The 72,089-nt window shown below is 40.2% G+C and overlaps 2 pseudogenes; one reads left to right on the top strand and one right to left on the bottom strand.

The window, feature by feature from the left end:
- The first annotated feature begins 23,602 nt into the window (after nucleotides 1–23,602).
- On the top strand, nucleotides 23,603–60,299 carry LOC149251090 (protease Do-like 10, mitochondrial pseudogene; annotated as a pseudogene).
- Nucleotides 60,300–70,164: 9,865 nt separating this feature from the next.
- On the bottom strand, nucleotides 70,165–70,785 carry LOC149251089 (calcium-dependent protein kinase 3 pseudogene; annotated as a pseudogene).
- Nucleotides 70,786–72,089: the final 1,304 nt, after the last annotated feature.

Below are 72,089 nucleotides of genomic sequence, written 5' to 3'. Positions count from 1 at the left end.
TTAAATATTTTAATTACTTCACACGCAAACAAAGAAAAATCTCAATAAAACCACCTAAAGTCTCTAAAGAACCAAACAATTTGAATCACACGCCTAAAAATTCTAGGAGTTCAAACCACACACAAACAATAACTTTCCGTACCGAAAACACTATTTGGTGATGAAATCCAACGTCGCAAAATTCAATACAGAAATGGCGGTTGGAACAGTTACCCCGACAACCTGCTTAATGAAATAGACTAGCACAAGTTTCTTCACTAAACCGTCTCGAGTGAAGAGAACCCCCAGAGAGTCCAAGTGAGTCTAGTCGACGTTTGCTCCAGGTACAGTGGGATCTTCCCTCCACCGTCACCTTAGGAAAGAATCCTATAGATTATGGTCACTATGGTTACCAACATAAAAAAATATACCTGGGGGAACATTCTGTGATCCGATACACACGCAAGGGCAGAGTAACGAAGCTCAATCCCCTTGAAGGCTGCTTGACATAATCCAAGGTTTACCAACAAGTGACCCTAGGCTCCTTGACAATGGTCAATCTGAGGTTTACCGTTTTTAATACGTGTATATCTTCTATCATTCCCAATGAGGAATGATTGATTACCCCACTGGTTTGGATATGATCTCGTTCTTGAATCCTTTAAGAGGAGCTTCCCAGAGCATAGATGTAACAATTGGAATTCATCTCCTACCGCAAGATATAGCTACTTGTTTGTTTTAACTATCTTGGAGAGTTAATTACTCCCTACTCCAAGATACTAGCCTAAGCTATGTTGGTGATTAAGAGCCCTAGAAATAAAAAGACTGCTAGATAAATTTTACTTTAAGCGTTATTTTTATGGTTGTTTCTTAAGTCAAAAGGTGTGGAGATGAAACTTTATGGTGTGAAGACTTGACTCCAAAACACTAAAAATGCATCTAAGATGATAAACAATGCTTTTTCTTCAATGAATTTCTAGCTAAAGAAAGAGTTGAGAATGCAATTGCTTGAAAAACAAATCTTTCCTTAACATTTTTTTCCCCTGGGAAAAAGTCGTAATTTCTATTAATATTAAGAAATTACATTTTGTAGATGCCGAAGCATATTCATATGGAGGCAGCAGTGCCTGTCGAGTTCACAGTCTATAGATCTGGCAAAAAAACAAGTTGTCTCCACGCAGGGAGCCTACCGAATCTGTAACTAGCAGTGATCAAAATTATGTCCATGCTCTACGCAGAGAGCTTCATATAAACTGTATAAAACCATAAAAGAGTTGGTACTCATGACTAAACAGTAGATATATATACATGCTGATAACAAAAAATAGTACTGTTATGTGAGGGCTTTATAGCCCATCTCCAATTTGATCATCAAAAGGTCTGTGGTAATGCTGGTAGAATGTTCCGTCGATTTCCTCCTGTATCAACCAGTCGTTTCCTTGTCTGTGCACTGCCTCTTTGGATAGCTGGTCGGCGACTGTGTTCTGTTCCCTGTAGATGTGTCGACAGACAAATGATTCAAAAGAAGTAATCAGTCTTTTAGCTTCATCTAAAATGTGCCTCAATGAAAATGCATAACAATGAGATGCATCATTCAGCCAGTTGCAAACAATTTTAGAATCTCCAAATAGTTGTAGGTGTCTGCATTGTTTTTGAATTGCAAAATGTATGATGTGTTTAGCCGTGCACAGTTCAGCAAAATTATTGGTGCCTCTGCCTAGTTTTATTTGTATCTTGAAGCAATGCAATTCATTGAGATATAGTATGGCCCCACCCCCACAGCCTGCGTCCTGTGCCGAGCCATCAAAATAAGCCCAGGGCTTAGATTTGTCAATGATCTCAGGTCTGATGGTGCGGGGGGGGGGGGGGCAGAGGAATCCTCTTCAGGTATCAAGTCAAAATCAGCAATCGTGTGGTGTAAGATTGTAGGCCAATGTGGGGTCCTGAAGTTGAAAATGGCCTGATTGCGCGCAATCCATAATGCCCAGCAGACCAGCAATGGTATGTTGATGGATTTCCCGGTGTGATTCTGGCACCAGTTATTCCAAGCTTCCATGAGGTTATTACCTTGCCAGTCTTTCAAGTTTGGATAGTGAGAGGTGAGGGATTGCCAAAATTCTAAAGCAGTACTGCATTTTAAGAAAAGATGTTCTGTGCTTTCTTCTTCCCCGCGGCATAAGTGGCATCGAAAGGGACCATAAAATGATCTCTTCATAAGATTGGTGCCTGTAGGGATTTTGTCAAAAAGAATGTTCCACATCAATAGGCGCGTGCGCGGTGCTGACTTAAGTTTCCAGAGCGCTTTCCAGGTGGGGAGGATATCCGGGGGCTTGAATGATTCCATGAGCCTTAAGTATCCTAGCTTCGGGGTATATGTTCCATGCTTGGCAAAGGCCCAGATGATTTCATCAGGTCCTTCTGTGAGCCTGATGTGAGCTTGGGTGAGTGCGTCCGTATACTCCAGCCATTCGTGTTGCCACTGATCAGGTATTTCCAACACTTGTGCTGTAGTCCATGCCTGTTGGAGAAAGGAGGAATTTTCATTATCGCCAATGTGTTTAATGTGAGTTACCCCTCTGTCATGTAGATACCTTATAAGATCAGCTGATAATCTGTGGGCATTGCCACAGCCGACCCATGGGTCCAGTCCAATGCGGACTGCATTACCTTCCCTTATGCGCCAAGTAATTCCTTCTCGCAGTAGTGGTAAGGAGCCTATGACCGCTTTCCAGATATTGGATATGTTTTGGCTAGTTCCTTGCTGCATACGGATCCAGTCCAAAACATTCTGTGGCTTGATATATTTTACATATGCAACTCGAGTCCAAAGACTATTAGAGGTGAGGAGCTGCCACCCAAGTTTGGCTGCTAATGCTCTGGAGAATAGATCGAGCCTCTTAATACCCCATCCCCCCCAGCGTTTGGGTTTGGCAATGGTGTCCCATTTGACCCAGGCAAAAAGCCTCCCCGGATGGTGACCTTTCCAAAGAAATCTGCAGCAAATACTTTGTAAGCGGTTCAATATGCCTTTTGGTATCCAGGCTAGGGTCATCCAATAGACTGGAGTGGCTTCAATAACAGCTTTGATGAGGACCAATCTGCCTGCACGAGAGAGATATTTGTGGTACCATACCTGAAGCCTTTTTTCCACTTTCGCTATGAGCCATGTCCAGTCTGCAATTCTGTAACCGAGAGGTTTTAATCTAAAACCGAGGTACTTTATACCATCCGACAGGTTCAGAGAGTTGAAGGGGAAACGCTGAACAGCAAAGGCGATTTCATGTTGAGAGCAACCGACTGTGGTAATCGTGGACTTATTATCATTGATCCTCATACCTGTAGCATGCTGGAAGAGAAGGATTGAGTTATGGAGAGTAGTGGAGTCCCCAATGCTGCCATTCAGGAAGATCAGTATGTCATCAACAAATAACAGATGAGTGAGATAGAAATTATCCGCAATTTTAATGCCAGTCAATAAATGCCTATCTCGAGCTGATGAAATAATTCTACTTAATCCCTCCATAATAAGCAAGAAAAGCAGAGGTGAGAGCGGACATCCCTGTCTGAGCCCCCTTTCTGAAGTGAAGAAAGAAGTAGCTTCACCATTGAGAAGCACACTATAGGATACATCTGTGATGCAGCTCATAGTCCATTTGATATATTCATAGGGGAAACCAAGATGAGTTAGCAGCAGTCTTATATACAGCCAGTTAGTTCTGTCGAAGGCCTTGGATAGATCCACTTTTAGAATCATTCCTTTCTGTTTTTTGATCTGCATGGTGTGCATGAGCTCTTGTGCTGTGGCAATAGCTTCATGTATCTGTCTGTGGTGAAGGAAGGTGAATTGTTCTGAAGATATGTGCTGCGAGAGTATAGGCTTGAGGCGGTTGGCAATAATCTTGGCAATGATCTTGTAAAGACAATTACAGAGAGAAATGGGGCGAAAGTCATCGAAAGAGACAGGGTCATTCGATTTAGGGATAAGAGCAATGAAGGTGGATTTAATAGCAGAGGATATTTTGCCCCTCCTTCTGCTTTCCTCTACAATCTTCAGTAGGTCATTCCCCAGGATTTCAAAGAAAGCGATGTAAAACTCAATGGACCACCCATCTGGGCCTGGGATTTTATCTTTTTTAAACCATTTTAAAGTAGCCTCCAATTCCTCCATAGTCACTTCCTTCAGTAGATCATCCGAGTCTTCTTGAGCTACATACCTGGGGAAAAGTTCAGCCACCCTCATGATTTCCATGATATTAATATCTCCAGGAGCTTTATATATACCCCTGAAGTGCTCTGTTGCTAGTCTGGCCAGGTTCTTCTGTGATGATACAGGTTGTCCTCGCTCATCTCTTAATTCCCATATAGTGTTGATGGATTTGCGCCCATTGGCAAATTTATGATAAAATTTTGTATTATCATCCCCCTCTGTGAGCCAAATTGCCCTGCTCCTTAGCCTCCAACTTTCTTCTCTTTCTTTCAGAATATGAGAGCGCTTCGCTATAAGAGAGGTGTACTGTTCTTTGCTCTCAGGGGTGGGGAAGGTCCCAGATGATGAATCCTCGAAAGCAGCAATGACACTTTCTGCCTCCTTCAGAGTTTGGTTATCCTGGATACGCTTTTGATGTGCCCAGATTTTAGATATCTGCTTGAGTTCAGTTAATTTTCTAACGAAACCCTCTGAGTGATCCTCATCTTCCCTGATAAGGTTGTTTTGCCAATAGTTATTTACCAATTGTATGTAAGAAGGGTCCTTTAACCAAGAGGCATTAAACTTGAAGGGGCTCTTGATTTTATGATTAATGTCCACTGCTTCTAAGAATATAGGACGATGGTCCGATATGCCTCCCGTGCCGACCCATTGACGTATTCGGGGGAGTCTGTTGAGCAGTGTCTCCTTAATAAGGAATCTGTCGAGTCTTCTGGCCAAGCTTTGTTCTCCACTTCGGTTATTAGTCTAGGTATACTGAATTCTGGCAGATGGAATATCCACCCACTGGTGTTCCTCCAGTAGATTGGATAAGGTATCTGATAAGGAGTCGACCTGCGCCAAGTGCCCCCATGACTCGCAGAATCCAAGGGAAAAATTTAAATCACCTCCAAGAATAATGTTATCTGCTTGAAGTAATTCAGATTCCAGTAAGGTTCTCCAATAGTTGGCCCGGTCGGCACAAGGGCCATAGACATTGATGATTCGAATATCCAAAGCTACAGAGTAAGCAAATATGTCTAGACCAATGAAACCTCTGCCTCCCCAAATGTTCCGGATCTCCATTGCTCTGTTGCTAATCCCAATGGCCAAGCCTCTGGATCGCCCGGACGCATCCAGTGCATGGAAGGTCCAATTAGGTAGCCAGGAGTTGAGAGTATGGATAAGAGGTTCGGCCAAACAGAGGGATTCTTGTAGGAAAATAATATCTGGCTGAGATGAGATAAGCAATCTCCTGAGCGCTAGTTTTTTGGCTAAACTAGCAAACCCACGGCAATTATAAGATAGTATCTTCATGAAGGGTGAGATAGGGGGCCTTTCTTCGCTCTAAGGGCCCTGAAGATAGTTTGTTGTCGCCCGAGGGCAACTTCTTCGTCTGCAGTGTGTCTCGCTTTGGTAATGCGTGAGGGTCGGCCACGAGAGTTCTTGAGAGTAATAGGAGCGACCTCAGGGTCAAGTCCAACGACATCAAGACCTCTGTCCTTCGTTCGGGATCGAAGGGAATAATGGGGGGATACCGGGGAGGTAGGAATGGAGAGGGATGCGAGGGAAGATGATATCAGCGATGGCTGGCAAGGGGAGGCCACCGGAGAAGGAAGCGGGAGGGAGCAAATGAGAGAGGGGTGAGGGGGCAAGTCCCGGGGATAACGATAAGCCACTGGTGATGATAGTGCAGAAATAGGAGATGTGCTAATAATGTGATGAGATGTAATGCCAAAAGATATGCATGAAACAGGAGGCGAAGGAGAGGGGGATGAAATTGACATACCCGTCGTCACGATGCCCGCCTGTTCAGTCGCTGGACGCACTGGAGCTGGTGATGAAGGAAGGGGAGCAGTGGATACTATAGCAGTGTCTGCTGCTTCTGGAGTGCTACGGGGTCCACCAACATCTTGTGTATGAGCATGCTCCTCTTGATTCTTCTCCGGATTCAGCCTGGGGGAGTGGCCCAGGGGGTGTTCGGCCTCTCCATCCTGTACATTCCTCATCGCTTTCCGAAGGAGTGGACAATCCCTGTAGAGGTGTCCCACTTTGTGACATCTACGGCAGCGATAGGGGATGCCTTCGTAGTCAATAATCTGTTTGCGTGTCGTGTCTCTCCATTGTATGGTAATGAACTCTTGTAGTCCTCCCCTGGTGTCCAGATTAATAAGAATCCGGGCATATGCCATCATGCCTGTTTGCTGGTAAGATTTGTCATAGTCCATGAAGGTGCCAATGGCATTGCCAATCCTCCTGAAGATATCTTCCGACCAGTAATGTAGTGGTAGCCCTGGGAGCCGAATCCATACGGGCCCGATGCCAATCTGCTCTGTCTCGGGGTCGAATAAGGGAGTCCATCGCTTGAGGAGCACCGGGGCATGTTCAAAGTGCCAGTAGGAGGACAAGACCCAATTGGTATGATCAGCACGAGCGAACCTCAATGCGAACCATCCCCTCACGAAGGTTTGCACGAAAGGGATGTCCACCAAATGATGACCCCAAACTTCTGCTGCCCAGGTCTTCAAACGTGCTGCCGAATAGTTCCGACCTCTGATGCGCCCGACCAGTACTCGATCTGCAAATTCCATTGTCTCACCCCACTGGATGTCCTCCTCCAGCCTGAGAAAGATATCGTCCTCCTTAGATTTGAAACACCTGTATTTCTTTTTAGGGCCCTGTGAGGGAGGAATGATCTGTGGGCGACCTAGGGGAGGGGCAGTAACATTCAACGGTGTCGGGATCTGATGCGAGGAGGAGGGGTCACAGATGCCAAATGCAGTAGGGGGGCCAGAGAGCGGAGGTACGGAGGTGAAACTTCCCGATGAAGGACCGAGTGACCCAGAGAGACCGGCCGAGACAGTGGGCAGAGTAGGGGTTAATAGCGGCCGGGAAATGGAACCAGATGCCGGTGGTTCTAAACCAGGGTTAGGGTTCAAGCAACCGGAAACGAAACCGAGGGTTGCCGGAGAGTGAGGGGGGGTAGAGAGCGCAGGCCAGGTAGGTGGTACATCCGGGAGGACCACAGGATATGACCTCGACTGTTCGCTAAGCGAGAACGGAGAGTAATTTTCGGAGAGGCCCGAACTATACATACCTTCTGATGTGGAAAAGGGTGAGCGCCAGATGGATACCCCTTCCAGCGGGTCAGCTGAATAATCGACAGCTTCTAGATCCTCCATCGCCAGCTGCGTCTCGGAACGGCGGACACCTCGGTGAGTAGAGAAACCCGGAGAAAACGACAGTTCTCAGGTTAACGGACCGTGCTGGGCAGGTAGCAAACCGTCACAGGATGTCAACCGGTAGGCGCGGCACTGTATCTCTTCCTTTTAGTAGTCCCCCAGCGTGAAAACGAAGAAAGTGCTCACGGCGGTTAGAGGAGAACGGCAGCTGTGGTATGCGGGTAACGGAGGGCAGCACGGTTCAGTAGCTGCAGAGGGTTTCAGAAACCCTAACCCAAACCTTCGCGCGATATCTCCCATCATGTCTCCATTTTCCTCGAAAGTCCTCTTTCCTTAACATATAAATGAAAAGAAAACTTTTTGTCTTTTCCAACAAACTCAAAAAAGAGACTACTAATTATGCTCACGAAAAATATCCCTTTCTTTTCAACACTCAAAAACTACAAAAAACAATTTCTTTTCAAAAGAGATTTTAAAATTTCTAGAAAATACTCAAAACTATAAAAATCTAATCTTGAGATCTACAAATTCTAAAAACCTAATTGAAGTAAAAGCTTACAAAATTTATTTTTGAGGACGTTTTACTTAGTTATTCAGCAAACTAAGGACTAATTCATTCAAAATAACAAATTAATCAAAAAAAACCCATCTTTTGTTTTCTTTTTAAAAATGAAATTCAAAACTTTCCAACAAGTTCATTCAAAGCTTTGCAAAGAGAAAACGAGATCTATTTCTCACCAAAGGCAGATTTCGCAAATCAGTCAAACTCATTAAGAAGACCCAAAAGACCAAGGTAATCTGAGGTTTCTTAGGCTTCTAATCTCTGAGTTACTACAAAGACCAAACGAAAATCAAGCCAGGCACGCAAAACTTCTAGAAAATCACCTAAAATAAAAAATGCTAATGGAACTCACCTACAAGAAGTTTCTGACAAGACACATGCAGATCTGGGCAGAGGTTAAAAAAACATAAACAAATCCTAAGCTTAACTGGAGGAATAGATTTTAGGTTTTTCAAAAATTTGACAGGGTCCGCAGGTGTCTGGTATAACCAAGTGCGGTACCGCTCTGTGTAGTAAACCAACAGTGCGGGGATGTCTGCACTGTGTTACAAACAAAACGTGCGGTCCTCTTTCAAAAGCGTGAAAAACAAAAAACAATTCAGGATCTAAAAAAAATACCCAATCCCACACACATCAAGCAAAAACCAGAAACAGAGAAAAAGTTTCTCAAGTCAAAGTAAGAGTAAAGGAAAAAAACCAAAATTCAAGTCCCCAGTGGAGTCGCCATTTTGTCAGCCAGATAAATCGTTCTTGCGGACAAGACCGACCTCCCTAGTATCAACTGATATCTAGCGACAAGCAGAACAAGCAAATCTACCTTTCTCTAAATATTGTGATTTATAAATAAAAACCAAGAGGTGTTTTAGACCCTACCTTAAGTCCAACGCTAGTTTGTGGCAGCCACGCTTCGACCATCCAAATGAGTTTCCTTTTAAGAACCTGCAAACACAAACAAGCATACATCAAAGAACACCTACATAGCCAATATAATAAATCATATTCATCATGGTGATCAAGGAATCCATGAAATAAACCATACAAGGCAGCTTATTCAAAAAAACAAACTTGATTGTATTAACTTTGAAAATAAGAAGAAACTTACAACCTTTGGTGCCTTGATGTTGTACAAGCTCCTCCCAAGGTCCAAGCAAGAATCTCCTCTACTTTGACAAGCTTCACACTCTTCCCAATGAGATCAAAAGGTATGTAATCTCTCCTCTCAAGCTCAATTAGGAAGTCTAAATTCCAACAGCATTTACCCTCAAAAATATTCATCTTTCAACCTCCTTAGTAACTAGCCCAATGCCTCATTTTATAGTGCAAAGGAAGGAAGTTACCAAGTCCACCTATGTGTTATAGACATTTTTGTGCCTTACAGCATGAAGCATGAAATGTCCATAATCTAAGGGATCCAAAGTCCCTAAACATGTTGTTCTTACCCCTAGAGGAACAAGGTCAGCAAACCACAACACTGAATAACAGTTCTCCACCTGAAAACACTCAAAAACAAGGCAATTCTGGATCATGTCAACTGCTCCACTGAGCATCTGCGCTGAATGTCAACTGCTCCACTGTCTACCTGCGCTGAATGTCAACTACAAAGAAGGCTACCTGCGCTGAGCGAATTGGGACATGTGGCACAGTCATTCCTCAAGGTGTCAATGCCCAGGAAGCTTCCAAAATGACACTTGGATCAGAGAATTCGACTGGTGATGAGTAAGAGGGTCTAGATCTCCAAGTGGAAGCAAGAACCTCCAAGTGGACTCAAGAACTGAAGAATAACTGAAGTGAGAGAGGACACTAGTCAGCTCTCAAGCTGACTCATCCTTTCTCCAAAACTCCTATATATAGATCTCTCTCATGAGGTCTAGGGAGGCTGGAATTTGGTGAATGTAAAGAATTGTTGTTGATTTGAGTATAGAACTATTGGGTGATTTGCTTTGAAGGAGGTGAAGAGGAGATTTCTTTCTGCTGGGAGGTGATGCTGGATTGGGCCTCTTATGGTTGTATCACTTCCTGAACTTTACTTCTTCCATTAATAAAGCATTTGAGGTTCTTCTATATGCATGTGTCTCAATGGTGTATTGTTATACTTGTGTATTTGATTTATTCTAATCCTTGAATCAATTATGAATGTATGCTTCTTGTAGTTTCCCTCTCTTGCCATTTTGCAGGATCTTGGTGTAGCTGGGCCAGCGAAAGAGCAAGGAGCTGGGAGCAAGCAGCAAAGAGAGAAGATTGGATCAATCATTAGCGAAAGACATCGGTTAGTGGATCTCTTTCTCCCCTCTTTTACATCTCATAAAGAAGTAATCTCAAATAGCTTTGCTTTGATTGTTGCTGAGGTACTATCACCCTTAGAGTGGGATAGGGTCATTCCGTATTGGATACTTTTCCCAACAACAAATTGGCGACTCCGCTGGGGATCGTATCTTGTTGGTTGTTTGTGTTTTTGCTATTCATTTCCTAAACACAGGGAGTACCGAATCGAACTGCATTTGGATCTTTCAAATGCAAAGTAGAGGGCAGTTACTCTAGCTCAGTTTCTGGGCATGTTTATGATTTGAAGAGCTGATCCACAAGGACTCTGAATAGCTCTTAGTGATAGCTTTTCATCCTCCTTTTCATCCCTTAGTGTGTACTTGATTGATAGCTTCTGATTTGGCCAAAACCTGTTGATTTTTGAGCAATCTGTAACCCGGAAACTGAGAAAAACGAAAGTTTATCTCTTCATTGCAGGCACTGTGAAGGCAGTCTGCATTTCATCGCAGGTCCCGAAGGGGCTACCTGCGCTGAATGTCAAACTGACAGTGTACTACCTGCGCTGAACCAGTTTTGCCTTGTGCAACTGGGGTTCCCTGCTTTCTGTTGCCTTGTTTTCATCCTTGTTTTTGCAGCCTGTTATCAGTCAATGTACCTATCTGAAACCACCTTTCTTTGCCACTATTCTGCCTCGGTTGTATAAAGAAACTGTATTTGTTCTTTGTGTATTTCTTACATCATTTGCAGTTTCCCATAACGAAAGTGAACTAGTCTTGCTGTGGCCTCTTAGATCTAGACCTGTGATAAGTGTCGTTCTGATCTTAAGAGTTAGTTTGTTTGTTGTCCATAGCTGATTGAGCTTTTGCTTTCGTCATATGGTTTGAGTTTATGTATTTCTAGTGTTGAAACAAGTAAATCTTAAGGTGTCTTTTGATTTTGGACAAGCTTGTTTGCTTTCACTTGAAATTGAATTCAAAGTTATACAACAGCTTTCTTTTTGTATTACATCAACATTAAGAAAGAGAAAAGAAATACCTGCATTGTGCATGTGCATTTTGACAGCTTGCATGTTGATTTAGGAAAAAGTGCATTAGTGTGTGCTCTATGATCTGTGTGAAAAGATGATGTCTTTCTTTTCCCTCAGTAGTTAAGATTTTCAAAGTTGAAAGATTGAAAAGCTTGCTTATCATCTTAGACTGCATTTAGGAGTTGTACCATACATCTCGTGGTGATCCATAAAGGCAAAATTCTAAACAAGATCAACCTTAAAATAAATTGAATTTACATAACAACGCTTTGAAACATAACGCAAACACATAGAGGTCTAAGCTAGAGACGTGTTTCGGCGTCGTTAAACGTGATATCTTAGCGTTGAGTGGTTGGGTGATTCCTCCACGGTGAAGCGATAAGTATCAATACGGACTTGTGCTCCCACGTACCGTCGCGTATATATTGGGAGACCCCTATAGGAACAAAGCCTTTATCCATAGGAAGCCGTGTCGGCCGCCCTACTGATCGCAATGCAGTGAACACAGCATTCACGAAGATCGACCACTCGTACCGTAAAACGTATTCTGTGGTTTTGCGAAAAGTTTGGCACACCCTCTGCCTAGAACTCCAGAGTAGTTTCTTTTGGCCTTTTTCAAACTCTATAACTGAAAAAGTCCATCTGAGCATTTGTCACTTCGGGCTCGTTAAAACATCGAAGGAGACTAGAGTCATCTTTAGCTTTTTCTCGACTCTTAAAAAGTGAAAAAGCAAGTTGTGTCTAAAGCGTCGTTATAAAATTTATTTTAAACGGAACATAATCACCTCCTATTCCTGCGTTGATCTGTAGGTTGAGAACATGGAACGCACCAACCAAGGAATTCCACATGATGGAAATCCTAGTCCTTTCTCCTCTTGGGGAGAAGTTGGTGCGCCCCACATGGCCACATTGTCGCTTCCAGGACTGACAATTGGCCTGCCAATTTGGCTATTCTCAACCAATGTAGTTCAGAACACCATGGTTCCTGAACAGTCGAGTCAAAAGTTAGATCAGTCTAAAGCTACCCACCAGCCTTCTACTTCCTATAACTCTTCCTCCAATCCTTCATCTTCGCAAGGTAGAGCCGGCAAAAGCCAAGCTCCCATGGAGAAGAAGAGAGAAGAAGAAGAAGGAGCCTAAGGCAACTGGGGGCAAGCAAAAGACATCTGACAAAAATCCACACACAGCACAGACCGGGCCTAAATCGCCATGTGTCATATGTAGAGGAGACCACTTCCATAGAGATTGTCCCTGTATTCCCCGGATACTAAGGGACTGGTCCCCTCGGTTGCACAGTTCGGGAGCATCAACCTCTGACAGCCATGTTGAATTCTTACCGTCAACCAGCGAAAGTGAAGGTTCAAGACAAAGAGGGGGAGCAAGATTCCCCTGCAGACTGTGTGAAGGCGACCACGCCATCCACCGTTGTCCCTTCTTAGACGAAGCAAAGAGAGTTTTGGAAGATCGTGCGGTTTCACCGTTGAGACTTCCTCCTGGATACAAAAAACTCGTGCCAAGTCCTTCGTTGGTTGAAAATGCAGCTGGCCCGCTCAAGTGGTCAGCTGAAGCGTCGGTCATTGAAAATGAACCTACTGAATCCAGACCAGACGAAAGTCCAAAGGTCGAAGTGGCAGTTGACCCGGTTCTACCTTCAGAGGTTTCATCTTCAAATGACACCGTCAATGAAGATTCATCTTCAAATGACACCCTCACTGAAGAGAATAAGGATGACACCATCCAGATTCTTTTCATCAACACCGACTCTGATGAGCATCAGGGCAATGTGCCCATTCCTTTATCGCAGGAAGGAACATCGTCAGGGTCATATCCGGCCGTGTATTCGGTCCCACCACCAAGCAACCTGGTTGTGTCCTTTGATTGGAACCAACTAGGCAGACCCCGGTTGCCAGCCAGTATACCATTCAGAATCATAGTCCAAATTTACAGAATGGTAATGGCTGGCACTATCATTGATGAAGGGGCATCTGTGAGTATCCTTTCCTCTATTGCTTGGAAAGCACTGGGTTCCCCGGCGCTTTTGCCTGAGATAAGAAATCTCTCGGGTTTTGATAAAGGAACCAGTCGACCATTAGGGATCCTCCCCAATGTGCCTGTTACATTGAAAGGGAAGACCGTTCAAATGAACGTGATGGTCGTTCAAGGACCCTTGGATTATAACCTACTCCTTGGACGAGACTATATATATTGCATGGGAGCAATAGTCTCCTCACTCTTTAGAGTAATGTGTTTTCCACACGAAGGAAGGATGGTCAAGCTCGTAGACCAACTTTCATTTCCGGGATCACGCATCGCAAATAGTCATATACCAACCCTAAATGGTCTATTCAATCAAGAAATGTCTCCACCCCCAGTCCTCCTTCCCGATGAGTGCGAGTGATTCGGAAAGATGGGACTGGAACCCAGGGGGCATGCATCCTGGTCTGCTTCGAGCAGAAAAAACCCTGGGTATAAGGTAGAATTTCCGCGAGAGAATATGACTAGTCCGTACCCCGTCCGTGGATGGAAGAGGGGTTGTTCTGGAATAAGATTCTTTTGTCAAAGTTACGTGTTTGACAAAGGTCATTCACCCTTGTCTATTTCGGTAGACAGTGCCGAGGAAATGTTTTTGTTTGAAGAAGTTAACAAAACAATCTTTGGGTAACCAGAAAGAGGCAAGCCTCCCTCAATAACACAAATGTTTTGTCTTTGAGTAGTGTTCTTCTCTTGTCGCAAGTAGCTGCTCTCTTGTCGCAAGTAGTTGTTCTCTTGCGATCTTGCAAAAGATATGTTAAAAGTTGGGCTGATGAGAATCGCATAAGACCCGTTAAAAATAACGAGAAGACAAGTATCGTTAACATTAGACTAGCAAGACGACAAGTAGCTGTGAACACCCAAAGAAAATCAGAGGTGGGGGAGAGGAGGGGCAGCCTTGAAATTGTATTTTATACCTGGGGGCATGCAAACCTTTTGGAGTGCAAGCTAAGAGCGGTTATTTATCTGTTTTTGGGATTATCCGTTTCCGAACTTGCTTAAAGAAAGGATGAGGGAGCAAAGCTTAGTGAAGATGAAGCTCCATAAAAAATAGAGATCTCACAGGAGACATTTCTTATCTTATGACTGGTATATCGAGCAGTTTTAGCATAAAGTTCATGCTCGTTAAAAAATAAACGCAAAGATCCGAGCAGTTTTAACGCGGTCTTCATGCTCGTTAAAAAATAAATAAAAGCAGTGAGCAATGTTTCCTCCAGAGTTCAAGCTCATTTTTATCTAAAAAATGAACCTATCCCGGTAAATAACCATTGTGATCGTAAATTTATCAGCCATAAAAAGCCTTGGTCGTGTTTGCACCTGCCACCTCCACTTTCATTTGGCCGATCGTTCACCTCCATATGATTGTTTACCCATTTTGAGGAACAGCTGCGAAGAGTGATTTCACCTAGCCATCCTTGTGACACTGCCGTGATTGGAAAATTCCAACCTGTACCTGGAATCTGCTGCTATCCCTGTTTATCACTCGTTCCTCAAAAGACGAGTCTTCTTTAAGCTCTTTTCAACTGACTCGTAAAATATGAAAAGTTTGCCGAGTTTTGGCCTTCCAGCTCGTTAAAAGGACCGGAAGAGCTATCCCTCCTCTAGATTTTAATCTTTTTGGACCTGAGGGATTATTGCACAAAAAGGTCGAGCGCTTGTTTTATTCGGCTCGTTAAAGTTGTCGAAAACTCATCCCTTCTGTATTGTTTTATACTTTTTCGGACTTAAGGGATTAGATGACGAAAAAGGAATTTTGGAGTTAACTTTCTGTACCTTTTCAGACTCTCTAAAAATGAAAAGGACCGAGTTTTCCTTGTCGTTAGACTCGTTAAAATGATTAAATAGCGACAAACTTGTCTTTAGACGAGAACGAGTTTCCCTATCGCTAAGCTCGTTAAAACATAGCGATGGGCTTGCCCGAAGGGCAGGTTATAGAACAAGCATATGTTATCCTCCTCAAGCTTGACAAAAATAAAGAGGTACTGGTCAGAAATGACTGGGGAAAAATTGGGAGAACCTCAAAGCTTTAATGGTAGCAAGTCACTCTTGAACATGACACTTTTCCTCCGTACCACATCGGGTTGGGTTGTTTCATTCACCGGTCTCATCACCATGGTCTCGCCAAACCATCCACATTTGGGGTAATGCTACCGATCCATCGCATCAGTGTCGTTATATGTTCAAGAGATGTTGTTCAGAAAGAGTCAACCGTTTCCCATCCACTGCCATACATTATCCTTCATCCATCCATGATCGCCACCCTGAATCATATGTCACAGATTGTTTTCACCTCCATTAAAGTCATTAGCTCCGTTCCGTGTCACTGATGTGGGATTCATTAAGGCCCTCCTTTGACGGATCGCTTCTTGTCGACTTCAGCTCATTATCCAAGAAGTTGATCTAGGAACACCCCCCTCAGTACTTTGAAGCTTGCATGCCTCAATGGCAAGTTTCTCACTTCCGGCGACAGGTATACATCAATGACCTTCGACCAGAAGATTTTGCGTGGTGTTCGACGCCAAGTCCTATATTCACACCACGTGAATTTTACTGCATGTACCTTGAGGGTCATTATCATTATCGGTGATTCCTCTCGCGCTTGTTAACGGTTTACATCATTGGCCGGTAATCAAGCGATGTCTTTCCATGTTCGACTTCAGCGCAATTCTCACATGGATCGACTTGTACTTAGAGTGAAGATCGAACGAGTTTGAAGACCCCGGATCTATTTCCATCCATCCGGCTGCGATATATATTCAGGAAATATAAAGACATTTGACATGTACATCATTGTAGCAGATGATCATCCTACTCAAAGGATGATAATTTCAGCAGAGAATTATCAGTCTACCATCAGACGATCGTCTGTTCTATGTACCAAAATGAATTTATAAAGCTGAGCATGGGAATGCCCGCCTCAGCTAGATCATGAAAGCAGAATGAAAAATAATGTATTGTATTGTATTTTATTACAGGTCACCTCTCAGCGATTGAATGAACTTCGGATCCTCCTGATAAAGCATTTCACCCGATAAATGACCTCATACTTTAGGGGGCAACTGTTATAGACATTTTTGTGCCTTACAGCATGAAGCATGAAATATCCATAATCTAAGGGATCCAAAGTCCCTAAACATGTTGTTCTTACCCCTAGAGGAACAAGGTCAGCAAACCACAGCACTGAATAACAGTTCTCCACCTGAAAACACTCAAAAACAAGGCAATTCTGGATCATGTCAACTGCTCCACTGAGCATCTGCGCTGAATGTCAATTGCTCCACTGTCTACCTGCGCTGAATGTCAACTACAAAGAAGGCTACCTGCGCTGAGCGAATTGGGACATGTGGCACAGTCATTCCTCAAGGTGTCAATGCCCAGGAAGCTTCCAAAATGACACTTGGATCAGAGAATTCGACTGGTGATGAGTAAGAGGGTCTAGATCTCCAAGTGGAAGCAAGAACCTCCAAGTGGACTCAAGAACTGAAGAATAACTGAAGTGAGAGAGGACACTAGTCATCTCTCAAGCTGACTCATCCTTTCTCCAAAACTCCTATATATAGATCTCTCTCATGAGGTCTAGGGAGGCTGGAATTTGGTGAATGTAAAGAATTGTTGTTGATTTGAGTATAGAACTATTGGGTGATTTGCTTTGAAGGAGGTGAAGAGGAGATTTCTTTCTGCTGGGAGGTGATGCTGGATTGGGCCTCTTATGGTTGTATCACTTCCTGAACTTTACTTCTTCCATTAATAAAGCATTTGAGGTTCTTCTATATGCATGTGTCTCAATGGTGTATTGTTATACTTGTGTATTTGATTTATTCTAATCCTTGAATCAATTATGAATGTATGCTTCTTGTAGTTTCCCTCTCTTGCCATTTTGCAGGATCTTGGTGTAGCTAGGCCAGCGAAAGAGCAAGGAGCTGGGAGCAAGCAGCAAAGAGAGAAGATTGGATCAATCATTAGCGAAAGACATCGGTTAGTGGATCTCTTTCTCCCCTCTTTTACATCTCATAAAGAAGTAATCTCAAATAGCTTTGCTTTGATTGTTGCTGAGGTACTATCACCCTTAGAGTGGGATAGGGTCATTCCGTATTGGATACTTTTCCCAACAACACTATGAAGGGATAAAGTCCTCCTTCAAAGGGATAAGCTCCTCTAATCAAGGGGTTAGCTCCTTTAGTTATGGGATGCATGAACCACCAAGGAGCGAACTTTCCACCTCAAGATTCCCTCTAGAATCTTCCAGAAATAACCCAAAGTGAGTTTTTAAGAATGTACTTATGCCTTTTTTACTTTTATAGGGGTCCGCACCCATTACACAGAAACAGAGAGGGCAGGTCCATAGGGGACATGACCAGGGGGTGCGGGACCGCAGGTAATGCTAAGAGAAAGTGCAGAACCAAAGTTTTAGAGATTTTCAAGGACTTTCTCTCATTTTTCAAGGCTTGACATGAAGATCTGAGGTTTAAGACTTGCATAGGAGGAAAGTATGAGTGGTGATAGACTCACACTGATCGCAGAATGTCATAGTGACAATATTTTGTGCAACGAAGCTCACCACCTGCAGAGATGAGCTTGGCAGTGTGGGAATAACTACTGCCGATGGTGATATGGTGAGCCTTTCTCTCCTTGGCCTTCCAAAGAGTTGGAATAGCTACGAGGACTCTTTGAATGGAAGCGAGAATCTGCCGAATTGGGAACGACTATGGTCGGATCTGATGCAGGAGGAGATCAAGAGGAGCACACGAGATGGTTCTTCATTTAAGGATGATGATGAAGAAATATGGCCTTAGCAAGTAAGGCAAGGAAAGGGAAGGGGAAGGCTTCCCATTCCATATCGAATTCTTCTCATGGAGGGAAGAAGGGTGACATGTCTAACGTAAGATGCTTTAATTGTCACAAGTTGGGACATTATGCGACTAATTTCCCTTCAAAGAAGTCCAAGAAGGGATCCTCGGAAGGATCGGAAGGTGAGGCATTAGCCTCTCAGTTCGAAATGGACTTTACCCTCATTGCATGCATGGTGTCATCGATGATGGGTTGTGTCTGGTATCTTGACAGTGGAGCCTCATTCCACATGACCAGTGATAAAAATTTATTCAGTTCCTTGGAGGAGAAATACCTCAAGATGCGCATAGAAATGGGTGACGACAAAAGGTATAGTGTTTCAGGAGGTGGCACGATTGCTTTTCAGAGGGGGAATGGAGCTCCCCTCACCTTGACATATGTGATGTATGTGCCTGGACTGAAGAGGAACTTGGTATCGATCGCGATGTTGGAGGACAAAGGCTACGATGTTGTCTTCAGTAAAGGAAAGGTGTTCCTAAGACACATAACCACGGGTCAAACCAAGAGGATAGGGATTCGGGTGAATAATCTCTATAAACTAGAGGTAGATGATTGTGCAGCATTGAGTATGAAAGTAGAATCGGTGCAAAGCCAAGACATTGGTGAGTTGCGGCCCAAGCGGTTGGGCCATTTGCCTCATGGTGCTTTGAAGATAATGCAGCAGATATCTACAGGACTTCCCAAAGGTAAACTTGATCAAGTTAACACATGCAAAGGGTGTACCTTGGGAAAGTACACCAAGTCTTCCTTTCATGATCGAGACAGTTGAGCAAAGGCTATCTTAGAGTGAGTTCATACTGATGTGTGTGGACCATTCTCGACAGTATCCACAATGAAGCAAAAGTATTATGTGATTTTCATTGATGACTATTCTCATAAATGCTAGATTTGTTTCATGCAGAAGAAGGACCAAACCTTCACAAAGTTTTGTGATTTTAAATCTTTGGTCGAGAAAGAGTCAGGGAAGAAGATCAAGGCCTTGAGAAGTGACAACGATGGAGAATATGTCTCTCAAGATTTTAAGGACTTCTGTGCAGCGGAAGGAATTAAATGAGAGTTGACGGCACCTCATAACCCACATCAGAATGGGGTGGCCGAGAGGAAGAACAAAATTATTGTAGGGGAAACATGGGCAATGCTACATGACCAAGGCCTACCACTTCACTTGTGGGCTGAGGCATGCAACACAGTAGTCTATTTGCAGAATAGAAGCCCACATCGTATACTTATGATAAAGACACTAGAGGAAGATTTCTCCGATAAGAGACCAGATGTGGGTCACTTTAGGATCTTTGGATCATCGGTATATTTCCATGTGACAAAGGATGCACAGAAGAAGCTTGAGCCGACAGCAAAGTTGGGGATATTTGTGGGGTACATTGGTACACCTCACAGTTGTCGGGTGTACTTGCCTACCAGTGGGAGGACAGTGGTTCGCAGAGATCTCAAGTTTGATGAGCAGAAGGCCATGCGAGTTTCCCTTGAGAGGGAGCTCCAACTACAGGTTGTGGAGGAACTGTTGGTTCCTAAGGAGGAGGAGCCTCAGACTGATGCGAAGCAGTTGCATGCAGAGGTTCCAGGAGTGGATACATCCACTCAAGCAGAGTCTTCTAGAGATGGACGGAAGCGCACAAGAGAAGCTGACAGATTTTTGGAGGATGTGAGAGAGAATGTGGGAGCACCATCTTCTCAGTGTAGACAAGGATGTCACCTGAGAGGTACACTGGATACATGGCCCTTGTTGGGGAATGTGTTGAGACTGAGCCATCTTCCTTTGAGGAAGAAGTGCAGCATCCGATTTGGGTCGATGCTATGGTGAAGGAGTATGACTCCATAGTTCGTAACAATGTTTGGGATGCGGTTCTGAGTCCAAAGAACAAGTCAGTTGTGAGTTCTCGTTGACTTTACAAGGTAAAGCAAGCTGTTGATGGTAGTGTGGAGAAGCATAAGGCAAAAAAAAATTCCTGTGGCTTTTCACAGATCGAGAGGATCATTTTTTTGCAGTATATTTCGACAGAGGAGCAAGATGCTGACATTTTGAAAAAGGCATTGTCAAAGTGTAAATTCGAGTTCCATAGAGATAGGATCAGGGTGGTAGATAATCTCTTTCTTGTTGATAATGAGTGTTGAAATGTGGCAACAAGAATATTCCAATTTAGTTTGTCCTTGAATTAAATTGTGAATTAAAATCGAATTTAGTCTTAATAACTACTTGGAAATAATTAATTAATTTGTTTCAAATTAATTAGTTGGAGAAATTCAATTTAGAAGTCTTTCTGAAGTCATACAACATTTATCCCTTAAATTAAGGAGATAAGATTGAGTTATATTTGAGTTGTAATTAGTTAACTCAGTTTACTGAGTTAAGTCCAGTTAAATTAGTTCCAAACTATTTGAAGAACTAATGGTGAGTTAATAGTCAGTTGATGCATGCATGCACTCAACTAGTGTACTCCAGTTAACTGAAGATTCCCTCATCAGAAACTCATGCATGTCTATTCTAAAAAGGACCCAGTTGAGATTAAAGACAAGGACAATGTACTATAAGTTTCATATGTTTTCTTATAAAGAAAACTCATGCATGTAGTCAAGGCATCATTCTTTGAGGATTGCGTAGTTCTAACAATGTGTGAGAGAGTGTTCCACTTGGTAACAGGAGAATCATCCCAGAGGAATAGCACAAGGAAATAGGAGCTTGGAGGGCAGAGAGGAAGGCTAGAGAGAATCCAAGATTTCCTGTGAGCATCTGTGAGGATTGTACTCAGAGCTGGCTAGCTATGAGAGCTAAGGCTTTGTATAATTCCTATGTATTTCCACCTTGTATGATAATACAATATGGTGGGGTTTGTAACTGAGGCTTTCCCCAAAGTATTTTCATGTGTATTGTGCCATTGATTCTTCTTCTTTTGGTTATATTGTTCAGCTCGATATTTAAGCTTCCGTGATTTATAGTAGAAGTAGGTTATAGTATTCTGCTTTGATTTATATTGCATTATTGGATTAACCTACATCAAATTTTCTACATGGTAGCTCAAAGCGAGATTTGTAGGAAATTTCTACACTTTTCTTGTTTGTTTCTTGATTTTCTTGCTTTGTTTTGATTTGTCTTACTTCTTTCCTTTGCTTGTTTTATTTTTCACTTGTAGGTTAGTTTCCGCATGAAACCGTGTTTGGCTTCTTAGACAAGTAGGGTGATATCCAAGAGGAACTTGTACAACTATCCACACTTGGTTTGTTGTTTATTCCCTCTCTTTATGTGAATCTTTCATTTCTTCTAGTCTATAATACCCTGATGGAAAATATGTTCCTTTCATAGAGAGTCATGGTGAAATCATGGTGCCTGCACTCTTAACTAGTACCGCCTACTCTAATCATTTTTCTATATTTTTTTACCCTTGTCAACTCAATCAAGTAGAGTAAGGAGAGGAGAAAAACAAGTATTTCAGAGGTATATATAAACATCCTCTCTGAAGGGACAACCTCTTATGCTCTCAGTAGGTTGGGATCCCTCTTCCACCTCATGAAATAAATAAGTGCCTATGCATAGTTCTTTGAAAAATTAAAAAATGAAAATGAAATAAAAAGTGAAAGAAGAGAAAAGCTTCCTGTGCAGAGAGGTGAAGCAAGTAACTTCGTTGGGGTATTGTCCAGGCTTGCTGGCAGTGGAGAAACACCAAATACAAAACTAAAAATTTGAAAGTCTATTTTACTTGTGCACCTATATACCCCTCATCCCCATTCGAAACAACTTAGTTTGACTTGGCTTGGTATGTGTGTTTCCAATGAAGAGAATGGTAGGGACTACATCTTTAAATCAAGCTAGTGAAGAAGCTATTATAATGGAATAAATGAACACTAATTCTAGAAGAGTTAGACTTTATTTGCATGAGACGAGGTCCATACAAAGAGCTAGAGTTCTACCAGTGTGTCACCAATGTTGTAGCGGCTACAACCACCCTCCAAAAATTTTCCTATGCTTTGTTTTGGAGCCTCCCTTCTAAAATACAATAGCTCATCTTGCATTTATCCAAGTACTTGTGCTTCAAATGAGCTTTATTATTTTCATCTAGGCCTGTGTTTTCTTACTTATCTCATTTTCTAACCCACAATTTGACCTCTTTACTTGGTATTAATCCAGTTCTAGGCTTACCTTAGAGAAATGCGCAATCCTTGAGGGAAACTAGCCTTGCTCTTGTGAATTGCGCAATCCAAGTTGATAGTGATCCTTGAGCTCATGAATTGAAGTGCTAGTTGATAGCCAGCCTTGAGCTAGGAAATTTCACAAGACATGAGAGGCATCCCAGATCCACTCAACCCAAAAATTGTGCAGAAGTCTTTCTGCTTAGAATATGCTCAATGGATGAGCTAGAGGGTTGCCCATTCGTCCCTAGAACTGCGCAATATCTCCACACAATGCATGGCAGTTTTTCTCGAAAAAGAAAAAAACAAAAAAAAGGAAAAAATCATCCCTAAAACATAGGGACCTATTTTTAGCAGTCCGAAGGAGGCACTTGAGTTATTTTGAAAACTGTCGCCAAGTGTCATTTTTTCATTTATTTTTGGCGTTCACGTCATAAACCATAAATTGAACCAGTCTATTTAATCGACGTTGCCATATCTCATTTTCACATTCGATCCTGGAGCTCTCGTAGTCCCGAGGAGATCAAGGAACTTTCGGTGCGATCGTCGTCACTTTTATGGGTAAGTTTTGCCTTTCTAGTCTTTTGTGCTTTTGTTGCTTTTCTTCTCGCTTTTATTTGTTTAGCTTGTGGGAGTGTTTTTTCACTTGTTTTTTTGAATGATTATTGACGTTTTAACTTTTTTTATATTTTAGAAGTGATGTTTCAAGTTTTAGATTGTCTTTCCCAAGTTTTGTATGTATTTTCCCATTTTTGCAACAAGGGTCGTTGTTGCAGTGACTCCCTTCATAGGCTTCATTTTCCTTCAATTTGATTAATACATGCACTTGTTTTAATTGCACGCATCATCACTCAATTATATATGCACTCATCATCACAACATCCTGCATATATGTTCAATTTCACACTCTCCTTAGGCAAATATGAGCTCCCCTTGCCCAGACCTTGCACTCCCTTGCATGCACTACGCATTCTAGGAGCTCAAGGACTTTACCTTGGCTTATGGAATTGCACAGAGGTTGTCCTGGCCTAGTTCCAACTATGCACTATGTAGTTCTAGGAGCTATCATCCTAGTCTGGCCACTAAGACTATGCAATGTGCAATCTCTCCCGACCTTGGCCCCTGACTAAATTGCGCATTGCGCAGTTCCAATAAGTGATATTCCCAAATGACTACTAGGACTACGTAATACACAGTTCCCACAGTCATCCTATGACTTTTGCCAACCGTAATTGCATATTCCTTCCCATATTGAGCCCGATTTGTTTCTTGATCTTTTCTTGAATTTTCTTTGGTTTTTTAGTTGACATTTTCTTTCCATGAGTGTTCTCTATGTCCGACAAGTACAACAATTGTTGAGAATCTCTCAATAAGTTACAGTGAACATGGCATCCAAGAGATTTGCATCAAAGGAAGCTGCTAAGAGAAGTACTGGGGAAGCAACTAAGAAGATATCCATTGATATACCAATCTATGCAGACACTCAATTGTTCATTGAAAAGGGCACAAAGTTAACATGGAAGAAAATCAAAGTTACTTTTGCAGAGGACTTCGAGGAAGACTTAGAGGATCGGCAGGTATATATTAATATCCAACAAGTCATACTCATATAAGGTTGCATGAAGGTACCCCTCCTTCTCATGTGCAGACATTATCAGTTGGATTGTCTCACACACATATCCATAGACTATGACATTGAGGAGTTGTAGTGGGATAGAGCTTTCCACCTTCAGGGCAGAGAAATTTCAATGGATGTATCATTTACCTAAGCTAGTGAGGTGCATGGACACACTTTTATATGCCACCCATAACCATGTGAACATGAGGAATATAGTCAAGTGTTGGGTGAAAGAGCCGTCAAAGTTCAATAAAACACCCAATCATGTTTACAAAACCAAGTCTCTCAGGAAGGCTTATCAGTTCTTGATCATCTTTGCATGCAGAATATATGGTCAAGAGAAAACATAAACCTTTCCTGAAGGTTGGGTAGTCTTACTGGATCAGTTGGTGATTGATGGAAGGCTATTCAACTGGTCAGACTTGTTGGTTCATTAGTTGAAAAAATGTGTGACTAATTCTCAGAAATCGCCCAAGGATGAGCAAGCGATATTCTGCATGTCCATGTACTTACTAGATGCAATCTATGCCCAACAAGAGTTTCCTATCATGATATGGACATGGACACCAAAATCGAATGTCGTCGACATTTATTGCAAGTTTCTTTCTGACTGTAGCTACCGAGGAGTAATGGCAAGGCTAACTAACCATTTCATAATCATGTTGTACAAGCTTATCTTTGAGCAGGATCCTCCTTGCATGTCTCGAGAAGTAATGGAGGCGGTACTTAACATTGCATATTGGTATGCCTCACCAGGTGGAAACTTCATCGGAGTGTTTGGTGAATAGAAGCATCCACATGTTCTACAAAGATATGCCACTAACAAGTTGGTCATGCAAGAGGTCTCATTTCACCTCTCCATAGGGTTATCACCAGGACTACATAGGAAGAATAAAGTGCCATGGTCGACTCTTCCTTTGTGGAATGGATTGTACAAGATTAAGAGATTGAAATATGCAGATGTCGGGGCTAAGGAGATATTGAAATTTGAGTTCGGTACTAAGGACTTTAATCTGTATGATCCCTGGGGTATTTTTAAGAACCACTGTGTGAATGTGTATTATCCATGGATCCACGAGACATTTCATTGGCATGAGGAGGACCCTTGGAGGTACTGTTACAAGGCCTCCAAACTCCACGATCTGATCAGTATAGAAATATCTTAGAAGGTTGCTCTTATCTTCACCTTCCTTGAAGGGCTCTAGATTTCCTTCTTTTTTTCCATCATTTTCTTGATTAGAGATCATTTTCAATGCTCCTTTTGAGTGAATATTGTGAAGTTTATCCCATATGACTTTTGTTGATGAACATTTTTCAAAATTGGACTTCATAGAAACCGGTAGCCCATTCAAGATTGTTTTCATTGCTCTTGTATTATGTTCCTTGGATTCTCCATCCATTATGCTATCAGTAATCATCGATTTCCAAACTTCAATGCCTTAAGTATTTAGTAAATTACTCATTCTTTCCTCCCATATATCAAAGTTTCCATTGAACATTGGAGCCTTCACAAACTGATTGACTTCAATTTTGGTGGTTGAGGGAGACACGTCTTTAGGAGAATTGGAGACTTTCTTCCTTGGCTTCGCCATTTGTGTTCTAATGACCAACCTTCAAGTTGTTAGGCTTTGAGTGAAGGTATTGGCTCTGATACCAATTGTTGGAAATACTGAGAGGGGAGTGAATCAGTGTTTCTTTTCAATTGTTACTTTTACCAGTTAGATCAGTTATATTTAGGACACAAAATGAAAAATAGGAACAAATTATTTATTAATATCATCTTTATAATGAATCAAGTACATATATATATATATAGGGCTCCAATCCTAGATGAAGACACTGATATTCAATCTCCCAAGCTCCAACCTATTTCTAAGCACCAACTTGGACTTTAGTGAGGCTCCGACATCTAGGGATTCGACCCCATATTATCCAAGGCACCAACCTTGGGTTCAGGAGCACCAAATCTAAGGACACCAATCCTATAGCTTTGCTTTGTCAATATATGTTTGGTTGTACTTCACGACTCCCAAATTCTTCCTCACTGAGCCCTATCAATCTTCAGTTATCCCTTCACTTAGTCTCCATGTCATGTCACATCATCAATGACAACCATCAAAAAGTATCACCGCTGCACTTCATTGTACCCAAGAAATTCTCCAAGTCAACTCATGATGACATCAATGATGCATCATGGTCTTCAATGTTATCTTCAAGATAACTCACCAAATACCCACTACAGGTCTGCACAATTCTATAAGGTTCTTCCACGGGTTACTGCATGCATAGGTCTGCAATCTCAGTTCCACATTCATTGTATAGGTCTATCCGAGGGTATAAGTGTTAAGCCTTTGTAGCCTTCTTCCCAACCCAAATCACTGTCAACAGAACCACAAACTTGTTCTTGAGGTCCAGCACTACTTCCACCCATTTCTGTAGCTCTTAACAAAATTTTGAGCCACCATAATTGTATACTTGTGATTCTCCACTAGTTAACAACCTTCAGTTCTGAACTTTTCAACATGAGTTAATGCACAGAGCTACAAGTCTAGACAGGTCACTAGTATATACAACAAATCGAGGTCTAAATTTCCAAGTTCACAAGGTCTTCAATTCTTCATATATTCAACTAGCTCCAAAAACAGTGCTCGATTCTCCAGTATTTTTCTCCAATGTTGTTATACAGCTCCAACACTTCAACAATTTGTATCTACCAAACTAGGGTGATGATAGCATAGCCAAGGTACTTGATTCATAGCAAACAACATCTCCACATTTAAGATAAGGCTATGAAGTCTAGATTCTTCCACATTCAAGGCTTTAAAAAGACCAAGCATTTCAACGTTATCACAGGGTTACCAATCCAAGCTTCCAAGTGGTTGGTTGGAGAGTTCAAGAAATTTTCATATTGTATTTGCTTCCTTCTCCATACTTGTGTAGATTTCTTCTTGGCATGGTTCTAGCATGTGTAGTAGCCCAAGTCAAGTTAAAATCACGTGCCATATGTCCAATGATATGACACTTGAAGAACTCTATGTTGTTCATGAATAAGAATTCATGACTTCTTCTTGCGAAATTACTTCTCGGAGATTGACGGGGACCATTATAAGCCCTACAATCTTTTGCCATGTGTCCAAATTTTGTACAAGCATAAAAATAACCAAGAAATATGCATTGGTACCTGAGAGATGGAGATTTCCTTGATGTACATTTGAAGTCTTTTTTCCTTTGGAGCCTTTGATGATAACCATTGGTTCTTGCATCCTTGACACCATCTGCATTTCTTCTTGGAGGAGGGTTTCTTCCATATTTGTCTTGACTATTCTCCTTCCCTTTGCTGGAACTGGGAGCGTCAACATTTCTTCCATACCTCCTCACATCCTTGTTGTTTGAAGCATTAGGGTTTGCATCATTCTTTCTTGAGGATTCACCTGCATAGCCAAGACCTGATTTATCGAGGGGAGACCTTTGATGACTTAGGATGCCATCTAGGGTTTGAGAACTTTTCATGTTCTTATTCAAAAGGTCAACTTCCTTTTTAAGAAAGACAATTTATTCCTTCGTTTTCTTGCATTCTTCATCCTTCTTTGATAGAATTATCTCCATTTATTCCTTCATCTTGGTTGCTTCACATGATTAGGCCTTAAGAGAAGTGATTTCTGATTTTAACTTGGTGATGTCATCATCATTTTCTTCTAGTTGGCATATCATGGTGTTTCTCTCATTTTCTGCTTCATCAACTTGTCCTTCTATCAATGTCAAAGCTTCCATCACCTTCTCATCTCCTTGTGCTTGTTTCATTTCTTCTTCTAGTTGAGATCTAAGAGAGGAGACCTCTTCCTTGTATTGATCAATCTCTACTTCAAGTTTGTTCAAGCTCTTGTGCCTTTGTTCAAGGTGGCTTTGTTAGGATATTCCGACACATAGGAAATAGTTAAGTATAACTTGGTCTAGTATAGAGTTAGGTAAAGTGTGTTTCTTTACTATGTACATTTTGTAACTTACAATCCGACGGTTCATTCTCTCCTCGGTATTACCGACACTTGATCTGTGGCTTAACACTCGATTGGTCCATGATCTCTATTTAAAGAGCATGGAGGGTCATTTGTAGGTTAACCGTTCATGAGAGAAGCTTATGTAAATTTTCATTCTTTTATTAATAAATTGCCTGAAGTGGCCGCGTTGGCTCAGGCCGTGGACTGTTTCCCTCTTTGAGGGTTTTAACCACGTCAAAAGTACTGGTGTATTGATCTGCGATCTGTTTGTGAGCGGTGTCCTTTGGTGTTCTGTCTGAGGAACTTACCCTGCAAATTCCTACATGGTATCAGAGCTATTTGACGGTCGCGTCCGTTGGTGATCCAAATCTGAAGCCGGTAGAACTGCATCTGACTACCGTTTCCTAGATCTACTGTTTCTGACTGCTTTCAGGCCGAGAGGACTGCTCTGTTGTGTTGGGAGCATCTGTTCCAGTGTGTAACCCCTTTCGTTTCACGCGAAAAGGTTTCTGGTAGCCCTAGCTGCGTCATTTTTAAGATCTGAAGGTATACAGTGTTTATTTGCAGTTTACAGTTATTTTCTCTCTGTTTATTTCGGTTTCAGTTTATTTAGCTTTTTTTATTACCAGATCTATACCTTTCATTTCTGTGTATGCTCTTTGCCCCGCGACTCTGTGTGATCTGGGCAAATTAGAAACAGAAAGGAAGGATTTTTCTCATGTGTATGCTCTTTTCCGTTGCGCCTTAGTGTGATCTCGGAAAATCAGAAACATTGAGAAAAATATTTAGTTTCCGGGTAAAGCTAACTTCGAGCCGCAAGGTTCGTTTTTTTGTATTTTCGTGTTGGGTTTTGTGTTTTTTGTTTTGTAGGGAAAAAGAGCTTTCTCAAAGCAAGCACACAACCCAAAGCTTCAACTCTCTCTCTCTCTCTCTCTCTCTCTCTCTCTCTCTCTCTCTAACTTCTTCATCCGGAAGCCATTTTTAGAACCGTTTTTTTTTTAAAAAGCCTAATTTTTCGAGATCTTTCCATTGCAACACTTAGTTTCAGCATTTATAGCTTCAGTTTCTGTTAAAATGGAAAGTCCATGCCAAGTTATTCTTGACAGCACCAACTACTTCCAATGGTGGTCATACATTGTGGATTTACTTAGAAGTAAAGGTCTCTACAGAATAGCCACAGGCCAAGAAACCAAACCGAAAGATGAAGATAAGGTAGCTAAATGGGAAAATAGGCAAGATCAAGCACGTGGATTGATAGGGATGTCTATTTCTCCAGATCTTAGATTCCATATTGCAGAACTTGATGCTCCTGATGAAGCAATGAAACAGATTACTAAAGTCTTTGGAATTAAAAATGAACTTAGAGCCCATCAACTTGAAAATGAGTTGCTTACATTGGACCCCAATAATTTTTCTTGCATTGAATATTTTTTGTCCAAGTTCAAGACCCTTAGACTTCTCTTGGAAGGTGTTAAGGTTAAGAAAGAAGATAATAACCTTATCTATTCCATTCTTACTAAGTTGGGACCAGCCTACTCTGTGTTTGTTTCCACCTTCCATTCTACAAGAGAAGCCTTCATTTCTCAAGGACAAGACTACAAGTCCCCTTCCTTTGATTTTTTTTGTGATTCTTTAATAAGAGAACAAGAAAAACTCTTACACCTTGGTCTTCTTAATCTTGGAAACTCTTCTAAGAAAGCGTTAGCCACCCAGCAGCAACCAAATCCAAAGAATCCTCAGAAGTTGTATCCTAAAAGAGTGGTCCTAAACCAAACAAGGGTCCTAAGAAATTTCAGCCTCAAAATGAAAAATCATTTCAACAAAATGATAAGACAAATAAAAACAAAGGGAAGAAGATTGATAGACATTGCAACTTTTGTAATCGAAATGGCCACTTAGAATCCAAATGCTTTAAGAAGATGGAAGCCTTGGAAGCAGCAATGAAGAAGCATAACATCCATTTGGAGCACTCTTCAACTTCAACTTCATCTTCAGGAATGGCACTTTCTGCATGTGGTTGTCAAGCATCTCGGTCTGGCTATGCACTAAATGTATCTCCTTCTTCTCATTCTCATGAGTGGCTCATTGATTCTGGAGCTTCTTATCACATGGCCAAAAACAAAGCCATGTTTTCTTCTTTAAATGATTGTAACACCAAAAATATATATGTTGGTGATGATAGATCTCTTAGTGTTGTAGGGACTAGAACTGTTCATATAGACAATGGTCAGTTTAATGATGTATTATGTGTTCCAACCTTATCCTGCAACCTTCTATCTGTATATCAGATAACTCATTCAGGTGAAGGTAAAATCGTTGAATTTTCACCTCACGATGTTGTAATTAAGGACCTAAGAGATCCTAGACAGATTTTAGCTACTGGCATTGCTGATGATTCTACAAGGTTGTATAAGTTTCACAACTTTGGGTCATCAAATATTCCCTCGGTATTTTTTGCTCATAATGATGAAGTGAGCAAACTTTGGCATGAGCGATTTGGTCACTTAAACTATCGCTCTCTTCAGAATCTATGTAAAGAAAATATGGTGACAGGTCTTCCAATGGTATCTTGCAGAGATGGTGTTTGTTCTGGATGTGTACTCGGAAAACATCATCGGGACAGTTTTGAAAAACGTGCCTCTTGGCACGCCTCAACCCCTTTACAGCTTGTGCATGGTGATTTATTGTGTCCACTTCCAGTTGTTTCCTTCTCTGGCTACAAGTATTTCTTCACTTTCATTGATGATTTCTCCAGACGCACTTGGGTATACTTCTTAAAACTCAAGAGTGAAGTATTTAACATGTTCTTGGCCTTTAAGGCCTTTGTTGTAAAACAATCTAGACATCAAATTCCTAAGCTAAGATCTGATAATGGCAAAGAATATGTTAAAAACAACTTCATCAACTTTTGCACTGAGCATGGAATTCAAATGCAACATATTGTTCCATATACTCCACAACAAAATGGTGTAGCTGAAAGGAAGAATCACACCTTAAAGGAAATGGCTAATTGTATGCTTCAATCTAAAGGACTTAGTCTTAATTATTGGGCAGAAGCAATTAACTGTGCAAATTACATAATAAATCACACTCCTACTAAGGTTTTAAAGAATATCACTCCAGAAGAAGCATGGAGCTCAATTAAACCAGATGTTAGTCACTTTCGTGTTTTTGGAAGTGAAGCATGGGCCCATATTCCAGATGAAAAACATAAAGCTTTAGAACCTAAGAGTGAAAAATGTATTTTTGTTGGATATTTTGAAGATGTCAAAGGGTATAGACTTATTCCACTTAAGTCCAAGAATGTTATCATTAGAAGAGATGTAAATTTTGCTGAAAATATATCGGCCTACGAGCTTAGTTCGGCGGATGTGCCACCTCTTCCTATCTCTTCTACTTTTGAAAATATTTCTTCTTCAGATGATGAAAGAGAGGATGACAATCCTCCCCCACCTTCTCAGGATCCTCCTTCAGCTCCTCAGCTTCCAAAATGGGTACGTGCTACTCGGGATGCAGCAGGTGATCTTGTCGGTGATCCTACAGATCAGCGACATACACGTTCTCAGTTCGAGAGAGCCTCTTCTTTACTGGCTCAAGCTTCAGTGAATTATGATCCTGACACCTTTGCAGAAGCTTCAGGCCATCCAGATTGGGAAGCAGCTATGAATGAAGAATATCATTCATTATTGGCAAATGATACATGGGATCTTGTACCTCTACCAAAGGGATGAAAACTTGTTAGATGCAAATGGGTTTACAGAACCAAGTATGGACCAGATGGGAAAGTTGATAAACATAAAGCTCGTCTTGTTGATAAGGGTTTTTCACAAGTTGAAGGCATTGACTACACTCAAACCTTCTCCCCTGTTGCCAAAATGAACTCTATCCACCTTGTTCTTTCCCTTGCTGCCTCTTTCAAATGGGAAGTCCATCAGATGGATGTTAAATCCGCCTTCTTGCATGGGGACTTGCATGAAGAAATCTATATGGAACAACCTATTGGCTTTATACAAACAGACTCCAGCCTTGTATGTCGGCTTAAGAAATCCCTTTATGGTCTCAAGCAAGCTCCTCGAGCTTGGTATGCCAAAATGGATAACTTTCTTTTAGAAAATGGCTTTTCTAGGTGTCGTTCTGACAATATTGTCTACACCAAGAAAGTGGGCAAGTCTCTTATCATTCTTGTTCTTTATGTTGATGATCTTATCCTGACTGGTAGTGATCCCAACCTTATAAACCATGTGAAGACTAGCCTTCAAAGGAAGTTTGAAATGACAGACTTAGGACACTTACATTATTTTCTTGGTCTTCAAGTCTTGCAATCCAAGGAAGGTATTTCCCTTTCCTAGTCCAAGTATGCCTATGATATTCTACGCCATTTTCACATGGAAAACTGTAAGCCAGCCCCTTCTCCCTTTCAGTCTGGAGTCAAACTTTCAGTCACTTGTACTTCTCCTGAAGTTGATGCTACCTTATACCGTCAACTTGTAGGAAAACTTTTGTATCTAACCCATACTCGTCCTGACCTTTCCTTTGATGTTGGCCTTGTTGCTCGGTTTATGCAAAACCCACGTGAAAGTCATTGGAAAGCAGCTAAAAGAATACTTCGTTATGTTCGAGGTACAGTTCAGTTTTGGATTCATTACAATGCCAAAGCATCTCCTCTATTGGTTGGTTTCACTGATTCCGCTTGGGCAGGTGACCCTGATGATTGGAAGTCTACTGCAGGTTATGTGTTCACTCTTGGTTCAGGACCTATTACATGGGCTTGCAAGAAACAAGGTGCCATTTCTCTTTCTTCAGCAGAAGCAGAGTATCGTGGTGTCGTAGAAGCTAGTAAGGAAGCCTTGTGGCTTCGTCAGATCCTGTCAGAGTTTGGCTTTCAGCAGCAACATCCGACTACACTTTGGTGTGATAATCAAAGTGCCATTCAACTATGCAAAGATCCAGTCCAACATCAGCGCAACAAACACATTGAACTGCACATGCACTTCATCAGAAAGCTCATCCACGACCATGTTCTTGAAGTGCAATATTGTTCAACAGATGATCAAGTTGCAGACATCTTTACAAAGGCTCTCACAGAGGCGAAGTTCACTAAACTTCGATATATGGTTGGAGTTCAGGAAGTTGTCACTAAGGAGGGATAGTCTCTAGTTCCTCCTTCCTTCTCCTATTGTGTCATATTTGTAAATCCTTCAATCCTATCCCAAGTTGTTCTTAAGGGGGGATGTTAGGATATTCCGACACATAGGAAATAGTTAAGTATAACTTGGTCTAGTATAGAGTTAGGTAAAGTGTGTTTCTTTACTATGTACATTTTGTAACTTACAATCTGACGGTCACGATATGTAGTGATCTGACGGTTCATTCTTTCCTCAGTATTACCGACACTTGATCCGTGGCTTAACACCCGATTGGTCCATGATCTCTATTTAAAGAGCATGGAGGGTCATTTGTAGGTTAACCGTTCATGAGAGAAGCTTATGTAAATTTTCATTCTTTTATTAATAAATTGCCTGAAGTGGCCACGTTGGCTCAGGCCGTGGACTGTTTCCCTCTTTGAGGGTTTTAACCACGTCAAAACTACTGGTGTATTGATCTGCGATCTGTTTGTGAGCGTGTCCTTTGGTGTTCTGTCTGAGGAACTTACCCTGTAAATTCCTACAGGATTAACAAAGTATCTTCCTGTTTCTTTTCCTTATCCAATTGATTTTTCATGGATATGACTTCTTCATGATGCTTTCTCTTGTTTTAGTGAAATTCTTCCTTAATCTTGGTGAACTCCTCATCTCTTTCTTGTACTTGAAGCTTGACAAGGTCAACTTCCTTCCTTGTCTTTCCCTGGTCACCAACTTTCTTTTTCTTCTTAAGTTCTTCATTTTCCTTTTTAAAATTGTTAATCTCTTCCTTGGCAGTCGTAATTTAGTGAGGAGATATTATTCAAAATATTTTTCATTCTCTTCATCTTCTAGGTCTCATTTAGCCTTGAAGATCATTGTCAATGCTCCTTGAGTGAAGATCATGAATTTTATCCCATATGTCTTTTGTTGATGAACATTTTTCAAAATTGGCCTTCATAGAATCTGGTAGCCCATTCAAGATTGCTTTCATTGCTCTTGTATTATGTTCCTTGGATTCTCCATCCATCATGCTATCAGTAATCACTAATTTCCAGACTCTAATGCCTTGAGTCATTAAGAAATTCCTCATTATTGCCTCCCATATATCAAAGTTTCCATTGAAAAATGTAGCCTTCACAAATTGATGGACTTAAATTTCGGTGGTTGAGGGAGACACATCTTTAGGAGGATTTGAGATTTTCTTCCTTGGCTTCACCATTTGTGTTCTAATGATCAACCTTCAAGTTGTTACGCTTTGAGCGAAGGTACTGGATATGATACCAATTTTTGGTAATACTGAGAGGGGGGTGAATTAGTATTTCTTTTCAATTGTTACTTTTACCAGTTAGATCAATTATATTTAGAACAAAAAATAAACAATAGGAACAAATGCTTTTAGTAAGATAATCTTTACAATGAATCAAGTACAATATATATACGGCTCCAACCCTAGATGAAGACACCGATCTTCAATCTCTTAGGCTCCAACCTGTTTCCAAGCACCAACTTGGACTTTAGTGAGGCTTCGACCTCTAGGGCTTCGAGCCTATCTTATCCAAGGCACCAACCTTGATTTTAGGAGCACCAACTCCAAGGACACCAATCCTATAGATTTTATTTGTCAATATATGTTTGGTTGTACTTCACGGCTCCCAAAGTTTTCTTCACCGAGCCCTTACAATCTTCAGTTATCACTTCACTTATTCTCCATGTCACGTCACATCATCAATGACAGCCTTTAGAAGGTATCACCACTGCACTTCATTGTGCCCAAGAAATTATCCAAGTCAACTCATGATGACATCAGTGATGCATCATTGTCTTCAATGTCATCTTCAAGATAACTCACCAAATATCTACTATATGTATAAACAATTCTGTAAGGTTCTTCCACGGGTTATTGCATGCACAGGTCTACAATCTCAATTCCACATTCACTATATAGGTTTGTCTGATTGTATAAGTGTTAAGCCTTTGTAGCCTTCTTTTCTTTCCAACCCAAATCACTGTCAACAGAACCACACACTCACACTTGTTCTTCAGGTCTAGCACTACTTCCACCCGTTTTTTAGCTCTTAACAAAAGTCTAAGCCACCACAATTGTATACTTGTGATTCTCCACTGGTTAACAACCTTCATATCTGAACTTTTCAACACGAGTTAATGCACCAAGCTACAAGTCTGGACAGGCCACTAGTATATGCAGCAAATCGAGGTTTGAATTTACAATTTCACAAGGTCTTCGATTCTTCATATATTCGACTAGCTCCAAAAATAGTGCTTGACTGTCCAGTATTTGTCTCCAGCACTGATATACAGCACCAACACTTCAACAATCTGTATTTACCAAACCAGGGATGATGATAGTATAGTTAAGCTATATTATTCATAGCAAACAAGATCTCCACATTTAAGATAAGGCTTTGAAGTCTGCAATCTTCCACAGTCAAGACATTAAGGAGACCGATCCTTTCAACGTTGTCACGGGGCTACCAATCCGAGCTTCCAAGTGGTTGTCCTTTAGGTCTGTAACACCAAAGGATGTTGCCATAAGTCGGTGGTATATTTCTTTGGTTCAATTTTCCTTCTACAATCTGAGTTCTAGTTGAAACCACAGGATTATCCCAACCAAAGATCAACCCAAACAATGTTCTATATGTTCCTCGGCCACCTCTCTGTTCCTATGGTTCTTTGTTGTATTTTTCACCAAATTACTATCTCCTCGGCTGCATTCATGAGATGAGAATTGTATTTCTGCTCCAAATGCATTGATTGATGTGTCCTTTCAAAAAAAATCATGTATATATACAAAACAGAAGTCGTCATTTTCTATGAAGCCGACCAGTGGCTCGAACGGGAGCCGACATTTGGTTTGGTGAAGTCGATAAATAAGCTTTCAACGTAATGAAACGGGGGATATGCAACCCATACATCCAGCGTACGTGTAATTTGTTCTATGACTTTGTTTGACCAAAACACTTTATCATCAAATGTTATGAAGTATATTCAATGCCTTTATTCAATTCCCTTGAGTTAATTTATATACGTATTTGTGTGTGAGAGGATAGTCAAGATATGAGTGGAAAGGATAGTCGACATGTGAGTGGAAAGGCCAACATAATGAGTGTATTTTTTAAGGAATATAATAGTATATGTTGGAAGGAATTTATGTGCATGTACATAGGTATTACGTGACTTTATAAAACAGTTTTTTTTAATAATGTATTTAGTATAATGTAAGGTGATGTATGGTAGAATAAGATAATGTAATGTGTGCTAGGTAAATGTATGGTTAGGGTTTAGGGGATTTTGACAAGGTTAGGGTTTTTATGAAATAGGATTAAGGATAAATTTTTAATTAGGCCTATGCTCAAGAAATACTAGGGTTTCATCAATGTGAGGATTTCATGTATTTAGGATCTAGGTTTTTCTCACTTGGGGTTTGCACAACATCTAGGGTTAGGGTTTGCTTTCAACAAATACCTAGGAACACACTTTCATCAAATTAGGGTTAGGGTTTTCTTTCAACAAAGGATAGGGTTTCATGTACTTAGGATCTAGGGTTTGGGTTATGTATCACAAGAATATGTGTTATCTTGACAATGCCATATTGACATCAATGACAACCTTGATTAACACAAGCAAGAGGAAAAACAAATCAAAGAGCAGAGTGTAGTTTCAGCAATGGGGGAGATGAGGAAAGTGATACTTGTTGAAGTATAAACACTTGAGACTACCATGCGGGAGCTCTATGACGGATTTGTCACCATGCATAAATTAGTTTTCCATGTGCATGGACTACAGTATTGGAGCAAAGATTTTGTTCAAACTCTCAAGAATGTACATGCTTCCATTTCCCATGTGCAAGAGTGTACAATGCGGTACAAGGGGGGCACACTTCACTTAGCCAAGAAGATGAAGCCACAGGCTAATCTGGAGAAACCTAAAGTCTTAATGTTGATCGAGAACTATGAGCATCTTGCCCCATTCATCAACAGCATACAGGCCTCAAATGCATCGTAGTAAAACAATATGGATGTCATGGTGAGAATGCACAAGATCCCATCAATCGGTTCCCTCATCGAGGCTAAACCAAAGAACCAAGTCCGGCTAGAGATCGATGCGTACATGGAGTAGATAAGAGGAGGGGTCGCCAGGGAAGACTTGGAGCTGAGCGCACATAACATGCAGAAGTACATTGGTGGTCCTGTCATGGTCAACGCCATGTTTCACATGCTTCATACCAAGTTGGACACAAAGTCCAAGACCATATACTCGAATGCTATGAAGGAAAGAGTCTACTATCAGAAAGAAACCATCAAGAAGTTTGGGGACATCATCATGCAATACCAAGTTTGGCATCAATATGTGACCAAGAAGCATCAAGTGGAGGTCGCCAAGTTTGTCTTTCGCCAAACTTCGGAGTCATAGTGTTTTGTCTTGTTAAGTTATCTCTAGCCTATTTTGTCACACATGGGTACATGTGGAAAATGTAATATTATTTTGAAATATGTTTTACGTGAAATTCCAAGTGTCATTAGTGGAATGTTAAAAGTCATCATGTTATGTAATGAGTTATTTGTAAAATAAGTTGAAGAGTCATTAGGAAAGTCAAAGATTCACAAAGGGGAATGTCAAGGATCACCCCACCCTTTTTTATAAATAGAACCTCATAACTCATAACAGGGGCTTTTGGGAGCCAATATTTTGGCTAGGCTTAGGCTTAGAAAAGGATTGGGAGTATTGTGACGAGCCTTGGCTTCTTCACAACATAGAGTGAGTATACTTATTTGGAGGAGCAGTTGTTATTGACTGTAATGTTCCACTATTGGAGCTAGTGGTCATCAATGGTGTATGTATGGATGGAACTTTCACTTATAATAATAATATCAAAGCCAGCACACTTTCATGCATATTTTGTTATTGTAGTTGGTCTATTTTGGTTGCTTTAGCAATGTATGTTGTTTAACTTATTCATTTTCTTATGAACTATTTTTTATGTAATTGTATGAATCTTTTTGGATGTGTGTTGTTGGATTAACCCATCACTTTAATTTGTGGACTATTTCGCATTTTAGCTTGTGATGTCATTCCATTTGTGTGTACCTTTCAAGTTGTGTACTATTACAGGCTTCTAATGGGCACACTTCATTTTCCCCTCTGTCTTTCAAAACATTCATGCATCGCACTTGACTCTCCACGGGGTCACACACTTGCTGCCAACCAAAGTTATCATACTTATCTCTATGGGCTACCGCAGTCAAGGCATTACATTACCACCCACTGTTGGGACTCTGACTCCAAATGGTTTGAGGTTTAATTGGGACTTATTATCGATGATATCCCCTGAATGTTGGCAGGTCTAGCACCGTGAACATTTCTCATGCTAGAAGGAGGGTAACCAATATTTTATGGTTGATTGTCCCACCGACCCCACTAATCCATCTTTTGGTCAAGGCAGCAACGTCCACTCTGTCTCCCCTACTCGTAATTCTGAATCCGGTAACTCTTCACTGCCTAGGCCTAAACGTGAAATCCCTATCATTAACTTCAGGTCATTCGCCCTATCATTCTTCAGTTTGGAAAAAAAAAAGGATTGATTCCGAGAGTAATCGTTCTTCCATATTCTCAAACGAAGAACAAGACCACTCCCACAGGAGTCGTGGTCTCGTTGTTGAAGGAGTATTCCTCGCCACTCTTGAAGAACTAGAAGATGTTATTGAAAAGGAAGAAGAGGAGGAGGAACCATCAGATTCAGAAGAGGAAGAGGAGGAAAATGAAGAAGAAGACATGGCAGAGAAAAATCTAGATTGGATGACTCAGGGCCCACTGGAACTTCTAAGTGTCCTGCACAAGATGTCGAGGCACACAAAGAAGCTCTTGATGAAATATGACCCTGACAAGACAATGAAGGTTGAAGACCACTTGGAAAACTTTTACCTACATCTACAAACACTTGAGTTATGTTATGATGATGTTGCATGTATACATTTTCCATGTACCTTGGATGGTAAAGCAGTTGTGTTGTATCACATCCTTCCTCCAAACTCCATCAAGAATTGGAGGGGATTCAAAAGAATCTTTCTTGAGAAATTTGTTGAAGATAAGACCCCTGCCATGTTATTAAAGGATTTGGGTAGTATTAAGATGGAGCAGAAGGAAAAAGTTAAATATTTGAATCAGAGGTTCAATCGCATCTTGAACAATTTTTCGAACAACACAAAACCCCATGACTCCATCACCATAGACTACTACACTTATGCCTTTCCAACAAGTATTGTGCAATTTGTAAAGCGAACTGTGAAACCAACATTGACAGAAAAAATGAAGAGGTTATTGTCATTGAGAAGAAATTGTGCACTATTGGAGTCATCACAGATGATGAACCAACAAAAGACTCCAAGGAGATGGTTAAGAGGTCTTAGGGACTTCACCTCAAGTTCATGCTCAGAATGAATTTAGCTTCCGGAAGAGCAACAATCAGTCGACAAAATCTGTGCAAAGTTCTAATGTGGTGTTGAACATTGAAAAAATTGGCACAAAATTGTATTGCATGTTCATAATGAGCATAATTTGGAGAAGACCCATAATGGAACTAGCTCAAGATCAAAATGGTTGTGCAGTTTGTTGACTCAGTCATGGTTGAGGAGCAAGTTGAGCCCAATGAAGAGAAGGAAGAAGCTACTTCATCTGATGAAACTCCAAGCATTTGGCATGCAATGAATAGGTATTAATTCTTTCTTGTAGCCCATAAAATCACTATTGATAAGAAGCCTTTGAGTGATGGTCTAGCCCAAAAACAAAGCAACCAATACAACTTGAGAATTAAAGGGTTGACCACTGTGATTGAGGTGTCGAAACAGAAATTCAAAGAAAACTTTTTAAGAAAACTCAATCCTCTAGCTAACTCATCACATAACACTCAGAACAAGTCTGGGAAAACAACTTCAACTAAAAGTGTTTCCGACAGCAATAAAGACATAATCATCCCTCTAGAAACCACAAACCCAATTCCATCCCCGACCAACTCGAGCATTCTTCCCATTGTGGATTATAACATTGTAGAGGATATGAATAAGGTTCGTGCAAACATCTCCTTGTTTGAACTTATAAAGATCATAAGCCAGCGAGACATCCTTCTACGAGAATTTGGAAAAACCTCTACAGGTAATGCTACCTCTTCGGACAAGGGATCTAGTAAGTCTCCTAAGGCTTTCGTATTTGTACTTAATGCACTCAAAATGGATGAAAACACACTTTTCCCACCATTCTTGTTAACATTTGAAATATTCAACTTCAATGTACACAATTTCTTGGTTGATTCCAGTGCATTGGTGAATGTCATGTCATTATCTATGGCCAATAGGATCAATGCTAAATGGGACAAGACAGATGCATAGATAATTCATCTGGATAGAACTCATTTCCAAGAAATTAGTGAAATTAGGGATGTCATCATCTGGTTATCATCTAACGGACAAGTTCACCAATGTATCAACATAGTGATTGTGGACATTCTGAAAGCATATGGAGTGTTACTGAGTAGAGACTGGTCAAGAAATATTCCAGGATACTTTTCCATAGACTGGTCACACTTATGGCTTCTATACAAAGGCAGTGACAATTAGATCCAAGTAGATTTAGAGATATACATGAAGCACACAGTGACTCCCTTGAATGGGCATAATGAACCAATGGCTTTCGCAAAACTTCTATTTGGAAACTATTTTCTGGAAACACAGTTGGGGTGTTATCTTGCATATCCATCCCCAGTTCCACTAGATACACTATTGGATCGCCTTCCATGTCCAACTGGTGATGATGAACTTTGTAAAGTTAGTAGTAGTAGTAGCAGTACTAGTGCAATGAGAAGTCCCTATACATATGACATGTGGACAGTCTACTTTGACAAATCCAATGCACAGGAGGGATCTGGAGCTGGTTGTATTTTAATAGACCCATTGCAGAAAAAACATTTTATCTCTAGTTGCTTGGAATTTGAGTGCATGAATAACACTGCATAGTATGAAGCACTCGTCTTAGGCTTACAGAAGGCCATTGACCTCAATGTTGTTGTTCTAAAAGTGGTAGGTGACTTTGAAATCACGGTGTGCTAGGTACGTAACACAATATATTATGTGTTACCTCATCTTAAGAGTTATCAACAAGAGGTATGGTGACTCATATATCACTTCCAAGATTTCAATATTATTTCAGTACCAAGAATGTGTAACGCAGTTGTGGATGCCTTGTAAAATGTTTTTTCTAGGATGTTACCTTTAAGGGGCAAATTTTCTATTGAATTTTTTGTTAAAACATCTGTCCCAGATAACATAACTAACTTACACATTTTTTATGATGACCAGCTGATACTGTACTTTATGGTGAATTTTGATGTATTCAAAGACACAATAATCAATGAGGACGAGCATGAACAAACACTACAGGACGCAACCAGTGTAAGTAAAGACAACCTCATTCCTAAGGGTGTGGTATCACTTGAAAAATTGTGTGATCCACAAAACTGGTTCTAGGGACCTGTGAATGCCAATACCCATAGTTCTACATTGTCGCATGAGAAAATCAACTTGGGAACTAAGAAAGATCTGGAATATGTCAATCTCGGTACTTGTTGCACACCACAGGGGTGGCAAGCCATCATCTACTTGTCAAATTAGTATCGTGACGTCTTCACATGGACATATGATGAACTCAAGACATATGACACGTGAATCATCCAACATGTGATACAAATCAAGGAAGGGGCCAAGCCATTTCAACAGAAACTAAGGAAATTTCACCCAACGCTTGAGCCCCTCATACAGAAGGAGTTGAGAAAATTGTTGGATGCTCGGATCATCTACAAGGTGTGACATTCAACATGGGTATCAAACTTGGTCCCTGTGAGAAAGAGGTCTGGGGAGATCCGTTTGTGTGTAGATTCCGCAATCTCAACCACACCTCGTACAAGGATAATTACCCTATGTCATCCATGGAGAAAATATTGCAAATAGTATCAGGGACCGAAATATTTTCTTTGCTTGATGGATTTTCTCATTACAACCAAGTTCTGGTAACAGAGCCTGGCAGACTAAAAAATACGTTATGGATGAAGTGGGGCATGTTCGCATTTCGACGAATGTTGTTTGGGATAGTCAATGTTGGTGAAACATTCCAACATGCGATGGACATCACCTTTCACGGACTTATTGGACAAAGCATAGTGGTATACCTTGATGATGTGACAGTATTTTCCAAATAGAGGTCAGACCACCTACACCATTTGAAGAATATTTTTTAGCAATGCCGAAAATACAGGATATCCTTGAATCCCAAGAAGATTATCTTTGCAGTGTCTGAAGGTAACCTCCTAGGAAACATCATTGCTAAAAGTGGGATCAAGGTGGACACGGACAAGGTCAGGACCATCACGCAGATTCCCCACCTAGTGAACAAGAAAGCCATGCAGTTTTTCCTGGGGAAGATCAACTTCCTCCATAATTTCATCTCTGACTATATCCAGATGGTTAAACCAATATAGGAGATGATCAAGAAGGACACAGTCTATAAATGGGATAAGAGGGAAAAGGATGTGTTTGCATGTATCAAGCAAGCTATAGCAAAAGCACATGTGTTGTACAACCCAGTCTTCGGTAAAGACTTCTTTCTCTACACTTTTTCTTCTAACACCTCTATTGTTGTTGTGCTTACTCAGAAGGATGAGTTGAACAATGAACGACCTATATCCTTCATGAGTGTAATCTTGCAAGGGTCGAAGCTCAATTACCCCATCATTGATAAACATTCTTATGCAGTGTATAAGGTGGTAAAACACTTCAGACCCTATTTGATGAAAAACCGATGTATTATCTTTGTTCGACACCCATCATTCATATCATTACTTGTTTAGAAAGAGCTAGGTGAAAGAAGGGTGAACAGGATGACTGGATTACAAGAATATGATCTCGAACAAGCCAGTTCACATAATCAAGAGTCATGGTCTTTGAAAATTAGCAGCATAAGCAGGTAACGCAAAACAGGAAGAAGAAGATCTCGTAGGATGGAAGCAAGAAATTGAAATGTACAATGTTGAGTGAGCCTCCCCCACTTTAGACATAAATCTTGGTACACGGATGTGCGCCAATACCTTGAGTATGGCACCGTGCCCTCTCATTTATCTATGCATCAAAAGAGGGCACTCTAGCTTAAATCATTATCATATCAGTTGGTGCATGGGGTGTTGTTCAGGAAGCACCACAATGGAGTATTTATCAGGTGTTTGGAAGCACACGATTCTAAAAAGGTGTTACGTGATCTCCACAATGGACCAGCCAGGGGACACTTTGCAGGAAACACTAAAACACACAACGTCATGCAGGCCAGGTTCTACTGGCCTACATTATTCAAGGATGCTCAATCCTATGCCCGCAAGGGTCCAGTCTGTGAAAGGTGTATTGGCAGAAATAAGAAGTCGGTAACCTTGTTGCATCCCATTTTAATGGAAGAACCCTTTCAACAATGGGGCTTGGATAACATTGGGGGATTTTTCCCGCACTCATCAAATCCACACTGCTATATTCTAACTGCTACATAATATTTCACGTTGTTTCGGGAAGTTTTAGTGTTCTTTGACAAATGCCTAACCCTCTAGACTTAGTAGTAGGTCTAGGAACAACAGAAAAAGTAATCTCTACCTTTTCTATAATCAATAGATATGACATGAAAGAAGAGAAACCTACTTGTAGTTTTCGCTAGCTCCTTATCTCCCTTGACTGATCTTGCCGCTCCTTTCCGTACTTAAGCTGCTTGAAAAGTACCTGCACAAACACAGAGACAAAAACCCATCAATGAAAATTATAATGATATATTGCTTATAAATAACATGGAATCGAGAACATGATATACATATGAAAGCGTCAACATATAACACAAGCATAAGGAAAAAGTTTTGAAGACTTTATTGATAAGATGAAGAATTACAACCCAGATGTGCTTGATCCACTGACACTCTTCCAATTCAATCCCTCTTCACCTCATGACAAGCAAGACACTTCAACACTATTACAATACTTGCAATCAATTCTAATCTCATATCACTAGCATCTCCCTACAATTCAATAATTTCCATCCCCTGATCTCTTAGATGAGTGATCTTTTTATAGGTGAATGAAGGAGGCTTTGCCATCAATGGTGATAATGAATGCCTTTCTAAACTTAGAAATGAATTCCATGGAAGAAGGGATAGGGGATTGATGTTCCTTAACTCCCTTCCTCATCCAAATGCGAACTCAAAGGAGTAGGTGGCATTGAGAAACTTCTAGAGGTTTCTAATGGACAAGGAATCTTTCAACCCTCACGGAAATTTTTTTAAATTCACCCAGCGCAGGCCAAAGAGGGACCAAGTGCGCTGCATAGCACCCTGACAGTGTATGGTTTGTATTGCAGCGCACCTTAATGAAGGCCTACCTGCACTGATCTTCTTAGAGGTAGTTTTTTGGATGTTTTCAGTGATGGAACTTCTTGGGAAGTGAGGCATTCTAATGTTCAACTTCCTTAGGGCATGTAACAACTGCATTAGGGGTTGATGGGCCCTAATAGTATTTATCTGTAAGTTGGGGTTGATGTTCCCAAATAGATCTGTAACACACATGCTAGACAGAGGCAGTTCCGCTAAAATAGGTGAATGATCAGTAAGTCATCAACTTTCTGAAGGAGAACATCATTTCCAGGTTCAGCATTCCTACGTTACATTTTTTTGACAATGCAACATTCTTCTCATCATTAAGACTTTATGATTTTTCATTGGAAAATAGTATTATATTGAAATATTTAGTTAATTATTATCTGCAAGAGAATGGTCTTGTTGAATCCACGAATAAGAACCTCATCCATATCATCAAAAGACCATATTGTTTGAACAGCGAAACTAGCACTCTTCTTTGGTGAATGCCTTATGGGCTGACAGAGTCATGCCTAACCTTCTCTAAACACCTCCCCTTACTTCATAGTATACAGAAAAGAATCCATCCTTCCATAAAACATCTACTTGCCCACTCTCCAATTGTCCCAAGAATCCAAAGGAAAGCCATGTCTTTTAGTTTATTGTAGGATGGACACTTTGCACAAGCTACAAGAAGAAAGGTTGAAAGCAAAACAAAAAAAAATCACTTCACCAGAGTTGTATCAAGAGGTGGTTTGATAGAAAGTCTATAGGGAAGAATAGCCTTAGTGTGGGTGGCTTAGTCTTTAAGTGGGATAAAGCCCACGAGGAAAAAGGAAAACACACTAAGTTTGAGTCCCTATGGATTGGTCGATACACTGTGCATGAGAAGCTTGGCCAACACACTTATCGTGTTCAATCACTTGACGGGAACCTTGACTCTCTCTTTTTCAATGACCAAGACTTAAAATAATATTTTCAATGAAGATCTAGGGTTGCGCCCCACACTATGTACATAGTCTTTTGTTGTTTTTGGTTTATGTATTTACTTCAGTCGTGTATTATTTTTTCAGTGAATAATGGTTGTGCCTGACTGCGTTGCGGCTTCTAAGTTTGTGTGTGTGGCTGAAGTCTAAATATTCTTGTGACACTGCAACACTTGGCTAGTCTTCTATCCATATTCCTTGTGTTGGTTACATATTTTGGCTAATGAAGTTCTGACTGAAAATATGATTTGTCCATAAGGAGAGTTTTGGTCCAATCATGAACCCATGTCTAGTCTAGAAACTTCATACTTATACTTAGTTTTCTGCTTGGGTGTTTTCAAGCCTATCCAACTAGTAGAAATGGAGAAGGGAAAAAATCTAAATGAAAAAGCTTAAATCAGAGGTATTTATATGCTTCTCTAAAGGAACAACCTCTCCTACTCTCAAGAAGTTGGGATCCCTCTTTTGCCCCAAAATGAATAAAGGCGAAAGAAGAGAAATTCTTCATGCGCTGGGAAGTGAAGCAAGCAACTCCGTCGAGGTAGTGTCTAGGCTTGCTGGCAACGGAGAAATGTTTGTGTTCCTACGTGACTCCATCAAGGTACTGTCACGCATAATTGCAACTTGAAACATTGTGATTATGTTGAATCGTATGTTGTGTTCAAATGAGAAGGTATATATGGGACCATGTCTTCCCATGGGGTAAGTTGGGAAGCCAAAGTAATATGCACAATGAATCAATACTCTCTAAAGGAACAAGACCCTGCATAGAAGAAACTAACCAAGACAGAGAAGCTAGAATTCAACCATTCTATCGCCAAGTGTTGTAGATGTTGCAACACCCTCCAAAATTTTATCTTGCACTCAAATTTTGGAGCCTTCCTTGGTCTTTTACTTGATTTTTGTACACACTTAAGCTCATTTCAAGAGATTTCCCCAAGTTCCTTGAACCCTTTCGCTTGTTGGATTATTTGTTGTATTTTGGCATGTTTGACTATTTGTTGATGTTTGTGAAACTTTTATGGTGGTTTCGAAGGTTGATCTTTGTGTATACAAGTTTTCCTATCCATGTAAACACTTGTCGCACCCATACACAAAGTCTTGAGCATTGTCACACAAGTGTCATCACGGTCATCCTAATGTCTCTCTCAAGTGTCACACTTGTCGCTTCTTATCATGATATAGTCACACAAAGGGTAATGCTTTTTTTTTTTCTCCAGTGGTATATGTTTTTATGTCGTCGAATTATGATAAGTTTGTGATCACAAGTTCAAGTTCATCACAAGTCTATTTTCCTCCCACACTTAGCCATTTTCAGAAAATCTTCCCAACCAGGAAGGTCAGCATCATCGAGCCCTAACTGAGTTGTGCACTGCACAATCTCAGCCCTCATTGATGTGACCTTGCTGCCTGGAACCACATAGTGCACATTAACTGTCCTACACGGCAGTTGTACTATGCAATTCCAGAGCCCAACAGCCTTCCTTGACCCCCAGAATTCCACAGTTGTGTCTCCCAGTCTGCATTGAACTGCACACTTTTCACTTTCAATCCTCAAAATTTTCCCTTGCTTGTTGGAACCCCGCAATGCATAGAGAGCCCAACCTCCCTTGGACTCCAAAACTATGCAGATGTGTCCTCCAGTGTCCTTCCCTTAGCCAAAGCTAACTAACCTCAAGAAATGTGCAGATTTGTCCTTCAGGCCTCTCTGCTGCCCAGTCCCCCTTGCCTCTGAAAATTGTGCAGATATGACCTCTCAGCCACTACTAGCTTGAACTATACAATCCTAACTCCTAGTGGCCACTACGCAATTTCTCTCCCATGTGGGGACTGTTGTGAAAAAATCCCCAGTCAAGCCTGAGTTGTGCTCTGCGCAGTCTCAATGATCAAACTCTCTCGCTATCACCTAAAACTGCACAATGCGTAGGGGCCTCCTCTCCTAGCCTGTCACTTTTCCTAGGCTCAGGTCATGGATAATAATGCATCATCTTAGGCTAGAAATTTTTCGGATTGATGTCGTCTCCTCATGAGTGAATTGCAGGAACAAGTAGATTGTCAAGTCATGGCAAGATGATGAAGAAGGAGAAGAAGGAGGGAAGCATGCCTACAGACTCACTTGTATTTGAACAGATGAGTGGACCTACCAAGAGAAAGCAAAGGAACACAAGTGTGCAACCACCTTCCAAGACCAAAGATCATTGAAGACCTCGCATTACCAAGCTATGCAAAGTAGAAGACAAAGCATATCCAATAACACATCTAGCACTCAACAGTAATAGCGACTTGAATTTGCCACATCATCAAGTTAGTGCATGTCAGTAGTGTCATGTAAAAGTTGTATCATGAGTTTTCATATGCCACATCACTATTGTGGGCCATGTATATTGTAAATCAAATGTATTGTAAACTGGAAGTCCAATGGACACACATGAATATGAAGAGTCATTTAAGTGAAAATTCATAGGAAGTTGAACACTCATGAGGGTAGTCAAAGAATCACAAGGGGTAAGCATCACCCCTTAGTTATATATACCCCCTCATTGTATGAGCAAAGGACTTTTCACCTTGGCTCATCCTGCAAGGCATTAGAGAGACCAGATATTTCTTTTAGGAGCAAGGATTGGCTCCAAGTCCCACTACTGGGGCTAGTGATATACAATGTAAATATGTGTCTTGGAAATTTTTCTTAATAACAGAAGCCTTTTAAGGCTAGCACATTCCTCGTGCATGACTTATGTTTGTAAGACTATTCTGTGGAAATTTTTATTTCATGTTTTCTTTCACATGTACTAAGATAGTATAACTATTTTGGTTATTTTAGTGCTCATATTTTTTAAAATGTGTTGTAATGGTTTTTATTGTTGTCTCATCCTTGTGGACTAATTTGTTGGATGTTAAACGGATCTTCCCTTGTTCATTGGTTGTAACGGTCGTTGCATCCATTGTGGACTATTCTGTTAGATGTTAGAGAGGTCCTTATGGTTCATGTGTGTCTCTTCCTTGGCTGTACTATTACCTCTCACTTAGAGGCTCACTTTCCCCTCCTTTTGCAGTAAGAGAACCTAGACACAGTTTCACTACACACTCACTAGGCACACTCACCTTGCTTTTCGAAGATACCATTGCATGACTGTTGTTGGAAAAAGTATCTACTCAGAACGCCCCTATCCCACTCTAAGGTGTGACAGTTCCTTAGCAACAAACAAGGAAAACTACTTTCGTATTCTTCTTTATGAAATGTAAATGAAGAGGAAGGATGAACTAACTTGTGTCTTGCGCTAGTTTGTTGATCCAATCGCTCTCCTCTTTGTCAGCTTCCAGCTACCTGCTCTCTCGCTTGCCCAGCTTCACCAAGTTCCTGCAAGATCCCAGAAGAGGAAAACTACACAAAGATATAGATTTACATTCATAACTAGCTTAGGATCAGATTTAAGCTAAACATGCAAATATAACAAAGCATCATTGATATACAAACATGTAGGAGAAACTCAAATAGTTTTATTGATATAACAAGAAGATCCAGGAGGAGATACAACCAAGTGAGTCCCGATCCAGCATCTACCTCCCAGCAAAGGAATCCCTTCCTCACCTCCAACAAAGCATAAATCACCCAATGCACTAATCTCAATCTCAAACCAACAACAATTCTCTGCAAAGTACAAAATTCCAGCCTCCGGATCTCTGGGATGAGGGATCCATATATAGATGTAAGCAGAGAGGATGAGTCAGCTTATGTTTTGACTTATGGCTTCTCTCTGTTAGTTCTTGCTTCCACTTGGAGACTGAGAGCCTCTTACTCATCACTGGTCGAATTCAGTGAGGCAAGTGTCATTGGAGAAGATTCTGGAAGCTTCCATTGTCTCTCCACCTCGTTGAATGACTCTGCCACTTGTCATTTCCCGCTTAGCGCACCTAGGTAGTGCATTCAAGTGCGTTGCAACGCACCTAGCCAGTGTATTTGGGTGCTTTGCAACGCAGCCAGCTAGTGGAGCATCTGAATTGATCCTGATTTGACTAGTTCTGAGTAGTTTCTGGTGGAGAACTTCTGGGAGAAGCTGTCATTGGTTGACCTTGTTCCTTTAGGGGTAGGAACAACACTTTTAGGGACTTTGGATCCCTTGGATTATGGACATTTCATGCTTAGAGCTGTAAGGCACAAAAATGTCTATAACAGTTGCCCCCTAAAGTATGAGGCCATTTATCGGGTGAAATGCTTTATTAGGAGGATCCGAAGTTCATTCAATGCTGGGAGGAGACCTATAATAAGATACAATACAATACATTATTTTTCATACTGTTTTCATGATCTAGCTGAGGCGGGCATTCCCATGCTCAGCTTTATAAATTCATTTTTATGTACACAGGACAGACAATCGTCTGATGGTAGACTGATGATTCTGATGAAGTCATCATCCCTTTGGTAGGATGATTATCTGTGCTGCAATGATGTACATGTCAATGTCTTTATTTTTCCTGAATATATATCGCAGCCCGGATGGATGAAACTAGATCCGGGGTCTTCAATCTCGTCCGATATTCACTCGAAGTACAAGTCGATCCATGTGAAAAATGTTTTGAAGTCGAACATGGAAAGACATCGCTTGATTACCAGTCAATGATGTAAACTGTTAACAAGCGCGAGAGGAATCACCGATAAGAATGATGACCCTCAAGGTACTGCAGTACAATTCACGTGGTGTGAATAAAGGACTTGGCGTCGAACACCACGCAAAATCTTTCGGTCGAAGGTCATTGATGTATACCTGTCGCCGGAAGTAAGAAACTTGCCATTGAGGCATGCAAGCTTCAAAGTACTGAATGGGGTGTTCCTAGATCAACTTCTTGGATAATGAGCTGATGTCGACAAGAAGCGATCTGTCAAAGGAGGGCCTTGATGTATCCCACATCAATGACACGGAACGAGGCAAATGATTTTGATGGAGGTGAAAACAATCTGATGATATATGGTTCAAGGTGGCGGTCATGAAAGAATGAAGTATAACGTATGGTAGTGGATGGGACACAGGTGACTTTTATGGATGACTTTTCTTGAACATGTCGGCGACACTTATGTGATGGATCGGTAGCATTTACCCCAAATGTGGATGGTATGGCGAGACCATGGTGATGTGACCGGTGAATGAAACAACCCAACCCGACTCAGGCACGGAGTGGAAGTGTCATGTTCAAGAGCGACTTGCTACCAATAAAGGTTCTTTGAGTTTCTTCCCAATTTTTCCCCAGTCATTGCTGACCAGTACCTCTTTATTTTTGTCAAGCTTGAGGAGGATAACATATGCTTGTTCTATAATTTTCCCTTCGGGCAAACCCATCGCTATGTTTTAATGAGCCTAGCGATAGTGAAACTCATTCTCGTCTAAAGACAAGTTTGTCGCTATTAATCTTTTTAACGAGCCTAACGACAAAGATAACTCGGTCCTTTTCATTTTTAGAGAGTCTGAAAAGGTACGTAAAGTTAACTCCGGAGTTCCTTTTTCGTCATCTAATCCCTTAAGTCCGAAAAAGTATAAAACAATACAGAAGGGATGAATTTTTGATAGTTTTAACGAGCCGAACAACACAAGCGCTCGATCTTTTTGTGCAATAATCCCTCAGGTCCAAAAAGATTAAAATCTAGAGGAGGGATAGCACTTCCGGTCGCTTTAACGAGCTGGAAGGCCAAAACTCGGCAATCTTTTCATGTTTTACGAGTCAGATGAAAAGAGCTTAAAGAAGACTCGTCTTTTGAGGAACGAGTGATAAAATGGGTAGCAGCTGATTCCAGGTAAGGGTTGGAATTTTCCAAGCACGGCAGTGTCACAAGGATGGCTAGTGAAATCACTCTTCGCAGCTGTTCCTCAAAATGGGTAAACAATCAAATGGAGGTGAATGATCGGCCAATGGAAAAGTGGAGGTGACGGTGCAAACACGACCAAGGCTTTAATGGCTGATAATGTTACATTCACGGTGGTTATTTACCGGAGGATAGTTCATTTTTTAACGAGCTTAAACGCGGATTGAAACACTTGCTCGGTCTTATGTTTATTTTTTAACGAGCATGAACTATGTGCTAAAACTGCTCGATAATCCAGTCATATGATAAGAAAGTCTCATATAAAACGGCAACATTTAGATTTTTGCCCCACATCCTTTCTTTATGCAAGTTAGGAAACGACTAATCCTACGAGTTTAAAGGGTTAGCCTATGGGTTTAAAGGGAGGACCTAAAAATTTAAAAAATAAATAGTCGTCCCTCGCCTGCACTCCAAAAGGTTTGCATGCCCCCAGGTATAAAACAGAGTTTCGAGGTCTCCCTCTATTCGAGCTAACAAAACATTCATTTTATCAGGAAGGGTCACCCTTTATTCGAGCTGACAAAACATTCGTTTTATCAGGAAGGGTACTACCTCTTACAGGTTACCCAAAGATTGTTCTATTTACAGCGTAAACAAAACATTTCTCTGGCGATGTCTACCAAGATAAACAAAGGTGAGTGACAACGAGCGCCACACACATAACTTTGACAAGAGAATCTTATTCTAGAATAACCCCTCTTCCAATCACGGACGGGGTACAGACTAGTCATATTCTCCCGCGGAAACCTACCCTATACCCAAAGTTTTCATGCCGAAGCAGACCAGGACGCATGCCCCCTGGGTTCCAGTCATATCCCTCCGAATTACTCGTGCTCATCGGGAGGACGGACCGTGGGTTGAGACATTTCTTGCGTGAAGAGACCATTTAGGGATGGTATATGACTATTTGCGATGTGTGATCCGGGAAATGAAAGCTGGTCCACGAGCTTGACCACTCTTCCTTCGTGCGGAAAACACATTACTCTAAAGAGTGAGGAGACGATGGCTCCCATGCAATAAATATAGTCTCATCCAAGGAGTAGGTTATAATCCAAGGGTCCTTGAACGACCATTACATTCATTTGAACTGTCTTCCCTTTCAATGTTATGGGCACATTGGGGAGGATCCCTAAAGGTCGACTGGTTCCTTTATCAAAGCCTGTCAGATTTCTCGTCTCAGGCAAAAGCGGTGGCGAACCAAGCTCTTTCCAAGCAGTAGAGGAAAGGATACTCACAGAAGCCCCCTCATCTATGATGGTACCAGCCATGACCATTCTATATATTTGGACAATAATTCGGAATGGCATGCTTGCTGGTAAACGGGGTCTGCCTAGTTGATTCTAGTCAAAGGAGACAACTAGGTTGCTTGGAGGTGGGACCGAGTAAACGGTCGGGTACGGATCTGACGAACTTCCTTCCTGCGATAAAGGAATGGGTAGGTTGCCCCCATGTTCGTCGGAGTCTGTGTTGATGAAGAGAATTTGGACGGTGTCATCCTTGTTCTCTCCAGTGACTGTGTCATTCGAAGATAAAACCTCTGAAGGCAAGACCGGGTCAACTGCCGCCTCAACCTTTTGACTTTCGTCGGGTATGGATTCAGTTGGTTCATCTTCAATGACAGGCGCTTCAGCTGACCACTTGAGCGAGCCAGCTGGATTTTCAACTGACGAAGGACTCGGCAAGAGTTTTTTATATCTAGGAGGAAGTCATAACAGTGAAACCGGACGATCATCCAAAACTCTTTTAGCTTCGTCTAAGAAGGGACAACGGTGGATGGCGTGATCACCTTCGCACAGTCTACAGGGAGATCTAGCTCTCCCTTTTTGTCCTGGGGCTTCACTTTCGCTAGTTGACGGTGTGCTTTCAACATGGCCATCAGAGGTTGACGACACTGGATTGTGCAAACGGGGAGACCAGTTCCTTAGTATCCGAGGGATGCAAGGACAATCTCTGTGAAATTGGTCTCCCTTGCAAATGACACATGGTGATTTAGGCCCGGTCAGTGCAGTGTGTGGATTTTCGTTAGACGACACTCGTTTGCCCCCATTCGCTTTTGGCTCCTTCTTCTTTTTCTCTTTCTTCTTCTTTTCCTTCTTCTCCTTAGGAACTTGACTTTTGGCTTTGCCAGCCACATCAAGCGAAGAGGAAGGAGGAGAGGAAGAATTAGAGGAAGTAGAAGGTTGGTGGGTAACTCTGGACTGGTCTAACTGCCGATTCGATTGTTCAGGAATAGTGGTGTTCTGAACGACATTGGTTGAGAAGAGCTAGACTGGCAAGCCAATTGTCAGTCCTGGAAGCGACAATGTGGCCATATGGGGTGCACCAACATCTCCCCAAGAGGAGAAGGACTAGGATTTCCACCAAGGGGAATTCCTTGGTTGGTAGACTCCATTTTCTCAACCTAAGATCAACGTAGGAAAAGGGTATGAATATTCCGTTTAAAATAAATTTTACGACGCTTGGACACAACTTGTTTTTTCAATTTTAAAGAGTCGAGAAAAAACAAAAGATGACTCTAGTCGCCTTCGATTTTTAATGAGCCTGAAGTGACAAGTGCTCAGATGGACCTTTTCCGTTAAGGAGTCTGAAAAGGAATGAAAGGGATTGCTCTAGAGATCTAGGTAGAGGGTGTGCCAAACCAATCACAAAACTACAGAATACGTTTTACGGTACGGCAGTCAATCTTCCCGAATGTTGTGTTCGGTGCATTGCGATCAGTAGGGCGGCCGACACGGCCTCCTATGGATAAAAGGTTTTAAGCCTATAGGGGTCTCCCAATATATACTCGACGGTACGTGGGAGCACAATCCGTACTGGCACATATCGCCTCACAGTGGAGGAATCACCCAACCATCAGTGAGGACAACAGTTACCAGGCTTTATGACGCCGGAACACGTCTCTAGCCTAGACCTCTATGTTGTGCGTTAAGTTTCAATGCGTTGTTAGATTCATTCAATTTATTTTAAGTTGATCTTTCTTAGAAGTTTGCCTTTTTGGATCACCACGAGATGTAGATGTAATTCCTAAATGCAATCTAAAGATGATAAGCAAGCATTTATCTCTTTTCAACAATGAAAATCCTAGCTACAAGGGGAAAAGAAAGACACAATCTTTTCTCAAAGAGAAAAGAGCACACTGTAAATGCACTTTTCCTAAATCAAACCATACAAACTATCAATATGCAAATGCACAAATGCATGTATTTGTTTTCACTTTCTTAATATTGATGCCTAAAAAGAAAGTTGATGTACAAATTTGAATTTGCTTTCAAGTGAAAAACACAAACAAGCTTCTTTTTCGAAATCAAAAAGGTAGAGAAGATTACGACACTTTATGATTTTGAAATAAATACTCGTTTCGACACTAGAAAGAGACAAATTCAAACCAAAAGGAAAAAGTAAAAAGTATAATCAACTGTCAACAACAAACAAACTTTCTCCTAAGATCAAAATCGACACTTACGACAGATCTAAATCTAAGGACGACAGTATGACTATTCTATTTTTCAATGGAAAACTGTAAATGATGTAACAAACACACAAATAACATCTACAGTCTTTTTGTACAAAGGAGGTGGAATTAAGGCATAGAAAAGGGGTTTTCAGATAGGTACACACACTGATAACAGGCTACAAAAATCAGAGATAAAACTGAACAAATTGAAGCAAAGAACCTCAGCTGCACAGGGCAAGGGCTGATCAGCGCACCTGTTGCACATAGAAACTGAATTGCAGTGCAGGTAGCCCTCTCGGGACCTGCGTTGAAATGCAGAACCTCTTCATAGAGCCTGCGCTGGGGCAGAAACGAGACTTCTATCCGGGTTCTGGGTCACGGTTTGTAGTTTAATCTATGGATTTTGGCCGAGTAAAAGCAATCAGTAAGGTACAATTAGAGGGATGATTTAAAGGAGGACTAAGAGCTATCACAAAGGGCTATTAGATCATTTGTGGATCTACTATTCAAGTCATAAACAAATCTATTGAGTGGATTTGAAGTAGCAGCTACTTTGCATTTGATAATGGCAAATGCAGTTCGATTGCTACTTCTGTGTTTATGAGACAAACAACAATGGAAACACAAACAAACTAACTAGACACGTTCCCCAGTGGAGTCGCCATTTTGTTGTTGGGAAAAGTATCTACTCAGAACGCCCCTATCCCACTCTAAGGTGTGATAGTGCCTTAGCAACAAACAAGGAAAACTACTTTCGTATTCTTCTTTATGAAATGTAAATGAAGAGGAAGGATGAACTAACCTGTGTCTTGCGCTAGTTTGTTGATCCAATCGCTCTCCTCTTTGTTAGCTTCCAGCTACCTGCTCTCTCGCTTGCCCAGCTTCACCAAGTTCCTGCAAGATCCCAGAAGAGGAAAACTACACAAAGATATAGATTTACATTCATAACTAGCTTAGGATCAGATTTAAGCTAAACATGCAAATATAACAAAGCATCATTGATATACAAACATGTAGGAGAAACTCAAATAGTTTTATTGATATAACAAGAAGATCCAGGAGGAGATACAACCAAGTGAGTCTCGATCCAGCATCTACCTCCCAGCAAAGGAATCCCTTCCTCACCTCCAACAAAGCATAAATCACCCAATGCACTAATCTCAATCTCAAACCAACAGCAATTCTCTGCAAAGTACAAAATTCCAGCCTCCGGATCTCTGGGATGAGGGATCCATATATAGATGTAAGCAGAGAGGATGAGTCAGCTTATGTTTTGACTTGTGGCTTCTCTCTGTTAGTTCTTGCTTCCACTTGGAGACTGAGAGCCTCTTACTCATCACTGGTCGAATTCAGTGAGGCAAGTGTCATTGGAGAAGATTCTGGAAGCTTCCATTGCCTCTCCACCTCGTTGAATGACTCTGCCACTTGTCATTTCCCGCTCAGCGCACCTGGGTAGTGCATTCAAGTGCGTTGCAACGCACCTAGCCTGTGTATTTGGGTTCTTTGCAACGCAGCCAGCTAGTGGAGCTTCTGAATTGATCCTGATTTGACTAGTTCTGAGTAGTTTCTGGTGGAGAACTTCTGGGAGAAGCTGTCATTGGTTGACCTTGTTCCTTTAGGGGCAGGAAAAACACTTTTAGGGACTTTGGATCCCTTGGATTATGGACATTTCATGCTTAGATCTGTAAGGCACAAAAATGTCTATAACAATGACTCTCTTGTGCCGATAGCTAGAGCCAAGGGAAATCTTTAAGGATTTGGAAACTAGGGTGTTATAACGGATGGGACCCCTACACCAAATGGTGTGAGGTCTGGTTAGGACTTCATATCAAGGAGACCCCTAGAATGTTGGCAAGTCTAGCATCGTCAATAGATAGATTCCTATAATAAGTGTGGTATTCTCCAGAATGTGTATAGGCATATGCTAGGAAATGTGAAATTCCAGTACGGAGAAGCTTTGAAATATTATGGTGCAACCCATTCTGAATTCAGTGTTGCTGAGTTAGACACGGATTCTATAATAAATGGCTTGCGTAATGAAATGCTTGTACATATTTTTGAGACATAGGAATGTTTCTTGCAAGAGAAGATGTGCTAGAAAACATTTTGATAAATTGTATCTAGGAAGAAAAGTCCACGTAATTTGATGATTCAAATGATGAGAAGAAAAAGAAGTCTCAGCTAAAGAAATATGGTATCTCAGCCAATTATGTCATTAGAGAAACTTTGGCATTCTGTGGATCACTGGGTAAAATGTGGGTACATGAGGTTGTTATTGAAAACTTGCAACTTGCTTGTTACCACAAAGACTGGTATTTTAAGGCTTTGAACCTTTAGAAGAAAGAACTTACTTTTGAAAAAGGACCAAATACTAATTTTCAGCAAGGAAGGTGTTATGCATCTCTAGCTGAGCGATATTGAAAGAAGTGGAATTTTACTGTGACACATCTTGATATGTTCTTAGAGATTCTTATGGAGAGGTTAGCCTTATGTCTCACATTGTAAACATCTTGCCACTCAAATACAATGCTAGATTTTGCATTATCTCACCAATTGGAAGGATGACATGCTTTTGTGGTTGGGGGGGGGGGGGGGGCCGAATTTAGAGACTTTTTTGGACAAATCTAGACGCTCATATTGGGCATTGTAAAGTAATAAAGAAATAGTAGTTGTAGACTCTATTAAAGACATTGTTGTCAATGACAAACAATACAAGCAAGCATTCCAATTGGATTTTCTTTTTTCATTCTAGATCAAAAACTTACATAGAAAATAATTTTCATGGTGAGGTGCAAAGTGCCTCTAGTAGGATTGGGGATCTGGGGAAGCTTAGAGATATGTACAGAATGGCTTTGAAAATTGATGGAATTCTTAACGTATCTTTTATCTATGACATGTGGATTTCATGAAAATGTGTGTTTGAACAGCTTCATTTAAAATCAAGATTGACCTAAAAGTATTTAAAGCGTTACATGTGCCAGAAAATGTTGGCACAATTATGCAAACGGGCCTTCCGAGAATTCATGGAAATACTCTAAGAAGTATACCTAACATTTTGGATTTTTATTCGGACATGCTTACAATAATCTGAGAATTAAATTTGAATTGGCAATATTTAAAGGTGTGGTCCATTGATATGTACCATTTTTATATGGAACAATGTTATGATAGATTGATATTATTAGACCTTACATGGTCTAAAGATCTTTATCACCTGAAATTTATGACTCCGGGACAGAGCTACCAGACGGAGAAAGCCAAATGGATGTCACATTTATATCGTGGTAGAACTTAGAGAAAAAAAAATGACTAAGAGTAATGTTAATTCCATGTGACAAATAGAGGCAGAGGCAGGTTAACGGCAGGTGAACGGATGTGTTGGAAGATAATAACAATGACTAATATGCCAACTTGACAGAGAAGAGAATGTTATCTAGCCAATTTGCATACATATTAATGGTGTTATTGGTAGGGTTGGTATACATTATTATATGTTTGCATGTTAATTGGTGTTACAACAGTTCCTGTCAACCCTACACCGACCCACCGGGATCATAAATAAGAATAAGACCCACATTTTGTTTTCCTGATCACTCTTAGGGTGTGGTTTTCCTACTGAAAGTTGGGTGCTCAGTCTGGGATTGAAATGATTTTTTCCTCATTGTATATCATCATATCAACTTGGCCAGATAATTGAATATATAGATATATTGATATCTGAAAAACAAATGAATAAATAATATGCATCCATCAACAGTAGCTTCTCCTACATGGTCTCACTTCCTTCATTTGACCTGAAAGTCCAATCCAATATTGGAATTCAAGGTATGCTTCATTAGACCCCAAAGTTCAAACCATTGGTATTGAATTAAGTTCATACCCATATTAAGAATTGGAATTGTTTTAGCAAAGTGAATTCTCTTCCTAGGGTGAGCTCGCCAGTGAACGAACAATATTCATTCAGGGTGATCTCTTGTATAGTGTGAATGATATCAGGATTTCAAATCTTATCTACTCAAGTAGCTGGAGAAACAGATTTCATGCTCACTTCATTTGACCTGAAAGTCCAATCCAATATTGGAATTCAAGGTATGCTTCATTAGACCCCAAAGTTCAAATCGTTGGTATTGAACTAAGTTCATACCCATATTAAGAATTGGAATTGTTTTAGCAAAGTGAATTTTGTTCCTAGGGTAAGCTCACCAATGAACGAACAATATTCATTCAGGGTGATCTCTTGTATAGTTTGAATGATATCAGGTTTTCAAATCTTATCTACTCAAGTAGCTGGAGAAATAGATTTCATTGTTCACTCACCGTTATCTCTTCTCCTTCGTTATCTCCTCACTATGATTTAATCGTATAAGAATAGGTATACAGCCTGGAAATATACTAATATCAACTTGGCATGACCTAGGACCTTTCAATATGTATGCATCAAGATAATATATATACATAATATATAGTTTGAGAGAAAAGGCAGCTACTATGATGGATGGTCTCGCACACAGCCTCTGATTGTTCACATTGTGGATCGATTGAATATGTCATACAAATATATAAACAACATAGCTATGAATATATAATGTCTTGTTGAAACATACATACACAATGATTGTCTTGTTTTCCGACGCAGTCAAATTCTCCCAAACACAGTGCATTGGGAAATGGATTATTGGGCCATGGAACCGGTCATGTTTGTCACGTGGAAAGACATATACATTCTTCTTCAGTTCCATGGTCTCGCAACTCAGTAAACAAGGAGGTATTTAATACAATATGTACAAGGAAATTTCCAAGGATAGCAACATTTGTCCCTGAATTTGGAGAACGAATGTTATTAAAGCAGCCAAAGGAATCCCATCAAAGTATAGGTTCTCGCTTGTTACCCATTGTAAAAGTAAATCTTTGAGTTCTATATATCATTTGAGTTCACGTTGGTTCTCAACAATACTTCATGATCTTGGCACTAAGCCTGAATCTGTGGACCCAACCACAAATGACATGCCTTTTCTTCGGACAGATGCTCATGCTGCCATTGAAGTTGCTTTGGATGCAGTGGTGAATATTTTCATTGTGGCAAGCAGCCCTACTTACTTTCTTCCATGGAAAAATAAACCTCAATGAGAAATAATAGGATTTGGTTTTGTCATTATTGGTCGAAGAATCTTGACAAATTATCATGTAATAGCAGATCACATATTTATACTTGTCTGTAAGCATGGATCTCCAATTAAACACAGAGCAGAGGTCCTAGTTGTTGGACATGAATGTGACCTTGCCATCCTCACTATTGAAAGTGAGGAATTTTGGAAAGGAATGAATTTCCTAGAATTTGGAAATATTTCTTATCTCCAGGAGATTGTAGTTATTGTCAATTATCCTCAAGGCGGTGACAATATCTTTATGACTAGGGGAGTTGTCTCAAGGGTAGAAATGACATAATGTGTGCATAGGGATTCTCATCTTATGACTATACAAATTGATGGAGCTCTCAACCTAGGTAACAATGGAGGGTTAGAAATCATGAATGAGAAGGTTTCTGGTGTAGCTTTCCAAAACTTGTCCGGGGAAGAAAACATAGGCCGTAAACATTGATTCCAATTCATTAGTTTGACAAGTTACCAAGCTATTTCATTTTTTATGGTTTTTTTTTGGCTCAATTGACTAAGCCTTGTCTTCATGAACATGGAGATGACTAGTACAACACTTCATCACGTCGACTGTGTGAGCGTGCTTCCACAGCAACACCTAAAAATCACAGTGAATATCTAGGCCTTATATCTCAAGTATTGATGGATGATATTCATGCAGGATATAAGTGTCTGGCAGAGTATTAGGTGAAAAAAAGGTGAATGGGGTGGAAGTTGATAACTTAAAGCATTTGTGTTAGATAGTAGAAATTTTCACAAAAAAAAGAATTCACTTAGATTTGGATGATGAAAGGGTGGTCATTCTTAATTAAATAGTTTTGATTTAATTGAAGTCGAAAAGCAAGAGGAAATGGAATGTGAAGAAAGGTCAGATGGTTCTCCTACTGAACAAGTTGTTGCCATGACTCATTAGGTTCTTATGTTGACAATGGGTTGTGCTTCTTATTAATATGGTAAATTAGTTTTCCTCGGCATTGATACATTAGAAGGATGCCTCAATTTTATTAAATTTGAGGCTTTAGTAAATGTAGATATTGTGAAGATCAATGTTTAAGAAATAATACATCGCCCAATTGGTGAAGAATAGCAGAACTAATGTGCCTTTCATATTATATCGAAGTATAGGAGTTACCTTTTGTCCAATAGAGTTTGTATTTTAAGAATGAAATCTGGTTTTCCTATCATGTTATTTGGTGGAACTTCTGCACTTGCCAAGTGGTTGCTAGGAAAATTTACGCTTGATGTTGTGTAGCTTCTATTATTTTTTGGTAACTATAGTATGGTTGTGATCAGGTTCAATATCAGTTGTTGTGCACTCGTTTTCGCCATCATATAACAAAGATTCACATTTAACAATGTGTTGGGGTGAAGCTACTACTTGATTAGATATCGTGTTTGATAAAAATGGCAATGTTGTATTAAAAGAAATAAAACCCACTGGTCAACTCTACGGAAGAGAGTCTAAACCAGGAGAGTCTGGCTCTGCATAACGCTCTACATTGTTCATGTACATCACACATTATATAGTAATCCTGGTTTTTAGGGAAGTTAGAACAATAACCTAAGAAATAGAAACTAATTCCTATCTTGAGGTCACGTGAACCAACTCACACTATTCTAGGATATTCTCCATTATCTTCAACACTCCCCCTTAATGGAGAAGGGGTTCACAAATATGCCTAACATCTCCCTAAACATTTCAAACTTAATCCTGCCAAGAGGCTTAGTGAAAATGTCTGCAACATTATCACATGTATTACAATATACCAAATGGATTTCTTTGGATTTCACTTTCTCCCTGACGAAGTGGAATTATGTATCAATATGTTTAGTGTTTTTGCGGAACATTGGATTATTGGCAAGTTTGATTGAACTATGATTGTCGCATCTGATTGTTGTTGCGTCTATCTATTCTTCCCTGGCATCCTGAAGAAGTCTCTGCAACCAAACTGCCTCACACATTGTTGCACACATGGCTTGATACTCTGCTTCCGTTGAGGACAAGGAGATTTTGTTATGCTTCTTGTTGCTCCATGTGATCACCCCGGATCCAATGTTGAGTGCATAACCTGTTATGGATCTGAAATCATCTACATTTCTAGCCCAATCTGAATCTGCAAATCCTGTCAATCTAACATCAGAAGAGTCAATGTAACTAATATCGTAATCTACAGTATCTTGTAGATACCTCAAAACACTTTTCGCTACATTCCAATGGCTTTCAAGTGGCTTGGACATATATTGGCTTAGCACATTGACTGCATAAGCCAAATCTGGTCTAGTGGTGGTTAGGTAGATTAGACTCCCAACCAATTGTCTGTAAAGTGTCGCATATGCCTCCTTTGAGCCATCTTCACTCTGCAGTTTGATGTTCTGTTGTAATGGTACTACTGCAGGCTTACACTGATCCATCCTTAATCTCTCTAACAGTTCTTTGACATACTTTCCTTGGGACAGAAATGTTTGTCCTGAATATCTCCATATCTCAAGACCCAAAGAGTATCTCAACTCACCAAGGCTTTTCATTTCGAACACCTGTGACATATGTTGCTTGATTTCTTTGATTAGATATGTAGCATCACCTATAATGATAAAATCATCTACATACAAAGAAATTAACACTATACACCCTTGTTCATCTTGCATGGTATAAATATTAGGGTCGTTTTTACTTCTGTTGTAGCTAGCTTGCAGAAAAGATGAGTCAATCTTTTCATACCAAGACCTGGGTGCTTGCTTTAGTCCATAAAGTGCTTTCTTCAATCTATAGACTAAATGTTCTTTCCCTTTCGAGACGAACCCTTCAGGTAGCTCTAAATAAACCTCCTCTTTTAGTTCTCCATTTAAAAATGTAGACTTTACATCTAGTTGGTGTATCATCCAATGTTTCTTAGTAGCTAAAGAAATTAACATTCTGATAGTGTTTAGTTTAGCTACAGGGGAGAAGGTTTCTTCATAGTCTATACCTTATTTTTGTGAATACCCCTTTGCTACCAATCTAGCTTTTAGTTTTTCTATGGTTCCATCTGCATTAATCTTCAATTTGTATAACCATTTACAACCTATGGTTTGTTTTCCTTTAGGAAGTTCAACTAGTTCCCAAATGTTGTTCCTGATTATTGATTCATATTCCTGTTCCATGGATGTTTTCCATTCTCTACATTCATTTGCTTCTTTATAACTAGAAGGTTCAACCACGTTCATCATACTAGTTATAAAAGCATTTTCCCTATATCATGTAGGCAATTAAGCTTTCCTACCTGATCTCTTGGGAGGTGGGGTAGCTTCAAACCTTGTTGATAATTATTTTCTTCCTGTTGTTGTTGTTGTTGTTGTTGCTGTTGCTTTTGTTGTTGTTGTTCATCTTCTGCTTTTCTCTGTTGTTGATCCTGATTGTTTTCTGCTTCTTCTTCCAACAAGTACGGAATATCCCATTCCTCATTGTGCTTATCATATTCTTCATGATCCTGCTCATGGAATATGACATATCTACTAACAAAAATCTTGTGAGTAGAGGGATTAAATAATCTGTAAGCTTTATGTTGTGAACAATACCTTATAAAAGTACATATGATGGCTTTCAAATCTAGTTTTCTTCTATCTTCCTTAGGAATATGGGTAAATGCTTTAGATCCAAATACTCTTAAGTGTTTTACTACAGGCTAAAATCCATATAATGCTTCATAAGGAGTTTTAAACTCAAGACTCTTTGTAGGACTCCTATTTTTCAAATAAACTGCAGTATTCAATGCTTCAACCCAAAAAACATTCGAAAGATTCTTACCTTTCAACATGCTCCTAGCACATTCCACCAGTGTTCTATTCTTTCTTTCAGTTACTCCATTTTGTTGTGGAGTATGGGGTATTATGAACTACTGCAATATTCCATGGCATTTACAATACCTGATAAGCTCATCTTTCCTGTATTCTCCCCCTTGATCGGGCCGAAGAATTTTTATCTATTTCCCTGTTTTCCTTTCAATAATGTTTTTGAACTACTTAAAGTATTCAAATGTGTGACTCTTGTTACTCAAGAAATATACCCAGGAAAACATTGCGCAGTCATCAATAAACAATAAAAAATATAGTGCACCTCCTAATGATTTTGTTTGCATGGGTCCACATAGGTCTGTATGCACTAATTCAAGTATATCCCTCTATTTCTTTTCTACTCGAACAAGGAATTCTTCTCTATGCATTTTTCCTAATGTACACGCATCACAATCATTATGTACTTGCTTTAGAATAGGAAGATCTCTTACCATTTCCTTCTTCTGTAGTAACATAAAATCACTATAGTTGATATGACCAAATCTCTGATGCCATAGCTCTTCTGTAGTCAAACTCGTAGCTGTCAAGGCTTGAACTGGTGCAGGTCTTACATCCAACTTGTACAGACCTCCTATTCGGATTCCTGTAGCAATTGTCTTCATGCCATCTAGCAGATCCTCAATATAACAGTTAGATTTAAAAAAATCATCTTTAAGATCTTGATCTGTGATCATGGATACAAAAATGAAGTTCTTTGTTACACCGGGCACATACATGACATTATGAATTTGTTTTACATTACCATTAGGTAGAATGACAGAAATTCCCACACCCTTTCATCTGATGACTTCTATCATCACCTAGGTAAATATGTGCTCCTTCATTGATTTCTTTAAAATCTTTGAACCAATGCTTGTTCCCTGTCATATGTGTTGATGCTCCCGAATCTACATACCAAATGTCTGCATGAACATTCTCATCAAAATCTGCCATAAACAATTTGAAATTCTGCACATGATTTTCATTTGCGAGATGACCTGCATGTCGTTTATGCTTCTGTTGTTCTTCATGATATTTCTTCTTCTTGCACTCCCTAGCAATATGACCAAGTTTTCTGCAATAAAAACATTTAATTTCAGAGTTGTTTCTATTCAGATGCATACCTTGGGTCTGATTCGGTCTTTTTTGTGAATGTCCTCCATTTTTCTGTTGCGGATTTCCTTTCCCTTTGAAGAAGTTATTCTTCGCCATCAATGCAATATTGGCACTCTGGGGCTTTAGATTCGGTCTTCTTTCTTCTTCTTGCATCAGTATTCCTGTCAACTCTTCAAATTTCGGGATCTTCTCTCTTGCATTTATCCCAGTGATGAACGTTTGATAGTCATTTGTCACACCATTCATTGTAATGGTTACAAGATCTGTATCTGCAACCGCATCGCCAATGTCTGACAGTTTGTTCTTCAGATCCTTGATCCTTGCTATGAATGAAGCAACTGTTTCATTCTCCTCCATCTTCAGGGATAGGATCTTGCTCTTCAGGAACAGAAGACGATTTGAATTCCTGATCTCATACAAATCCTTCAGAATTCCCCAGATCTCGTTAGTTGTCTTACACTCTCTGATGTGTGGTATGATGTTGTCTTTCACTGACATCTTCAACAATGTCTTTGCTCTACCTTCTCACTTCTCCCAATCTGGGATCGATGTTGATCCAGCCACTGGCTTCGGCTCATCCCCATTTGCAATCATCCAAGCACTCTGCACTTCTAACAGAGTCTGCATCTTGAATTTCCAATTTGCATAATTGGAACCATCGAGCTTGTTATGCTCATTCAAGCATGCTTCAAACATATTATTATTCATCTTGGCGATTTAGACAAAAAAAAATTGACACGTAAAGAAGATGTTAGATTTACCCCAGATCTGTGACAAAGACAAATCACTGATCTTCAATGTTGTTTGATCTCGCAACACACCTACAGATCACCGTGGCTTCCTTCATAGCCTCCATACAACCTTCTTTTGTCAGCCTCTACAGCCTTCTCCAGGCCTCCACAGAGCCTTTTTGTTGTTTACACGATCGTTGCAGATGTACAACACTTATCTAAGACGTCATCGCAGATGTACACCACTTATATGAGACGTCATCGTAGCTATACACCTAATACTTGAGATGGTGATAACGTTTATTCTCATGAAACCTGCAACGATTTCAGTTTAGTCACACCCTCCTCTCAGCGTACAGATTCCTCAGCCCTGACGCTCTGATACCATGATAAAAATGGCAATGTTGTATTAAAATAAATAAAACCCACTGGTCAGCTCTATGAAAGAGAGTATGAACCAGGAGAGTCTGGCTCTGCAGAACGCTCCACATTGTTCATGTATATCACACATTATATAGTAATCATGGTTTTTAGGGAAGTTAGAACAATAACCTAAGAAATAGAAACTAATTCCTATCCTGAAGTCACGTGAACCAACTCACACTATTCTAGGATATTCTCCATTATCTTCAACAAAAGTTTCACAAAAAAGAGAATTCGTTTTGATTTGGATGATGAAAGGGTGGTCATTCTTAATTAAATATTTTTGATTTAACTGAAGTCACAAAGCAAGAGGAAATGGAATGTGAGGAAAGGTCAGATGGTTCTCCTACTGAACAGGTTGTTGCCATGACTCATTAGGTTCTTATGTTGACAATGGGTTGTGCTTCTTATTAATATGGTAAAGTAGTTTTCCTTGGCATTGATACATTAGAAGGATGCCTCAATTTTATTAAAGTCGAGGCTTTAGTAAATGTAGATATTGTGAAGATCAATGTCCGAGAAATAATACATCACCCACCTGGTGAAGAGTAGCAGAACTGATATGCCTTTCATATTATATCAAAGTATAGGAGTTACCTTTTTTCCAAAAGCGTTTGTATTTTATGAATGAAATCTAGTTTTCCTATCATGTTATTTGGTGGAACTTCTGCACTTGTCAGGTGGTTGCTAGGACAATTTACACATGAGGTTGTGTAGCTTTTATTATTTCTTGGTAACTATAGTATGGTTGTGGTCAAGTTCAATATCATTTGTTGTGCACTCCCATCATATAACAAAGCTTCACATTTAACAATGTGTTGGGTTGAAGCTACTACTTGATTAGATATCGTGTTATCTAATGATTTGTAGGAATAAAGAAGTTTTCAAGAAGCGCACTATCATTAATGGAGAGCAACAATGCATTGGAGGAGATTATTAATTTGGGAGAAAAAGTGTTATAACAGATACACGTGATGTTGTGTATTTTGTAATTAGTGATTCTACAAATTATATACCTTGGTTCTAGCAGCATGAGAACAATTATTTTGTAGAAGTTGAGGAAATGGATATCCTAGGAGAGTTCAGTTATGAGAAAAAGTAGTGTGCAAAACCAGAGCAGTCGAAAAGAAAACAGAACAGTCAAAAAGAAAACTCTTCAACATGGTAAAGCTAGATATTTTGTCTGGGAGCTCCACTCATACATGTATTAACCAGAGTTAGAGTCGGATATGCCAATAGCCCTTGAATTTTAGCTAGGAATTCATATAGGGTCCCTTCACTCTTGAGTATCAACATTTGATGCCAGTATTTATTTTCATAGCTAGAAAAAATCTGAAAAACTTTGTAGTAAATTGTGCCATCAAGTGGTAGTCAACCAGTGGCTATATCATTTTCTCAAATGCCTTTTTACTATTATTTCTTTGGTTTAATTTTTTATTATAACTCATAGAGTGTTTTTTCATTGATCGTGACAACTTTAACAAGTAGCCCAAACTAAAAAACCTATTGGAGGGTAGATTTTCCAGCCATTCTATGTTCAAAAATATATAGCAGAATGTTTATAGAGTATAGTTTTTTTCTAGTCTTAAATCTCCAAACCCATTCCCATTGATGTCAAGGGGGGAGGTAAGAAAAGGTTATGAATAGTAAGGAGAAATCATTTTCAGGACAAAATGGTGAGGTTGAATGTGTTGCCATCAATTCTAAAGGAGGAGATTGATGGAATTATTGTCATTGATGGCAAAGGAGTAGCAAGGTATGCAAGAGCAGGAGCAAAGTATGAAGGAGCAACTTGGAGTAGCAAAACAAGGATAAATAAGGCAAGCAACAAATGAGCGGCAAAGGAAAAGGAGAGAAACAAGGCAAAGGAGCAAAGGAACAATATAAGACCAACAACAAAAGCATGCAACGTATTGGTAAAGGAACAATGTTTACAGCAAGGCATGTTTGATATGCAGGAACTAGATAAAAGGTGATGGAAAATGCTTCAAAATAGATGTTGTTTAAGATATACAAGGCAAGGAAAAAGCATGATCATTGTTGTGATGCAAGGCAAAGTCAAGACTCCATGACAGCAAAGGTAATACTCCATGACAGCAAAGGAAAAATTCCATGACAACAAAAGCAAGACAAGCCTCAAGGGGGCTAAGGCAATGGCATGAATAAAAGATGGCTTTGATCATATAGATGGATTTGGAGAGTGAATGTTTCACACATATGCTTGCATTGCTTTCATATGTTGTGTGCATATTGTTTACATTAGAGAATGCTTCCAATGTGTGCATGTGTTGTGATGTTATAATGTTTCTTTTGGCATTATGTTGATATTGGTGTACCTAATCATTATATATGGTTGAAATAATATTTGGTGCAACACTTAATTATTTTCTTATATTCAAAATTTGAAGAGCTTGGAAATGAATGAGTGGAAGGCAAAGAGTAGAGCGTATCCACTTCATATTCTTATGTGGAATACAAATAGCCAGCAAACTATCTTAATAAAAGATGTGATTTTGGAAGATATATGTAGAATGGAGTTAGAGAGCATGTGAGGGTTGATTGTTTGTGAGTTACCTGACACACATGAAGCTGATGTGAAACAGATTTTAAGGTGAGAAGAGGCAGAAATAAATATGGAGGTACCCAGAATTGATGACCAAGTGAATTTGCATATTGTTTTCATTTTGTATGAGGGGTTTGTTGTAATGCCCTACTTAATCTTATCATGCAAAGTTTATTAGTGTTTAAATTACCTAAAAATACTGACTTATAATTATCAAGAAATATTGGTACATACCTACATTGATGAAACTGTAAATTTATTTACTGATATAAATTTTATTATTATTATTATTCAATTTCCAACTTGTCTTCTCAAATTTAAATTTTGATAGGATATGGTCTCCTTCCATTTATTCCAATTTAAATATCCATATCCCAAAGTGTCTTCTCAAAATCTCCTTGGGAGAAGATATGGTCCTCTCCAATTAATTACCAAATTATATATCCATATCTTATCCCCAAAATGTCTTCTCAAAATCTTCTTGGGAGAAGACATGGTCCTTTCCAATTAATTACCAAATTATATATCTATATCTTATCCCCAAAATGTCTTCTCAAAATATCCTTGGGAGAAAATATGGTCCTCTCCAATTAATAACCAAATTATATATCCATATCTTATCCCCAAAATGTCCTCTCAAATCTACTTGGACGAAGATATGGTCCTCCGCAATTAATTACCAAATTAAATATCCATATCTTATCCCCAAAATGTCCTCTCAAATTTACTTGGGAGAAGATATGGTAAGAAAAGTCAAATGAAAGGATGAGGGGGTAGTTATGACATTAATGATAGGTGGTTGAGGTGGATGGGAGGAAGAGGCATAAAAGGGGAAGGATGATGAGAGGAGGGGGTGATCCTTGGTCTTGGTTTTGGTTTCAGTTGTGCTTTTGGAGGATTTTGTTTTGGGAGGAAGGTGGAGAAAAGAGAAGGGAGAGAAGAAGAGTGTTTGTTTAACTTGGACACACTACATCTCGTTGGACTTGGGCTCGGAGGGCTAGGGAACCTTTGGAGGTTCTCTGGGCTAGGAAATACTTCCGAGTTGGCTGGGAGGCAAATCCAATAGGGTAGCCAAGAGGAGTATCCCAATGGAGTCAGGAGATTAGGAGCATCTCAACTAAGCTATTGGAACACAGGTATTCTTCTGTTTATTGATTACTTATGTAAATGGTTGAAATGAAATTCTTACTTATTTAATTTGTGGTAAATAAATTTTAATGGTATATTATCATCAAATAAATGTTTAGATATAAATAATTTCTTTCACATTTTATAGTGTTTAAAATCAGAGAAATTTACTTCTTAGTTAGAGGGCCTTAAGAGGGAGCCTCACACGTGGTATCAGAGCTTAGGTTCAAAATCTGGACCTTGAAGCATGTTACTTTGTCAAAAATCCTAGCCAAAACCAAAGATAGTAGTACCCTCTTGATATCCCCAACCTAGCATATTTCCTATCATGTCCTGGAAGTAGTAAACAATATTCATCCAAATAATCAGATCAGAATGTAAGGAATGTCACCTCTGAAAAATTGATTCACGTTTTCGAATCATCAGATATAGCTAAAGGTATGCAATGTATTGCAAGAATATACGGAGTTGCTTCTTTCGATTTTTTTTATTTTTATTTTTTTCCAAAACAACAATCTGTTCATACTCCAAGTCAAATCTCATAAATTCATCCTCATAATTTTCCATCCTTGTCTGCATCCACCTCATTAAAAATGTTGTTCACCACATCTATGTCATCTGGACCAAAGTCATCAACTAAGGCTTCTCTAAACTCCTCGATTTCAATGTAACCATTGTCATCTTTGTCAAAGTACAGAAATGCCTTATGCAAGTATTCATTGTTGTCTATGCTCTACATATGAATCGAAGCCGCAACAAATTCTTGATAATCTAGCGGTCCATTTCCATCAGCATCTGCAGCCTCCATTAATGTCTGCACTGCTGATTCATTCATATGGGAACCGAGCTTATGAAGACCTGCTTTTAGCTTTTCATATGATATTGTACCACTGTTATCAGTGTCCATCATCTTGAACATATCTTTAATGCCTTTGGTTTCTTCCACAGATAAATGGTCAGCAATAACCCTTAAATATTTATTTTGAACTTATTCATCATAGAAAATTGTTTAAGCCTAGTCTTCACAACATCACCGAGGGGAAACATTTGGAGCCTTTTTGGCATTCAGTAACCAAGGATGCTCAATTACTTGTTGAGTTGTTAGTCGTAGCTTGGGATTAGGCTCGAGCATCTGGCGTACAAGACTTTTTGCAGCTTCAGAAATTTTGGTCATGGCTCTCTTTTGAATCCACTTTCCATTTTGTTTGCTCTCTATGCTCTTGCTACAAAATAGCATCTTGACGCCATATATGTCTAGGTTCTTAACCCTTCCAGGTGGGCCAGAAATCCCTCTAGCATCTCTGGTGATAGAAGAAATCACTGCACCAAATGGTTTGGACTTTTTCTTCTTTTAACTTGAATGATGTATTTGTGACATCATAAATCAGATGGCTTCCACAAGCACCTACCGAATCAACCTCTGTAGTTTTTGGAGCTGAGATACAACTCCTAATGTACTGAAGGCCTCTTGTTATGAACTGGTATCTCCACTTGAGGCCTCTTTATTATTTCCAATTCCTGAAGAAACAACTGTCCATGCATTGGGAACTCCTACTAGACGTATTGCCGCAACAGTGGAACTATGTATGTGCTCCGTTGGAATGACACCAACATTCAAATTTCCAAAAGATCTCTTCCCAGGCATTGGAGGTGATAGGCTAACTGAATCATTTTCAGGATTGTTCCCCACAGAAAACCGATGGCTTATTTCTTGTGAAGTTCTGTCAAAATTCTTGGGCAGATATGCCTTCAGTATGTTTTTCCTTTCCTTACGAGGAAATATGGCACCTTTACGACCCTCAAAATCACCTGGGAAATATTGCATTCTCATGTTATCTTCATTTCCATATAAGCCTCTCCCTTTAGGAAAAAGTTCGCCGTAGGGGTATTCCACAAAGCCAGGCATTCTGTATTCTAGAAGTCCTCGTGCTTCATCACTACCTTCACTCCAAACTTGAGCACCTATGTCAACCATGGCGGGTGTATGCTCTCTATTTTTAGCTGATGCCCAATCTGATTCCACTAAAATACTATATGCCTCCATGGCACCATGTCTCCAAGATGTCTGCGATTTTTTTACATGCACTCCATTAGAAGCGAGGACCTGTGTATTTACAATATCCTCATAGCCAATATTTATATCTGCACATTGATTTGGATATAGAGTATTGGATATCTCTATAGAAAATACCAGTGCGTACTACACTTGTGCAAGCAATTGAGATTTCACGAAGTCGTTCTATTTGTAACCGAAGTGGCAGCTCCCTTCCTACTACATAAGTTAGATGTTGGTTAACACAGGATAATAACTCCTCCAACTCAGAAACTCGACTGGAAAACACTTTTGATTTCTCTCTATCCATTAGCATTACATTATTCCGATGAGCTTTCTCACCAACTATCTGGACAAGATCTCAAATAGAGCCACTAATTTCATTATTTTGTTAAACAGTGCTTAGAGACTCGACCCTGCTTTGT

Source organism: Pinus tabuliformis, chromosome 7, assembly GCF_031772625.1.
Source record: "Pinus tabuliformis cultivar Carrire ecotype Pingquan chromosome 7, CPIR1, whole genome shotgun sequence".
NCBI lineage: Eukaryota > Viridiplantae > Streptophyta > Pinopsida > Pinales > Pinaceae > Pinus > Pinus tabuliformis.
This window is presented reverse-complemented; position numbering and strand designations above follow the sequence as displayed.